Source organism: Lynx rufus, unplaced genomic scaffold, assembly GCF_022079265.1.
Source record: "Lynx rufus isolate CCGP_SWC_20201006 ecotype Redwood Valley unplaced genomic scaffold, mLynRuf1.p SCAF_1, whole genome shotgun sequence".
Taxonomy (NCBI): Eukaryota; Metazoa; Chordata; class Mammalia; order Carnivora; family Felidae; genus Lynx; species Lynx rufus.
The window spans coordinates 238,726,756-238,795,444 of record NW_025814823.1 but is presented as its reverse complement, the minus strand read 5'-3'; the positions used below and the strand labels follow the sequence as shown (position 1 = coordinate 238,795,444).

Genomic DNA, 68,689 nt, shown 5'->3' with positions numbered 1-68,689 from the left:
CCAGTCCGTTCGCCGAAAACCACATCCGACCCGCCACGTCAGCTTCGTCTCTCACGGGAAGTTGAGGTGCAGACAGAAGCGTGCGTAACGGGAAGGAAGAAACTCTCAGCCGGGAAGCTACAAGGCACTGGGGCTGCCTCCTCGGGGTCCTGCGGCCTCTGCGGGGCCCTCGCTGTCTGGCTGCTGGGTTTCTGAGCTCTGCTGCGGCCCCAGAGTCGCCGGCGTCTTTCCCGGACCGCTCCCCGCCCGGCCACCTTCCCGCTCGGGCTCTCCACCTGGCCAGTGCCACTGCCACGTTCGTATCCATTATCGACGCAGATTTTGCCCCAGAGTCACGGGTGCGGGGCAGAGGGTCGGCTGCTTGTTCTGAGTCCGGCCCTGGGCCCGTCTGTCTGCGGCCATCCTCTGCCTGAGTCCTCTCAAGAGGCTTCCTGGGGGCCCTCCCCTCCGGGCGCGTCCCGCTTCTCTGTGCTCAGTCGGAGGGATGTGTGTCCACGTCCTTCTTCCCCTACGGGCCCTGGGCTCTCGTCCCGTCCGCGTCCGACCAGACACCCGGGGCCTGACCGGTTTACAGAAGGAGGAATAAATCGCGGAACGGATGAACGAGCTTTCGGCATTTCCGTACGCGGGCCTGCATGGTTTGCTGTCTTTACGGGGAGCAGGTCCCACAGAGGAACAGAGCGAAACTCGGTGAGGCCACGGCACGGCCCCCTCGCCTCCCGACACAGGTGCCACGTGCATCCACGTGGGCTCATTCTCCTTGTCTGTGGCCGGGACAGGTCAGGGGCGCCTTCCGGGCGTCACATCGGGCTGACGGCTGGACAAGGACCAGCAGACCTCACCCCGGAGCCCTTGCTCCAGCCTGTTGCCTCGTCATCTTGGGAGTGAGGAAGGTCAGTGCTTTCGCCACCTTTCGATGACTCTGGTGTGTGAAAGACCCCCCGTGACTGATCAAGCAGAACGTTCTGGACACACAGGACCCGTAAGCCGGTTCCTGTGCTCAGTGACTTAAAGGCCACCTCTCTCCATCTCTCAGTCTTTCCCTCGCCCTTGGTTCTTCATGGTTGCAAGATGGCTTCTGTACCTCCAGGCGTGGCCACGTTGCCCCATGATGGCCAATTTATGTGTTAACTCAGGTAGGTCACGGTGCCCATTTGTTGAGTCAGATGTCAGTCTGGATGTTGCCACGAAGGTAATTTCTTTTTAGATGTGATTAGCATTTAACCCAGTAGATTTTGAGTAAAACACATTAGCCTTCATAATGTGGTGGGCCTCATCCAATCAGTTGAAGCCCTTAAGAGCAAACACAGGTTTCTCCTCAGGACTGTAACATAGAAGGTCTGCCTGAGTTTCTGGCCCACCAGCCTGCCCTACACGTTTAGAGTCAAGACCGCAGCCTCCATTCTTCCTTGAATTTCCAGCTGGCCGGCCTGATCTACCGATCTCAGAACCACCCCCGTAATCACGTGAGCCAACTGCTCGAAATCGGTCTACCCGTGTGCGTATTTACAAAAACCAACGTGCACGCTGTCGGCTCTGGTTCTCTGGAGAAGTCTGACTCCTACAGCCCCGAGGACAATTCTGCTCCCTCCCAGCAGGCCAGAACCGGGTCACGTGGCCACTCGCTCTGCAGACCGGTCAGGAACCTGGGCGTCTCGGCTGTCCTGCTTCTGAGCTGGCGGAGGAAGGGCCGGACGGTCCGCTGGGTTCTCTGCCGTTGTCTGCAGTCCAGGTGCGCTGGGACCACAGAGGACCGGAGTCAGAATCGTCCCCGCCCCTCCCAGGACACGTGCCCAGGATCAGTCCTGCACATCAGTGAGAAATCACAGGTTGGAGCCCAACGTGCAGACCTGGAGGTCCGCCCCAGGCTGTTTCAGGGTCAGGTGTCTTCTGGGTGCTCGGATCCCTAGGGAAAAAGCAAGCTTTCCCGTTATTTATTAGTCCCTAAAATTCAGTTTCTGTTCACTTGCACACGATCACGGCAGGATGAGGTCAACACAGTTTAAAAGTCTTTGTGCTCCCAGAGCGGTGGCTTCCTCCCGTGCCGCCGGGTTAGAAGGGCAATAGGACAATTTTAAGAAAAAAATTCTTGATTGAATTGGAGACTCATGCCTAATTAAATCTGTTATGTTTCTAGGTCCATAATAATTTACCTGCATAAATAAAATAAAATAAAATAAAATAAAATAAAATAAAATAAAATAAAATAAAATAAAATACACAGGTAAACGGAATATGCAAAGTTGACTTAGCGTGGTATCACCGATGAACAGGAAGTCCAAGCTCTCTAAACAAGAAGAAAATACGGCCTTTTTCAAAAAAGGCGCCGCGTCCTACACGCCGAATGTTGATTAAAATCCTGAAAAATCAGATGGCTTGAAAGGGCAGCCTTAAATTTATCTTTCTTCTGAAGCAGAAAAACAGGTGTCTGTTTGCCAAGGATGTCATTTTGGTTGGGAGTGAGAAGAAATGATGGAAAACCCCATCCGGCAGCGGCAAAACGGCGGAAATGGAATCTCGTGCGGACAGAAGCTGCACCGGACCAACCTCGGGAGCCGACCGAGCCGCGGGCGGGGGCGGATTCGCTGGGGTTTGTGCAGAACTAGAAGCGTCCGTCACGAGCTACTGGAGCTTCTGTGGCCCCCGGGCTGTGAGCGGGAGGGAGGACCTACCTGCACCTGGCGAGGGCCTCGGGGATGACGAGTCAGGACCACGGCGGGAAGGACCACGGAAAAGCGGAAGCACGTGCGCATTTTGAGCTGCTTGCCTGGATTTCGTGGGTCTCGCCCGTGATGCCGGGGGCAGGTCCCTGACCGGGTGGGGGATGTGCAGGTGGCAGCAGAGACTCGGGAAGGGGCGTCTGGGCTCCTGCGGACCACCCACGTGGAGGTGGGCACGGGGGCCCGTCCAGCCCCGCCGAGGCGTGCAGGTAAGAAGCCCGATGGGGTGACGGGAGCCAGGAGGTGGGGTGTGTGTGTTAAGTCGGGGAACGGTGCCTGCGTTTGGGCTTGGAGGCTGGAGCGTGAACCGGACTCTTCCCCGCTGGTTGTCCAGCATCAGCTCAGACACTCAGAGGGGTGACCGGGAAGCCGACAGCCACAGAAAGCCCCGCGGGCCTGGGGAGGGGGACAGGACAGCGGTCTGCCTGCAGGAGCGTGTGCCGTCTGGGCTGGAGCTGGGCCCCTTGGCACGGGGGCCTCCGAGCTCGCTGTCCCAGGGCGGAACCGGGTTCCCAGCCAGGAGTGGGGGTGGCATCGAGCCTGTGGGCAGCCGGCACTGAGTGGCGAGCACATCCCCCACCAGGTCAGGGACCTGCCCCTGACGGGCGAGACCCACGAAATCTGCCTCCTTGTTCCTGACGTGCGGGCGGGGGGTGGGGGTGGGGGTGGGGCTCTGTGCCGCTGCCCAGACCTCAGCGACCACCCTCAGAGAGGCCGCCTAACAACCCAGGGAACCTGCCACGTCCACGGTAATGAGTTGGGGTCGGGCCAGAGCAGCACGAAGGCACCTCGTCCCTCCTGCAGTGGTCCGATGGCCCGTTAGACCAGCAGGGCCTGAGCGCAGGTCCATTGGCCGGGTCAGGCCAGCAGGGGCGTCAGTGGGGACCGGGGGCATCAGCGGGGACTGGGGCGTCAGCGGAGACTGGGGCATTATTGGGGACCGGGGGCATCAGCAGGGACCGGGAGTGTCATCGGAGGCCAGGGCGTCAGCCGGGATGGCCAGGCTTGGCCGGGGGCGTCAGCGGGGCTGTTCAGTCCCCACGCAGACACGGCTGTGGTCCGGGTCCCACGGCTGAGCCTGTAGGCGGACCCCGCACCCACGGCGCTGGACCCCACGGAGGACCCTGCCCAGGCCTCAGCCTTCCCTTCCCTGGACTCCTGCCTCCTGAATTGTCCCGCTGGAGCCCCCGCCGCACGTGGCCAGCTCATAGCCAGGAGACCCCCGCCCAGGGACGTGGAGCCCGCGTACACCACAGGGGAGAAGGTGAGGGGCGGCCACGGTGGAAAGCCGGCTGGGGGGCCTCAAAGGCTAAGCGGAGTTAGCGTGTGGCCCAGTGAGCGCACTCGTAGGGCTAGACCCGGGAGGACTGAATACGGAGTCTCGAATGAGCGTGTGTCTGTCCGTCGACGGAGGCTGGGTAAGCGGCTGCCGGCGTCTGCCTGTCTGTGGCCGTATCACCCACGGTGTATCGTGGGGCACCATCTGCCGTAAGGGGCGGTGCAGCCGTGGTGGGTGCCACAGTGTGGATGTCCTGCAGACCACACACGTGCAAGGGGCCAGACACGGAGGTCACGTGCTGATTCTTTTGACATGAAGTGTCCACGCTGAGTAAATTCAGTGATGGAACACAAGTCAGTGATTTTGGGGGTGGGAGGAGGGTTGGGGATCAACTCCCAGGGCTCCTTCCTGGGGGGGGGGAGGTGGAACGTTCCAGAACTAGACGGAGGTGGTGGTTGCGCCACACTGCAAACACGCTAAATGCCACGCAGTTGCTCGCTTGAGAGCGACTGCTTTTATCTGCGTGAATCTCACCTCCGCTGGAAAAAAAGGATGCCCCGCCCAGTGCCCCTGAGACCCCGCTCCCCCGCCTCGCTGCCAGTGCCAGATGCACGTGGCTCGGCCCCGAGCGCACGGTGTGGCGGCGCTCCGTGTCCCCAGGCGTGGCGGGTCACAGACCACGAGGTCCGAGGGAGCCCCGGCCACCGGCAAGGACGGCGGTCCGCGCCCGGAGCAGGGGGGCGGGCGGGGGCGGGGAGAGCACTCCTGTGCCCGGTGCCCAGCCCTCTGGGATCCCGGCTGAGGACGGGCACCAGACTGAGGGCGGGCGGGCGGGCGGCAAGCTGGCTCTGTCTGCACGTGTCGTTCCACGGGAAATGTTTGGTGCCGTGTCTGGGCCTGTGGCCGGGGCGCGTCTGGCTCGTGTCGCGTCTCTTAACTGTGAGGCACACGCTCTGATCTCCCGGCTAGCACGGAGGGGGCCCTGGCCTCCGCCTGGTCGCTGGAATGGAACCGGCCGTGGGGGGCACGAAGGCGGGGGTCCACGGGCTGGTCCGCAGCCCGTCACATCCTGGAGGGAGGCTCTGGGCCCTTTGCCTCCGTCCCCCGCTTCTCACGGGCCACTATTTCCTCTGTGTTTCCTGAAGCCCCACAGGCCTTTCTGGTGTCAGGTCCCCCAGGGTTTCCCGGCAGACCCGAGCTCACTGGTCTGGAGCCTCGGGCACTGGATCTGGAGGGTCCGGAATCCCCGTAGCTGCGGCTCTCACATCTTTGCTCACCCGGCGCCCACCCGCCCCGACCGTCTGGGGAGGGTCTCCGCCTCTGCCCTTTCCCTGGGGAGGCCGCACCTGGGTGAGCACCCCCCACCCCCACCCGTTTCCGAGCGTCCTCTCCCTCCGCCCCATTTGTGGACGCGGTGGGGCAGGACGAGGAGGGCAATGGCACCCGTACCCCCTTTACCTGGAGCCTCTGAGCACAGAGTCGTCTCCTCCAGGGCCCTCCCGGAGAACCGGGGGCGTGGTGCCCACTGTGACCACGGACCTCGCCAAGCAGGATGCCCGGAGCCCGTGGACACGCCGTGCCTGGCTGTGCTGGACGGGCTACTCCTTTCACTGGAATGGAAAGGATGATGTTAGGCTGAACTGAGTGGCCCCGAAATTGATAGGCGATGCCCTAATCTGGTGTGACTTGTTGGAGAGGGGCCGTTCAGGAGGTACCTGAGGGAAGATGGGGTCACGAGGGGGGCCCTTGTCCAATCCAACCGGTGTCTTTGTAAGAAGAGGAGATCAGGACACAGACAGGCACAGAGGGACGTCCGTGGGGGAGCACAGTGAGAAGCAGCAGTCCGCACGCCGTGGAGAGAGGCCCCTGGAGAATCCCCCCGGAATCTCGATCCCGGCCGTGCAGCCCGCAGGACGGAGGGATCGTGGATGTCTGTTGTTTAAACCTCTGGATCTGTGGTATTTCTTATGGCCGAGCTAGTCAGGACAGACGGGGACTTGTGAAGAGGGTGAGGTCAGGGGGGCGGCTGGGGCGCCTCGGCGTCAGGAGACCCAGCTTCTGGCCGGGCTGGGGGCACCGAGCCTGGGCTGGGCCAGGGCAGAGCGCCCCTGAGCAGCTCCGTGGCCCGAGCTCCGCAGCTGCTGGGTGGCCACGGCCACGGTGGCCCCGCGGTGGTGCCGTCCAGCCTCGGGGGAGACTGTCCACGGCCGTCCGTCCCACGTGAGCCCCTGGTCTCCGAGAGGGCAGGGTGTGTGTGTACATAGACACAGGTGCATGCACGTGCATGTGTGTGCACGTGGTGCGTGGGTGAGCGCGTGTGTCTGCGTGCACGTGTGCGCGCATGGGTGCGTGACGCGGCGTTCCGTCTGTGGCATTGTCCCAGGAGGCAGTGAGGGTCCAGCTCTCGTGCCCCCGTCCGCAGGGGCAGCGTCTGGGGTCTTGGAGCGGGGCAGGGTGCTGCCTCCGCTCCCACGAGCCCCCCGGTGCCCGTACCCCCAGACCCGCGGAGGAATTCGGCCGGCTCCGCTGGCGGTAGCCAGTCCCCTGCATCTGCTTGTTTCTCCCGAAAGAAAGCTTCTGTTTGGTTCTAATGAGTAGCTTTTCCTAAAGAGAAACAGTAGGAGCAGCGGAAACGCAAGTGGGTTCTGTAAACTTGTAATCACACGTGTCAAACACCGGGCAGCATTTTCCCTCTAAAATAGACGTGGTGCGAAATAACACGGGCCTGCGCAGGGAACGGTGTTTCCTCTGACAGAAGTTAATTCTAAACTAAGTATTCCCTGAAAGAAAAGCGGGGGAAACATTTTTACATGTCTATCATTTGTCCTCGGAGGACACAAAGCAAATATGTTTTTTACCGCGTGACACCTGCATTATTCCGGTGGCCTCGGGCTATGTGCTGTTTCCAGTTTGCAGAATTGGAGAAGCAAACAGCCCTGCATTAAGAGGAACACACGGTACAGGCTAATCATAACCGCGCAGGAATCAGAGGCCGCCGGTGGAGGAAAGGGGCCGGGAGCCGGTGGGGGGTGGGGTGGGGGTGGGGTGGGGGCGGTAGGGGAGTCGGGGGGCGGGGCTGGGGGGCTGGGAGTAGGGGGTGCTGGAAGCCAGGGGGCAGAGGAGCCGGGGGACTGGGACTTGGGGGGCTGGCCCGGGGGACTGGGAGCCGGGGGCCGGGAGCTGGGGGACTGGGAGTTGGGGGGCCGGCCTGGGGGACTGGGAGCGGGGGGCCGGGAGATGGGGGATTGGGATGGGGGGGCTGGGAGTTGGGGGGCCAGGCCGGGGGACTGAGGGCCGGGGGCCGGGAGCTGGGCGACTGGGAGTTGGGGGGCCGGCCTGGGGGACTGGGAGCGGGGGGCCGGGAGATGGGGGATTGGGATGGGGGGGGCTGGGAGTTGGGGGGCTGGGAGCTGGGGGACTGGGACTTGGGGGGCCGGCCCGGGGGACTGGGAGCCGGGGGCCGGGAGCTGGGGGACTGGGAGTTGGGGGGCCGGCCTGGGGGACTGGGAGCGGGGGGCCGGGAGATGGGGGAGTGGGATGGGGGGGCTGGGAGTTGGGGGGCCAGGCCGGGGGACTGAGGGCCGGGGGCCAGGAGCTGGGGGACTGGGAGTTGGGGGGCCGGCCCGGGGGACTGGGAGCTGGGGGGCTGGGAGCTGGGGGACTGGGACTTGGGGGGCCAGCCCGGGGGACTGGGAGCTGGGGGGCTGGGATCTGGGGGACTGGGAGCCGGGGGCCGGGAGCTGGGGGACTGGGACTTGGGGGGCCGGCCCGGGGGACTGGGAGCTGGGGGGCTGGGAGCTGGGGGACTGGGAGCCGGGAGCCGGGAGCTGGGGGACTGGGACTTGGGGGGCCGGCCCGGGGGACTGGGAGCTGGGGGGCTGGGAGCTGGGGGACTGGGAGCCGGGAGCCGGGAGCTGGGGGACTGGGACTTGGGGGGCCGGCCCGGGGGACTGGGAGCCTGGGGGGGGGGCTGGGAGTTGGGGGGCCAGGCCGGGGGACTGAGGGCCGGGGGCCAGGAGCTGGGGGACTGGGACTTGGGGGGCCGGCCCGGGGGACTGGGAGCTGGGGGGCTGGGATCTGGGGGACTGGGACTTGGGGGGCCGGCCCGGGGGACTGGGAGCCTGGGGGGGGGCTGGGAGTTGGGGGGCCAGGCCGGGGGACTGAGGGCCGGGGGCCAGGAGCTGGGGGACTGGGACTTGGGGGGCCAGGCCGGGGGACTGGGAGCCGGGGGCCGGGAGCTGGGGGACTGGGACTTGGGGGGCCGGCCCGGGGGACTGGGAGCCGGGGGCCGGGAGCTGGGGGTGGTCGGGAGCCAGGGAGGGAGAAGCCAGAAGCAGCAAACAGTGGGCACCCACAGCAGCACACGTGAGCAAATACTCCACTGGCCGGAAGCTCATTTCAGAACTTCTCAGGATTTCCCAGAGACGTTGGGTTTAAATTTTGAAGGGCGGCCCTGGGAAGGCACAAGGCGTTTCGTCAGTAGCCCGTTTTCCGGAAAGAATGGATTCAGGCTGGGGGCCCAGAAACCACTCCGGGGCTGATCTGGGGACCGCCATCCGGCCTCCCCCTGAGCACAGATGGCACGCGCTGCACAGACCTTCAGGGTGACGGGGCCCGGCTCTGGAGGGCAGTGTTCAGAACATGGTGCTGATGCTCCCCTGGCCTCGCCCCTCCTCACCTCTGCCGGCCCCGCTGCTGCCCAGGACCTTCCTGCTGTGTGCCTGGCAGAAATCCCTCGGGCTGGTCCTCGCTGGCCTCCAGAATGCCCCCCACCCCGGCCCACTCCGGGGCGGGCGACTGGCTCGCCGTGCACAGACAGGAGCCCCGGGCCCATCGGGGGAGCCCCCAGCTGTGCACTAGGCCCACGGGGGCGCTGGAGCCCCAGGCCGGGGCTCCGCCCTCCATCCCACCCTCTCCGGGACCCGGCAGCCTCCCTAGATTCTCAGCGGCCGCCCCTGGACCACTGGGGTTTCCGGCGGCTGTGAGCGTCAGCCCGGAGCTTGACCCTAACCTGTGCTCACCGCTCAGGCGGAGGGAACTCCCCATGGAGGATTCCAGACCTCTGCCTCCCCTCCTGTCTTCTTCCCCAGGACTTTTAAGCAGCCCTCACCCACCCCCAGCAAGTAACCGTGGACGTTACCAGCCCCCACGAGACCCCACGGTCCACACCGCTTCCCGCAGGGATGGCGTCCCCGGCTTTCTCCCTGTCTCTCCAGTGCACATACACGCAGCACAACAAAGGATCCCTCCAGGCCATGGCCGGCCGCTGCTTCCCCCTCCAGGCCGTGGCCTGGCCGCCACTCAGCTATCCGTCCTCAGTCCTAGGACAACCACTCTCAACTCCTTCCAAATGGGCCATCTGATCCCAGTTTGGGACATGCCCACGGGGGACACCGCAGTCATCCCAGTGAGGGCCTGGGGCTGGGCAGTAGACCTGGGCGAGCCCGTGGGGGCCCCGGGAGCCGGCTTCCCGCATACCCCGTGGGGTACCGGGAAACCAGTTGGCAGGTTCCCTCCGTTTCACAATTCAGATGGGCGCCTGCAAATGCCCCAGGTGTGCAACCCACACGCGTGCACCACGCCACACGTGTGTGGACGCCGCACCACAACGCGTGTGCACATACACACCATGCCACACGTGTGTGCACACATGCACACCGCACCACAACGCGTGTGTGCACACACGTGCACACACACGTGCTCTGTCCTAAAGGAGACCCAGCAGGTCCCTGCAAGCCCAGTCCCTGCCCCTGGGGGTGACCGTGTCCCCCAAGTCCCTGCGGACGGTTGTGAGCTCTGTGCCCGACGCCCCCAGTGCTCCCCGGAAAGGCCATGGCTCTGGCCAGCTCTGCTGGTACGAACACGTGTTCTAGAACGAGGCCTCTAAAGCAGTCGCCCCTCTGCTGTAGTTGGTAGTGACCAGAGTCCCTGGTGCCGCCCCTTGTCCCGTGTGGACAGGGAGGCCGGGGGACTTGTTCATAAGGGGAATTTGGGCCCGTGAAGCAGCCTTTTATGAGTCTGGAGGCTCCAAGTTTGGCCCCGTGCACCTGCTCCGCGGGTTAACGCACTCACCTATAAATAACGGTGCTGACAGGGGACCTGTCAGCACCACTGATGGACGGTCCCTTCTCCCGCCATTACAGCCTTGTGACTGTGGGAAAATTAATTTAAGTGGTAGTTAATTTCTAATGAATTCCACTCAAGCGGTTAATGTGGTCCTCGGTGTTATGGTAACCTTCATGGATCATTGCATTATGTAAATAAATTCTACTTTACGCTGGTTTATTAAAAAAGAGAGTGAGATTGGGGAGTCTGGCTAAATCCCGTCTGCACGCGCGCACAGCGGACTCGCGGCAGGGACGCCCTTAAATGGGGAAGAAACGGAACATCCATCAGTCTCCGGGAGTGCAGAGCCACTCCCTTTCACCTGCCCCGCCGACCACACTGCCTGCTTCCACGGCTCCGGATAAGCATCTCCAAATTCACTCTGTTGTTGCATTAGAAGGAAAAGGAGAAGTTTTGCCTCAAAATCCGTGTGAATTTGGTAACAAACCTTAAAGCGCGTCTTTCCTGAAACCCCGTGTGAGGACAAGGCCAGGGCGGGTTCGCTCGGGGGCCGGTGGGGGGAAAGTCGGCAGGCTCGGCCCGGTAGGGCTGGCCTGGACGCACTCGCTTGCTGAGCCCCAGGGGCTGGCCAGTGCGCAGGGGTGGTGGCCCCCACGGCCAGCACCCCAGGGTCGCTCTGTGTTCACTCCCGCGACCCCGGGTAACCCGTCTCTGCTTCTTAGCTCGGCCGCCGTGACCGCACCACCCGTCTTTCTCTGAGGTCCGGAGGCTGGACGTCCCTGGGTCCCCTCTGGGTCCCCTTCTGGGCTTGCAGACGCACCTGCTCCTGTCCTCACCCCGGGGGGTGGGCGGGTTCGTGGGGGTCTCTCCAGGCGAGGGCACTGATCACATCCGGCCACGGCCCCGCCCTTGCCACCTCCCGATGCGTCACCCTGGGCTCTCTCCGTGGGCACTGGGCGCTGGCTGCGTCCTGCTGTCCGTACCTTCCCCTGCGCGTCTGCCCCCGTGGGGGGCCACGTCAGGAATGGGCAGGACAGACGTCCCCGAGCCGCACCACTAGGCCGCCCCACCGCTCTGAGGGCCTGACGCTTTCTTCTCCGGAATCTCTCTGGCGCCTGGGCTGAGACGCTGGGCTTCGTCTCGCGCTGCCGTCTGGAGCCTCGTGAAGTTGTGGACCAGGAGTGGCCGCCGTGGCCTGCCCCGCTGCGGCCTTGACAACGACCGGCACCTGGGGGTGATCCAGCCGGGCGGAAGGGAGCTCGGCACGCCCACAGCCGCAGCTCACAGACACGCACGAGCGCGGGTGCTGAGGGCAGCCCCGCTGGCCCGCACCCCCACGTGGGCGCCTCACGGAGGCCCCTCTCCCCCCACCGAGGCCGTCGTGTCTCCTCTGGCCTCAGGTTTGACTCCCAGGCGACGGGCAGATTGGAGGTGTGTGCTCGGTGTCCGGATCACGGTTGGGTCAGCGTCCGCGATGGCCGGCGGCCAGAAGCTGGAGCCCACTGAGCGCCGCCCCCGACAACGACCTCGAGAGCCAGCAGCCCACCCGACACCCCCGAGAGCCCCCTGCCCCGTTTGCGGCCCGTAGCCCAGCAGGACACGGTGGGCAAGAGGGCCCTCCTGCTCCCTCCACCGTGGCCACTCCTGAGTCTCCCACGTTATCCCAGCAAGAAGGTCAAGAAGGTCTGCAGGGGCGCCCGGCTGGCTCGGTCGGCGGAGCGAGTGACTCTGGACCTGCAGGGCGTGGGTTCAAGCCCCACGCCGGGCGCGGAGCCCGCGGATACGATACGAACGTGAGCGGGTGTGGCACGGAGTGTGGGCCCCGCCAGCCTCCCCCGCGCCTCTCTGCGCCTGCCCTGCTCCCCGCTCTCCACAGACCGCCCTTCCCGTCCTCGCACCTGGGCTGGTCACCTGGCTGGACACGTGAACCGTGGCTCCTACGTTTGCCTCTTCCAGACCCTGCTGTCAGGAGCCCAGTTCCCGGGAAATGCAGTAAAGGTGTTGGTCCTGCTGGTGGAGGAGCCACTCGGTGCGGAGGGGACGGAGGGGGCAGGGGGAGGGGTGGCAGATGGCTGGGACTCACACGCGGGTGCACGACCGCTCCCTGGGGTGGCCGGTGCTGTCCCGGCTTACAGGGGAACTCGCCAGGGTGTCGTCTGAGCAAATGGCCATTCAGAGGGTGGAGGAGGCCGGGGAAGGTATGGAGGAGAGCCCAGAAGCCAAGTTTAGGCTTTGGGGGGGGGTGGGGAGGGAGGCAGGGACAGGGGAGAACAGATCGGCCTCCCGGGACCCTGAGCCCCGGCCCGGTATCTCCTGCAGCCGAGACAGGGCAGAAGCCGGCTGTGTGCGGTCTCCCCGTCTTTCCTCGCTTGTGAGACGCCTCCAGGCTGCCCCGCCACCGCCTTCTGGCAGCGACAGCGAGGCTGATTTGGTTTCTCAGCAGAGTCGAACCGGAGCTCAAATGTGGAAAGAGAAAAAGAGAAAAAGGAAAAGCCTGCTTTGGAGGATCCAGAATAATGTCCCCGAACTCCGTCAGTAACGGCACTAAATCCTGAAGAAAGCCAGCGGCAAAACCCGCGATGCGGAACGCTGGCAGTGCGGGGTCAGACCAGACTGAGATGCCGCGAACCGAGAAGCCGTGCGAGGCCCTTCCAATAAAAACGTCGAGGACGTCAGACCCACCCGACTGCTGGAATCCTAGTGTGTGCGGTCGTAATAAGCGGGTTTACTGAGAGTTCTGGATGTGAAGCCCTTCGTTCCCTCGCACAGAGGGGGCCGCGGCCCACGGTCCTGGACACGGATGCGAGCACCGTGAGCCACTACGGGCTGGGCGCCAATTCCCTCCCCCCGCCTCTCCCCCCCCCCCCCCCCAGCAGCAGACCCTCCCCAGCCTCACACACCTTGAAAGATGGTGCTTTCCGTCCTCTGAAGCCCGGAGTAGCTTCTGGCAAGTTAGCCAATTGTTGGATGAGTCAGAGAGAGCTGCTGATTAAAAGGATGGGAGGGATGTGACCAGGGCCGAGTGTCTGGTTCGTCCCCCAGCCCCTCCCTGCCCATCTGCTTGCTACGTGGGATGTAATAGCGGGGGCCCCAGCCACCGTATTGTGCCCTGAGGTTACTGTGGGCATGGCAGCCGAGCCCGGAGGGTTGTCGGTGAGGGAGAGGATGGAAAGAGACCGGACACGGACAGCAGCTCAGAGATGCCTTCGCCTGCCTTCCTCCAGCACGAGGCAGTACGTTGCATATTTTGTTTAAGCCGCTGCCACTTCCAGCCTCGTCTCCTGCGGTGGACAGACGTATAGCTGACTGCACATCTTTGGGTGGTCAGGCAGGACTGTCTTGGGCACGAATCCACATACACACCATGTGTTTAGCCCCGTACGTGAGGCAAAATAAAAGCTTAGCGAGTATTTGGGTGAGCGGATAAATACACGAAGAATCGCATTTGATTCACCAACCAGAAAAGTCTCCACCCGTTATTCTACCTCAAACAACACATTAGGTAATTAAACTGATAAAAGTGGCAAGTAAAAAAAAAAACCCCAAACCTACGGCTTCGTGCTCCAGTAGGTGAGTCCGTGCTGTCGATCACCGAGGGAGCAATTGTACCGTCAGACGGAAATCTCAGGACAGAGCCACAGCCTGGACGTCCCGGGGCAGCCGACGAACCGCCGGGGTTTCTGCAGTGACCCATGTGTGTTTAGTATAACGGCCTCACTGGGTAAGAAGAAACACGCATCCCTTTCTGAGGAAAAGACGACGAATCCTTCATGGTGCGGCCAGAGGCGGAAATCTGTCTGAAGCCCGCGCGTGGGGGCGGCTCGGCTGGACCCCTGGGCCACCAGGGACGCTTCCTGACAGCTCTGTTTCTGAGTATTGACACAGCCAAAGTCAATTTCTCACGCAACGCACAGCAGCCCTCTTTGTTCTGTACGTTTCTCCCTTCCCCCACGCTTTTAAGAAAGAAAAATGGTAAGTTCGGAGAGAGGAAAATGACTGACCTCTAGTTGGGAATCACAAGCCTCATTACAAATGCTCAAATGGCCAAAATGCTTAACTCGTTAAAAAAGGAAAGGGGAAATAAAAACTCCTATAGGTGCAGAAAAAGGCCCCAAATCAGAAACGAGGCTTCCGTGATCCCATCCCATTTTGTTGAGGAAGCCAAGGGCACAGGCGCCAGGGGGAGGGGGCTGGCCCTGGGTGCCTGCGGGCACCCCGTACGGACGCGTCCCCAGGTCTGGGATGGGCGTGCGAAGCGGGAAGGGGGCAGGAATCCCAGGGATCTGCTTGGGCGTTCACAGGACCTAACTGATGATCCCGCTGCCTTCCGGGGACAGGCCTGGGGCTGGAGTTCAAGACAAGCACTGACCACCACATCTTCAGGAGTCTTTTGCATTTTGAACAGTGCAGATACATTATCTATTGGCAACGAATTAAAATTATTTTCAAAAATATTCTGTGTCGCTCGTAGTGGATGAAATTAGTGTCCTTGCTACCCGAAAGCTCAGGGTGTGACCTTATTTGAAATAGGGTCCCTGCAGATGTAATTAAGCTAAGGATCTTGAGGTGAAATCACCCTGATTAAGGTGGGAGAATAAATTTTTGTTGCCTTGAGCCACCGAGTTGGTAACTTGTCACGGCGGCCACAGGCATCAGCCCACCACCGCCTTCCCCGGGCCCCCTTGACGTCCAGTAGAGAGCACTGGAGGTACAATCAAGGGGACACGTCAACTCACGTCCCTCTTACATCTGCATCGTATGTAGCCCTTCCCCAACCTGACTGGCGCGTAACGCGCAGTAAGAAAACGCTACTGGCCTGCAGCCCACCTGGCCACTCAGATGGACAGCAAGACCGTGGGCAGGCTCTCTGTGCGACAAGGGACGTTTTTGTAAACACAAGACCGATGCGTCCTTCACGCGCTTCCCAAAGAATAGTCTTTTACCGCCATGAGAAAACTGGGTCTGTGAGCTCTTAAAGGCTTTAAATTTTAAGTTTAGGGAAAGCACGTCATTTCAAGATCTAAACTCTGCAACAGCAACAGAAACCCACACCAGTGTGCATACAGGAAGGGAGGGTCTGGTGAGATTGGGGGACGTGTGCGGATGGTCCGCGGGGTGTCCCCGAACAGCACGCCTGGGGTGATATGAATGAAAAGTGCATGCGTTCATTCGGGTTTAGAACGGCAAGTGCTACAGGGAGGGCGAGAAGGTCATGACGGTTTCTTTAAATCTTCTTTTTATTTATTTACACCGGGTGACTTTTTAAAATGACCAAGTTTTGGGGCCCCTGGGTGGCTCAGTTGGTTAAGCATCGACTTGATGTCAGCTCAGGTCATGATTTCATGGTTTGTGAGTTCCAGCCCCACGTCGGGCGCTGTGCTGATGGTTCGGCCCTGCTTGGGATTCTCTCTCTCTCTCTCTCTCTCTCTCTCTTTCTCTCTCCCTCTGCCCCTCCTCCGCTAGCTCTCTCTCCCGCTAAAAATAAATAAAGTGAAGAAAATGAGTAAACGTTGTTTAGGGTCTTTAGAGCTGAAATGAAACCCCCAGGCCCCTGAGATCCTCTCTGCACTGCTTACTGAACTGACCGTCACATACACTCACATACACTCTGGCTCCTGGGGCCAGAGGCTGTGCTTGCTGCAGAGTGTTCTAGAACAGGGTTGGCACATGTTTTCTGTAAAGGGTCAGAGAGCAAACGTTTCAGGTCCTCTGACACAATTGCTCAGGGCTGCCCATGCAGCGTGAGAGGATCCCCAGACGCATGAATGAAGGAACATGGGTGTGTTCCAATAAAACTTTATTGACAGGAGCAGGTAGTGGCAGGGCCTGCCCACGTCTGGCTAAGACGAGCAAGAGATCCTCCTTTGGGGAAACCGATGACCTGAAGCTCACACGCACCAAAGGGATAAAGAAACGGAAGGAGAACGCGCCCGGTCGTCTCCGCTCACGCCGTAAGATGAAAGGAACATGCTGTAGGAAAACATACGGGGGCTACTCAAAAAATTACACCGAGCAACCCTATGATGCCTCAATCCCACTGCTGGGTGTTTACCCAAAGAAAATGAGAACACTCGTTCGGAAAGGTCTCTGCACCCCACGCTCACATAGCCAGGGCACGGAGGCGGCCCAAGGGAGGGAGCCACAAACGCACAAAGATAGGGTGTGTACCCCGGGGAAGACTACTCAGCCACGAAAGAGAAGGACATCTTGTCACTTGCCACGACGTGGATGAAGCCAGAGGGCAGGCAGCGTGCTCTGTGAGACCCGCGAGTCGGGGAGAGACAAATACCGATCCCCTCTTAGGCGCGGAGTGTGGAGAACAAAACCCGGAGCAGGACTGGGGGGCCCGAGGCGGGGGCGGGGGCGGTGAAGCGGGCGAGGGGGCGTCTAGCACCGCCAACTTCCGGTTTACAGGAGGCGGGTCCTGGGCATTAACGTATGCGCGGCGACCACAGTTAACGACGCCGTATTTCACCTTTGAAAGCTGCTGAGAAGTAGGTCGTACGAGTTCTCACCACACACACACCAGGTCTCCGGGTACGTGTGGTGCCCGACGCCGATCGCCAACACTTCCAAAACGTACAAACGAGCCATCACGTTGTGCACGTAACACTAAGCCTCTGTACGTCATTCAGAACTCAGTACTAAAGCAGCAGTGCCTGCACGTGGGTGACAGTATTTCGTGGGCCCTGCGGCCCCCCGGGAGAGGGGCAGCGAGAAGGGTGGGGAGCGGCCTGGCACAGTGATCACAAACAGGAGGCCGTCCTGCAGGGCGGGAGCAGAGGGCGCGTGCAGGCTCAGGCAGGGTGGAAGGCCTGGAAGCCTGGAAACCAGCTCAGACTGGGGGTCCCCCCTCCATGACACCCTCGTGCCGGACACCCACGGAGCCCCCCCGGGAAGCAGCGGCATCCACAGGCTGGAAAGGAGGTGCAGGACGACAGGTGCTCGGGGTGATTCCCCGTCACCGTCTCCGTGCGGCTCAAACTCTCTTCTGGGAGCAGTTTTAGATTCCCGTAGGGATCGGTTATAAAAGCAAGACATGATCCTGACTCCTCAAAACGCAAAACCTACACCAAAACAGTGGGCCACCCGTCCCCTCCCCACCCCGTCCCATTCCCCCATAATTTCTGCTTGGTGTGTGTTTCTCCAGAATTTTTCTTACACGGTTACTAAGTACGTTTACTTGGGAAAACATGTGGCCAGGTTTGTAGTTGTTTAACGTTCATGTAAACAAAAACATGCTTTATGCACTGTTGTACAGCTTTCTTCCAGATTTAATATTCAGAGATACGCCTCAGCTTGTGTCCGTGGCTCACGGCCCAGTCGTTTGTCTTCCCGTGGCCTCGTGGCTGCCTGTACCTGACCACGTGCCCTGCAGGATGCCAAACTTGTTCCAGCTCTTCGCCATGTCAGACGCTGCTCTGGGAGCAGCCCTATGGATCTCTCTTTCTGCGCAAGCATCTCACTAAGGATGCCGTAACACGGGGTCAGGGAGGATACGTGTCTTCTGCGTAAAAGTGGCTCGCTTGGTCTCTGCACACGTGCCACCGCCCACGGCCTCTGGAATCCGTGCTCCCCACCAGAGAGCGTTCTCTTCCTAAGGTCTGCAGCTCTGATGGGCAGACGCGTGCTTCATCTTTTCGTCATTCTCACTTCCTTGACCAGGAGTGACTTCGGTCATGCTTCAGTGCCGATTCTCGGACACTCCCCATCCGTGCCTTCTGCCCGTTTTTCTTGGACCTTGTTTTCCCTTAAGGGTGTGCGATGCCTTTTGCGTGCCTGTGACCTTCACTGTTGTGTCATGGTGGGTCCGTGCTCTGTTTCGTGGAATGTGCTGAATGGCAACATCTCCCTTTGGTTCTGGAGTCTGTTGAGGTCCGAGCAGAGGGCAGCGGGAGGACTGTCCACCCCTTGTAAGGAGAGCTCATGGACCGACCTTCGGGCCCAGGCCCCCAGGGTGGTGCTCCTCAGAGGCGATAGCAAGGATGGTAGGACCTGGGGCCCGGCACAGAGGGAGCCACCCCAGCGGTGTGTGACCATGTCCCTGGACTTGGGAAGCTCAGGCCACTGCTGGGGCCCTCCTGGGGGGGGGGCCCTCAGGAGACAGAGAGCCAAGGCGATGGGGTGTCCTCTCCATGGCAGGAGGGAGGGGATCTGATTTTCCTTCCATCCTGACCAGGAGCCAGAGGCTACGTGGGAAGCCGTGTTTGGAGATCCGGTTCCTGGAGCGGACAGGGCCTGCCCTGGTGTTGGGAAGCAGCGTAAGGAAAATGGGTTTGTTCTCTGACATCCAGCACCTGGGGCCAAGTGGCTGCTTTCGGGGCCGGCTCCTCACGGCCCAGGGCTGCGGGCTTTCACCTGCGAAAGCGAGCCCGTGGTGTTTCTCGTCTTTTGACTTCTGGAGTCTGGATCTTGGGATGAGGTTTTCCTACCGCAAACTGATGCAGATACTTTCCCGCACTTCTCTGTAACTTCTGTCCTCACCTTGCTTATTTGCGGCAGGTAGAAACCGCGCCGCAGCACGCGGAGTGTGGCCGTAACCCGACCCTTTCCCAGGCGGGACGCGGTGGTCCCCAGGCCGCCCGCTGAAGCCTTCGTGCTTTCCTTCTCCTGAGGAGCCACACCGATCCCGTTCCTGCTGAAGTTTCTCCCCGAATCTATTCAGTCCCCCGGTCCCTTTGTCCCTTTCTACGCACGCACGACTGTTGCACCCTCAGTGTGTTTTCACCTCTGCGGGTGAACCTCTGTGCACTTCTCAGGACGAAAGAACATCCTGGCTTCTGTTTCCTTTCCTTCTTCCAAGCAAAGGTGGAAGCAGCCTGCAGACTGTGGCCTCGTCAGCCTTCCTGCTGGCACTTTGGTGGCTTTGAGACATCAGCGGGCCGTGTTCCCCTGAGAGTGGAGCCTGTGATGGGGACAGGTGAGCATATACGTCTGGGATGTGAGTCCCACGGGTAGGGGCGAGGTGGGGGGTGCAGTGGAGAGGCGCCCAGAGATCCAGCTGCTCCTGGGTCGCCTTGCTTGTCAGCAACTTCTGGACACGCCAGCGGGTAGGACATAGTATCTCCTCTGCATTAATTTGCATTTCCCTTCGGATTTATGGTGTGGGGCATCTTATGTGCTTTATTTCTGCCGTTTTCCCATCACCTTTGGTGAAGTTCCACTTTAAGGATTGGGTTAACTAAGGCTCATCGGTGTGTGTGAACCACATGGGAGGCACCGTGAGGACCGTGGGCTGGGCGTCATTCCCCTGTGGCCCTTCACCCACGGGCTGAGGCTTGGGTGTCAACCCCACAGTCCTGGTCTTATGGGGCTTTGGACAAAACCCCGAGGAGGGAAAAGGGATTGTATGGCCAGTGGCAACGTGCAAGGTCAGGGGACGTGCACGGAGTGGCGAGTTCCAGGTCCGTCTAGACGGTACCTCCCCTCTGCCGCGCCCACGGAGCCAGTGCACCGTGCTTTAGAACGATCAACCTCTAGGAGCACCAGCTGAGGCCGGGCCACGGTTCTCACCCCGGGAGGAACCCCAGACACTTCCTTTCTGGCAGAACTTGCAAATCAATCGTGGACACCCGCCACCAACACGTAGCCTTGGATTTGAGACTTTGGGCTTAGGATGGAGGGGGGCAGGCGGTGTATTTTTTTCATTGGGTTTTATTGAGACACAATTCACATAAAATAAAATTTACTGGTTTGATGCGTTTCAACAAACGTGTACGGTTGTGAACCGGCATCACAATTAAGATTTCTGGTGTTGGTATTTGCCTCTTTTTGCTTTCTTCTGGACCAGACCAGCCAGACATTTATGTGTCTTGTCCCTGTCGAAGATGGAGCCTTTGTGTTCTTCCCTTCTCCCTGCTGTCCCTCGGTTTTATAGTTTCGATTTCGCTCTCCTTTTTCTAGTCTCCTCAGGTGGAAGGTGAGACCATTGTTTGCGGTCTTTGCCTTTTCTCATGTAAGCGCTCAGTGCTATAAATGTCCCTGTAAGTGTGGCTTTACCCTTTCCACGCGTGTTGATGTGTTACTCAGTCCCCGTCTGGTTCCAGTATTTTGTACTTTCCCTTTCGAGTTCTTTGATCCCTGGTTTATTTAGAACCGGGTGGTTTAATTTCCAATTATTTGTGTGATTTCCCAGATATCTTCCTGTCGCTGAATCTTAGATTAATACCACTGTGGTCAGAACATATATTTTTTTAATGACTTCAATCCTTTGAAACTCATCTCTTGGCCCAAAATACGGTCATTTTGGGTGCACATCCCACGTGAACCTAGAAAAGATGCGTATTCTGATGTGAGGGGGGATGTTTTATAAATATCAATTTGATTAAATTGGCCGATAGGGTTGTGCAAATCTTCTGCATCCTTAATATTTTCTGTCTACTTTTCTGAGCAATTATCGAAAGAAAAGTACTGATGTGTACCGTCCTGATTTTTGTCTGTTTCTCCTTGTAGTTGCATACATTTTCGCTTTGTGTGTTTTGCAGCTCTGTTATGAAATGCGTAGACATTTAACACTGTTATCTGTCCTTGGCTAATTAACCCATCTACCGTCACACCTGGTAATATTTGGTGATCCAGTCCACTTTGACCATCATTAGTGTATCCCTCCAGCTTTCCTTTGATTATTGTTTGGAGGCTATTATCTTCTACCGTTTACCCTCTCAGTCACTTGTGTTTTAAATGAGTTTCTTACAGACTGCATACATGTGAGTCTTCGTTTTTTATACAGTCTGATGTTCTCTGCTGCTTGACTGGATGCTTACATAGGTACACGTGCTGGGATTATTGATAAGGTTGAATTTACATCTGTGGTCATTTATTTTCTATTTTATCATATCAATACGTCGTTCCTTTTTTCTCTTTTGGTTTTCTGATTTTAAATTAATTGGATATTTTGATATCGCACATATTTGTCCACTGTTGCCTTATCACAAATATCTTTTGATTTCCTTGGGGGCTGGTCCAACGTTTAGAGTGCACACTGTAACGTCACAGTTCACCTTCAAACAGTACTTGCCACTTCTCCTGTGCAAGAACCTCATGAGTGTCTGCCCTTGTCCTGTGCTGGGCACACTCACACTTCGGTCCTGCAGATGCCAGGACTTCGCTCTCATTTTTTCCTTACGTGATTTTTAAATGAGGAAAGAGTATCTTTTATATTTGTCCAAATAAACAGTCACTGTTTCTAGCTTTTCATGTCTTTGTGTAGATCTGTGTTTCCAGCTGACTTCTTCCAGCTTCGGTGGATCTTCACCCTTAGTTTTCGGAGATGTTTTCACTAGACGTAGGTTTCTCCGCAGCACCTCAGAGGTTTTACTGCCTTTCAGGCTGCACGGTCTCTGAGAAGTCTGCTGCTGTTTTTGTCCCTCTGTGAAGAGTGGATCTCGTTTCTCTGCATTTTTTCTTTTTATCTGATATGGAGCAATTCAATAACGATGTAGAATTATGTGGTTTTCTTTATATTCCTCCTGACTGAGGTTTGTTAACATTCTTGGATTTGTGGATTTATTGCTTCCATCAACCAGGGAAACATTTTGGCCGTTATTTCTTCCACGGTTGGTTTTTCTCCACCCTCCCCCAGGGCGGCAATGCCATTTACGCTACAGTGCTGGATACTGTCCCACAGCGCACTGCGTTCCTGGGTCTTTATTTATTTGATCTCAGCTTGCTATCTGGAAATTCCATTTGGCTATTTTTTTTGCAAGGCTTACTGAAGTTGAGTTCTAGGAGTTCTATAAGCGTATATTGTCATGAAATTGCTGCCATGATCAAGACAGAACATTTCCATCACCCAAAAGCATTCCTTCACGTCCCCTCGTAGCCAACCCTGGCTCCCCACCCCCAGCTCCCAACAACAGACTTTCTCCTGTGCCCATAATTTTGACTTTTCCATAATGTCATATAACTGGAATCATGAAGTATATAGCTTTTGAGTGCAGGCTTCTGTCAACCAGTGTGGTGGATCTGAGATTCATTCATGCTTTCATTCCTATCAATTCTTTCCTTCTTGTTGCTGAGAATTCCACTTGGTTAATCCGTATGCTTGGTTAATCCGTTCACTGGCCGAAGCCCATGTGGGCTGTTTCCAGTTGGCGTGGTTTTCGTTTGAATTGTAAGTAAAGCCACCATAAACACTGACACAAAGGTTTTATTGTGAACCTAAGTTTTCATTGCTCTCGGGCAAATACTCAAGGCATTGCTAAGTGATTGCATCATTCAACTTTATGACAAATGGCCAAGCCGCATTCAACGTGGCTGTGTTATCTGCAGTGAGGGTTACCCTTGCTACACGATCTCACCAGAACGTGGTTTTTCCATTTCTCAACCATTCTGTTGGGTCTGTAGTATTATTTTGTCATGGCAGCAATTTACTTTTTGCTAAAGCCACTGTTAAACGTTTTCTTGTGTTTATTTTCCATCGGTGTGTGTACCTTTGTGAAATAGCTCTTCGAATCTTTTGCCCACTTTGAATTGTGTTGGCCGTTTCTTTGTTATTGAGTTCTGAGATTTCTTTATATATTCTAGATCCGTTCCTTTACCAGAAATGTGTTTTGCAAATCTTTTCTCTCAGTTTTTGGCTTGTCTTCGTTTACTTGACAGTATCTTTTGAAAAGCAGAAGATATTAACTTTGATGAAAATATTTTGCAGATCCTAACTTTGGTAAAATCTAATTTATGAAGGTTTTCTTTCATGGATCATGTTTTTGGTGTTTTATCTAATAAATCTGCATAACCCAAAGCCACATGTATTTTCTGTTTTCTTAAGATTTTATAATATTAGGTTTTACATTTAGGTCTGTGATTTATTTTTAGTTAACCCCTGTATATGGTGAAAGGGATTTTGTATATATGGAAATCCAACTTTCTAGCACCATATGTACAAAAGCCTATCCTTTCTTCACTGAATCGCCTTTAAACCTGTTTTGAAAATCATCTGACCACATATGTGTGGGCCTATCTCTGATGTCTCTATTCGATTCTACTGACCTATGAGCTGTGCTGCATGAATACTACGGTGTCTTGGCTACTGTGGCTTCAAAGTAAGTTTTGAAATCAGGGAGCATGCCTCCTTTAACATTTCTTCGCATTTTCAAAAATCTGGCTAATTTTACATACTTTGCCTTTCCGTGTAAAATTCTGAATAAGCATGGCATTTTGCACAAAAATTCCTGCTGGGATTTTTATTGGGACTACAGTGAGTTTGCAGACTAATTTGGTGAGAACTGACAAGGTCAAATATTCTAATCCATAACCATGGTACAGCTCAATACTTATTTACATTTCACTCACATTCTTTCAACAGTGTTTTACAATTTTAAGTATATAGAATGCGTGCAGATTTTATGACTTTGGTATCTAAACATTCATGTTTTCGGTGCTATTACAAACACCGCTTTTTATGTCAATTTCTATTTGTTTATGGCTAGTATTTACAAATACAAAAATCCTTCTCACTGTGTGGACGACGGAGAACCCGTGAAACGCTTCTGGCCGGTTGTGGTCTCTGAAGTCAAGCCCCAGGCTGAGGGGAGAGCTTATGTAACGTTCTAAACAAGGAGTTGGCACACTTTTTCTGCACGTAGAGCTCAAATAGTAAATATCTTTAGGTTTTTCAAGCCATATGTTCTTTATAGCAATTACTCAGCGGCTACCCCGCTGTCATAGAGGCACAGACGATACATTCGTGAGCGCACACGGCTGTTTTCCAATAAAACTTCACTTACAAAAATGGGTGGTGGGCGGGAGTAGCTTGCTGTCTCTTGTCCTAAACAACACTTGCTGCTAAGCTGGAATCCCAGGGCTCTGAATGCTGGTCCCTGCAGGTAGACCCTGGGACTCTGAACGCTGGTCCGTGCAGGTATCGGAAAGGGAATGGGCTGCGGGAGGGTTTGGTCAGCACTCACACGGTCACCTTGGATCAAATAGGGACGAATAATCCCAGGAGGGAGGAAGGACTTAAAAACCCATCAACAGCCTGTTAGAATTCCAGCTTGTCAACCGTAATCATGGGTTCCTGTGGACTTGGGGCCCATGGCTTCACTACCCCATTACTGCCTGTCCTTTGAAGATCTCCACAGAGGCACGTACCTATCTATGGTTGTGACAACACCGTCAGCCCCACACAGAGCCAGACACGCACAATGGCATGTGAAACCTCGCACCTGTCAAGGAGAAAACACTGAGAAGGCATGCCTGGTGCGTTGCGGGTCCGAGACGGGTACGGCATCAAACTCTCCCCCACACGGGAGGTGGCTGAGCCCGCGGGGACAGGGCCAGTCTGCCACGTCTTCGGAACAAAGTTGTGTGCCGAACCTTATGGATGAGCCTGTTCTGAGTGGAGAGGACAAAAGGCTGTGTATTTACAAGCAGGCAGGGTCGTCTGATTCCACTGTTAGCACTGAGTGCCTACGGTGGGCCGGGCCTGTGACAGCCGGAGGGCGGAGCACGACAGAACCGGGCCCTGCCCAACCCAGGTTCTCAGAGGTTCTCAGAGGAACCCTGCGGGGAGGGCTGGGCGGGATCAGCCCCTGCGTGTCAGCCCCTCCGGGGCAGATCGCGCCCGGGGAACGTCTGCCAGGTCTGGAGACACTTTCGCTTGTCACAACCAGCGATGAGGTGCTCTTGGCCATCTAGTGGGTGGGGGCTGACGATGCTGCTGCACACACTTCAGTGCCCCCGACGGCCCCGCGCTGGGAAAACCGTGTCCTGAGGGCCAGCTGTGCTGAGAGGGGAACCCTCCTAAGGTCACAGGCCTCCTCTGCAGCTGCTCTGGGACTGAGGTCCGTGCAGGAGGTAATTACCCTCAGAACCCCTGCACTCAACACAGCTCGCTTCAGAGAAAACAAGTCTAAGCGTTACAGCGTCTCTACGGGCTGGCTGTTCTCAAACCAGGGCAGGGGTCCCGGGACCCCCTGAAGCAACGCGCGGAAAGAAGGTCTTTACTCCAGCAGAACTAGCTGAACCCCGCCTTCTCCCAGGACAAACTGCTCTGTGACATAATGTGCAAAACCGTGTCACTTCTTGTCCTGAGCTGCCTCCTGGGCTCTGCGCTGTGGTTCCGGGCATCGTGGTCAGGATCCCGGAGAGCAGGACTGTGTGTGCGCCACGCCTTAGCGTGGCACATGGAGCTGCCCGTGCGCGGTGTGATGCCTGTACCGCTGTCCTAGTACAACCCGCTCCAGCTGTGGCCCAGACACCAAGGCTGCCAGGGGGGCCGGGGACATTGCGTGGGGGGCTCAGACCGTGCGGGTGAGGCAGCCGCTGGGACACGAGACACAAGAACACTCCACGCCACGGGCTCCAGGCCACATGCCCGCGGAGTCCCACGGCGGCTCTGCTTAGTACACACCCTCCAGGTGCGTCGTGCGTACATGTGTACAGATACATGCACACACCACATCCACGCAAATGGGGACATGCACGTACAAATACGTGCACACACCACCCACATCCATGCATACGGGGACATGCACGTGTGCACAGCGTACCCACACCACACACGGTCCATTCGTGCGTCACCAGAGATGACAAACACGTCTAACTGTGTCTAAAACACCTTTACACACGGGGAGCCAAACTTTCCTTGACGTAAGTATTGCCGTCAAGGCTTTCATGCTTATCCGCGCCAGGGAGCGGAGCAGATGGCACTCAGAAGCTAAATGCGGGGACAGGGCCGGCCGCCGCCTCGCAGGGGCGCCTCCTAAGCAACTGGGGCCTCAGAAGCAAGGCCCGCGCCCCCTCCATCTTGCCTCCTGCCCTGCAGCCCGAGCACGGACGGCTTGCCCAGAAGATAAGAACGACGCGCTTTCCATCCGGGGCTCTGGCTTGACCAGCTGACCTGGCTGCGCTGCTACGTGGGGGTGAGGTGCCCGGCGGTAGAGTCAACAAAACCCGAGGCTCGACAGATCTTAGATTAGGCACTGCTTCGCTTTTATTTTCCTTTCCACGAGGTAGTACCGTTCCTCAAGATAGGGACACGGTCTTGCGCATTATTTTACGGCGGAGACCTACATCTGTCTCTGTTTGTGTTTTGGGTTCGTTTTGCAGTAGATGAACCAGCGCCCGCGTCTCTTCACCCGGTAGCAGTCCCGACAGCGCTCCTTGATGACGCCCTTGGTCTTGAAGCCCAGGGCAAGCTGCAGGCCGGGCAGGGGGCGGCCGGGCAGGGGCCAGGGTCCCGCGGGCCCCGCGGTGCGAAGAGGTCCCGCCAGGAGAGTGGAGAGCGCGCGGGGCTTCGCCGGCCCGGGGCTCCCCCGGAGCAGCGGGCTCAGGGCGCACGCCAGCATCTTCGCCACGAGCACGCGGGCCATGTGGTGGCCGGGCCTGCGGGGGACCGAGAAACAATCCGTATGGCCTCCGCGCGGGAGGAGGAGTTTCGCCGCCAGCCCCCCCCCCCGGCCCCTCCGCCGCTACTCGGCTGTACCCGGGCCCTTTCCCTGGCTCCCCCGCCCCTCCGCCGCCCCTCGTCTGTCTCCGGGCCCCGGGGGAGCCCGCCGGCCGGGGACAGCATCCCTCCGGGTCGTGGACAGCCCGGACCTGCGGCCGCGACGCACCCGGGGACTCCCGAGCCTCCGCCCCTCCTCCTCCCCGGCCCCACGCGACCCCCAGGAGCACAGACCTGGGAAGAAGGCGCCGGGGACTGTCGCCAGCGCGCCTCGCATGCGCCTGCGCAATGGGGCGGGGAAGCCGCCGCCCGCAGTGTCCGCCAGAAAAAAAGATGGCGACAGGGTCACGTGGTCGTCCGCGCAGCGCCGGGCGCAGAGGCGGAGCTGCAGGAGCCCCAGCTACCCCTGCTCGGACGCCCTCCCGCCACTGGGTACCTAAGGCCTCGGAGGCTGACAAAATGGGAACAGAAATACACATCTGGAATGAAAAATAAGTCACAACCAAGTAGACGTTTAAAAAAAACGAATACCGGCTCAAAACAAAAATCTAGAAGAACTCACACGTTTGTATTAAGTGCACATCCTGGAAGAAATGTGGCGAGGCTCAGGGAAGCAGTGGAGATAGGCACTGGTCCTAACTGGTTGCAGTTACATATCTTTTTTCCCGCCCGTATTCTTTTTTTTTTTTTTTAATTTTTTTTCAACGTTTTTATTTTATTTTTGGGACAGAGAGAGACAGAGCATGAACAGGGGAGGGGCAGAGAGAGAGGGAGACACAGAATCGGAAACAGGCTCCAGGCTCTGAGCCATCAGCCCAGAGCCCGACGCGGGGCTCGAACTCCCGGACCGCGAGATCGTGACCTGGCTGAAGTCGGACGCTTAACCGACTGCGCCACCCAGGCGCCCCCTCCCGCCCGTATTCTTTAATGAGACATTTCAAACAAAAGGTGAAGGACTACGGTGAGCACCCATCTACCCACCACCAGAGTCCACACTGAACCCAGTGCATCTTGTCATTCCGGGTATGTGTGCCCACCCATCCATCTACTGTCCGTGCACACGGAGGCGACCTGCAGACGGCGGCCCATCTGCGCACCATCGATAAGGCAGCGAGCTCACTCTTGCACCTGCCCAGGTGAGCTTTGGCCCTGCCTCTGGGTACCTGTTGTGGGCATCTTCCCGTTCTGAGATTTCCGGTGCATCTCGTCTCTCCTCACCTTGCTGAGTTCTCTTCCACCTCCCGGAATCCCGGCTGTGGGTGTCCTCAACTCCTGGCGGGTGGGGGGGCATCCCCACCCTAGCTCTGAAGTCTGAGTCTGCCCCCCGTGCCCACCGTCCTCGGCGTAATTGACCCTCCTGACCCATCTATGAACAGGCAGTTCGGAGAGGGAAGCACCGGGACCGCCATCGCGGGTCTGCACAGGCGTGCTCTAGAGCAGGGCGCCCTCGGGGCTGATCTGCACGGGGATGACATCGAATGTGTCCTACTGGTAGCTTCACTGGAGTTCTGCTGCAGAAATCCCAATTTCTGCTGTCCCCGCGCCCACACAGAAATGCGCGCTGCGCAACGTGAATGTACATACAGTTTACTCAATGCAAGGACCCTTCGCCAATAGAAACATTCGATACGTAACCTCCTCCCATGATTATCAATTGTCATCGAATGTGAAGAGTGCCCTTTCATTTTCCATCCTGCTCTGCCCTAGCCCTGGCAGGAGGGCCACTCAGCAGTCGATAAATGCTCAGGTTGCGCACAAATTTTCCCGCCTTTTCCGTACTGAGCCTCGGCCCCACCGTTGCACCTGCGGGGCGGCACTCGCCCGAGCGCATTGCGCTTGCGCGTCCCCGCCCCCAGCGTAAGTTGCCGCAGCAAGCGCCCCTCCCTGCGGAAGCCGTGCGCACGCGTCAGCGCGTCGGTGCGCCGGGTCAGGGGTCAGCCCGCAAAGATGGCGGCGGCGGTCACCTTCTGCCGGCTGCTGGGCCGGAGCGGTCCGGCGGCGCTGAGCCTGCCCCGTGGCGCCAGGTGTCTAGGGGTGCGGACTTCACCGACCGGGGAGAAGATTACGCACACCGGCCAGGTAACCGCCGCGGCGTGGAGGACGCCCTCCATCTCGGCTTCCCTTTCCTCCGGTCCCCACCCCCTGCGGCCGGGGGACGCGCCGGCCGGTGGGCAGGGTCTCGCAGGCCGAGTCCCGGGCCGGCCACCGTTCACATTAGGGTGGGGGTGTGCGGGGGTCCCACGCTCTGACCGACGAGACGGAAGCCGCCCCACCCCCACGGCCGCCGCCGTGCTTCTGCAGTCAGGGTGGGCTCTCGTCCTCCGAGCGTCGCCAGCTCCAGCATCAGGCCCGTCCCTGTGGACAGGCTGACCGTCGGGGCCCGCGTGCGCTTCCTGTCGTGTCCGCGGTGCTAGGCCGTACATTTTAACAAGCCGAGGGGCCGCTGTAGTCTAAAACAGAAGGCGGAAAAGTGAGCGAGGTACCTGTGTTATTAAGGAGTCCCCTAGCCGACACTTTTATCCGATGTCGGCCAGAGGTGAAAGAAAATTGGGGGTGCCCCTCCTCTGCCCGAATTGGTCTCTGCTCTTTCAGACCGCACCTCGCTACCTTCCGATTCCGATTGTTGTCCCGTCTCACCTTCGGTATCTCGCTGGAGAATGTCCCTGGTCGCGAAGTTGGTCACGAGTGGCCAGAATGTTAAGAAAAAACACTTTCCTGTAATGTTTACTCTTGGTATGAAGTGACTTCTTCCCGGATCAGGCTGTGAAGATCATATAAGGTCTTTTTTTTTTTTTTCAGGCTTATGATGATAAAGACTACAGGAAAATCCGATTTGTAGGTCGCCAGAAAGAGGTAAGCCAAACGTCTAGTGAAAGAGAGGTAGGCTTTGGTAAAACCTTTATGTAACCAACAGGAAATAAAAGTTAATCTCTGGACTTAAATTCTCAAACTGCGGGGGGCACCCTGGAGGCTGTGGAAGTTTGCCTGTCTTTGAAATGCTAAATGTGCCTGTATTTGTTTTGTTCCCCTCCCCCCCCCATTGTAAAGTGACATCTTGTGTCTCTCGGTTTCTGTATAAATGGGAGTGATCTTTTTTACCCCCTCCATTTCTGTGTCTTATACTCCTGAGATCTTCAGATTAAAGGAAGTCACAGCAGCTTTTAAAAATTACTCTTTTGGTCACTCTTTGCAGTACGCTTGTCATATTTACTGCCAGACAGACCAGACTGTGTTCTCACAGGGACGGACATGCACACGCTGAAACCAGCACGAGGGTTGTCCTTCCCCGCGTGGGTCTGACGGCTCACCCACCGTGCAACCGCTGGAGACAGGGCTGACGGTGGAGCCTGCCCGCAGGGGCCTGTTCGCGTCCTGGTTCCTCACCCGCGCTGCCAGCTCCCCAGTCTCCGTGCATGTTGGTTGGGCAGTTTTCCACTTCTGAGTCCATTTGTTTTCCACGGTCGCCCTGAGTCCGTCCTTCCCTCAGTCAACCTTCTCCTTGCTCCTCAGTTGTCCCTAAATCGTGTTCCCTTCCCCGCTGATCTTGGTTACATTGTCCGCTCTTAGCGTCTACATTTCTACTTCCATTCCTGCTTTGTGGGCCTGGTGGGGCAGGTGGAGGAGGCGGAGTTTGGTGCCCTGTGGGGAATGCATGGGTCCTGAAGCTTGGGGGTCGTCCCTGTGGCCTGGCCCCCGGCCCCCTACCTCAGCTCTTCTGATGTTCCGGCAAGCACCTGGGTCTGTCACAAGCTCCTCTCTGCTGGAAACTGTGTGGCCTCTGGCTTCTGATTGCCAGGGCCGGAGGGGCGGGGGTGGGGGGTGGTGGGGGAGGGTAGGGGGCGGTGGCGGCAGAGGGGTTGCATCAGGGAAGCAACCTAAAATTGAAACTGAACAAACAAAATCAGAGTTGGCGAAGCGAGTAAAGTGGGAACGGGGCAGTGCTGAAGGTGTCGCCTCACTCTGTGAGCTTCCCCCAGGTCTGCACCCCTCTCCCAGCTCCGTGTGTGCGTGGCCTTTTCCTGGCTGAGATCGTGAGGGCCCAGGGGCACATCTTCACGTTGTAAAGGTGCACAGTGTGTTTGTAAGCGGTGAGTAGGCATCTGCTCCCGCTTTCCTTCCTTCTGGAAGAAGCCAACACAGCTGGGGGCCGCATTCATAGGCGTGGCTCTTCTGAAACATTTCCCTTCCCAGGTATATCCTCTCTGTCTTGACAGTGGGGTGAATGGGGTCTACGGGCCTTTGGCTTCCTGGGGTGGGGGGCATGGCCTGTCCGTATGTTTACCCCCCGGACCCAGAGGAAAACCCTTGAAACTGAGTTCCTAAACTGCAGGGTCCAGACACTGCTGGCCCTGGGCGCTGAGCCTCGCGGCTTGTGGCTCTGCAGCCCTGTGCCGGGTCCTGCTTCGCGTGTCTGAGCTCGCCCTCCTGGCACTGGCTGAGTGGCCCCTGAACCTGTGTCACCCCAAAGCACCCGCGGACACCGCTGTCCAAAAGTCTTAAGGGGCGTTTTTGAGCATTTTCTCCAAATGTAGCTTCCTTTTTAATTTGGATGAAAACTTGAGTTTTTATTTTGACCTGAAAATTATATACGTGTGTGTGTGCACGTACGTTTAGCTGGGTATAAATGTTGGTATTAGTATGAAAACAGTCGATATTCTAAATAATTGGATTGGGGCTTTTACTTTGCTTTAAATCTGTAGCTCTCCATGAACACGGTTAACGCCCTGCAGGACACTGGTTGCTCAACTAGGCTGCGATTCCTTTTTGTACACATTAATACTGTCTCGTGTGGTCCCGTGTTTTGTGTTGTGTCTTTGAGCTGCACTTTCCCTAGGAACTGTTGCTGCTAAAAAATACAAACAGCTCACTAGGTATTTGGACCTAAACATGTTTGTGCCCAAGTCGGTTGACCAAGAGGCACATAACAAGGTAGTTCCATGTTTGTTACACTAGTGACGCGTATAGGACAGGTGTCCAGCCATCGGTTTATGGCTTGTGACACAGCGTGTGCTCACAGCTGAGGTGAAGCATGCGGGGCGCCGTGGCATTTCTCTGTTCGTCCCTTGGAAGGGCTGGGGACGCTCCTGGCCGTGCCCGTGGGAACAGGGTCGGCAGCTGGGCGCGCTCTGGCGCTGGGACTGGGCCCTGCTTCCTCTGCGGCTCAGTGTATGTATTCCTGCGGTTGGCCTGAGTCCTGGGAACGAGACGTTCATCACGGTAGGTCAGGGTCACCTACTGAGTGACGGGGAGCTGAGTGACGGGGGCAGTCCTGTGTCAGTCTCCGGTGTCAGCCGCCCTTCCCGCGGGAGATGGTGGTCTGTCTGACTGCCGTGATGGGACCTGGGGGTTTGTTAGTGTGCCCTTTGTGACACGTTTGTCACTTAGGTAGACACCATACTGTTTTACAGCACGAGGCTTTATTTGTGGGGCGTGTGGCTCTGTCTGCAGCAGAGGTGAGTGAGCACGACATCCCTCCCTCCGCAGCCCGCCGTAAGGTGCCGGCATCGGGAGCGGCAGTGCCGTCCACAGGGCGCCGAGCTCAGAGCGCTGGTAGGACAGCGCGTCCACACCCAGCGCGTCCGTATCCCGCGTCCGCGCTGCCTGGCCTCCCCGCGCACCTGGTGTGTTGGCTCAAACGTAGCCGTACTTCCCAGTAACTTCCTACTGTGTTTCTGGAAATAGAAGTTGGAGGAAAAGTCTTACAAAGTCAGGGTCTGTAACCGTAAAGCTTTTTAAGAAATAACTAAACTTTTCCAAAATGTCCCCATCCCGTGGATTTGGGGCGTCAGGTCTGGTGAGGTGCCTGGGAGAGCAAGGGGCCGGGCCGCTCTGGGTCCCGCGTCCTCTGGACGGAGTCAGCTGGCTCCGGAGAATCTGAGGTCAGTTGTGCCTTTCTGACCTACTCCTGGGTTTATCACCCCGGATTCAGAGGCCCCACCCCCCGTATTGGTAAAGATGGTGCCTAACCTTTGTTTCCTTACCTTCACTGAGGCGGTAGGCGGGGCTCTGGGCACACGGGGTGGGGACCCGCAGGGCCTGGTCACCGGGACTGACCCAGCGCGCACTTCTAGCCCGTAGTGACACGTCAGAACTGAGGCGGATGGGGCGAGCGGGTCGCGAAGTCGCCGGGCGGTGTGTGCTCCGTGCGGCCTCGCACTTCCTGTCTTGTCTCCTGGGGCATCTGTTGGGGACGCGCGATGTTCCTCCGCTGACGGCGTTCGGCTCCCGTGCGCCTCGGTCACGTGGCCCTCAGCCTCCGGGCGCGGGTGACCTTCCACGTGTGGCCGCGCCGCTGTTTCCCTGCCTGGGTGGGTGGACGATGCCGGATCTGGAGGTGCCGTCCAGCGAGCTGCTCCTTGTCGGCCTGAGCGGGGTCCACACCTGCCGCCGACGGGGAGAGCGGGGTCCCGATGGCTGCGGACGACGGCGTCAGAGAGGAGGGCGAGCGGGGGCAGGGACCTCCCGAGGGAGGCCCTCCGGGAGAGGAGGCTGCGGCCCCTGGCACGGCCGGCCCACCGCGGCAGGACACCGGAGTCGGCTCCCTCACCGGGCCGTGGGCTCGCCAGGGACCGTGTGGTCCCGGCTTCAGCCCTTTCCCTGGACACCGACGCTGATGCCCCACGCGTGCGGCCTGCCCGGCCCTCCAGGCTTTGTCTGCGTGGCGCCCACCGGGCGGCCCCGAGCGGCGGGCGGGCTCGCTGCGAATCACGTGCGAGCCAGGCGGGCCCCCGGCCCGCGTCCGAATTTTGCCGCCGTGGCTCCTCGTCAGAGCCGTGAGGTGCCGAGCCGGTCGTTCGAGTGGCCGTTTCAACGCGGAGGGAGCGTGCCACGGCCCCCTGGTCCCGTGAGCCCGGCCGCTCCGATTCAGCAGCTTCCAGCGGCCGCGCCGGCTTCCGCTCTGGTCCGGCAGCGCCCCGCGGCCCGCCAGCGCCGGCCGGCCGAGCGGGTCGTGACGTCGCGTCGCTCCGTGACGTCGGGTTCATCGGGACGCACGTGTGTGCCGGAGACGCCGACGTGACTGCAGCACCACTTCCCGTGAGTGAGGTTCCAGTGAGTCCTTGAAGCGTCCAGGGGGTGGCAAGTGCGCTCGGAGTGTCCCGTTACTAGAAATTCATTTTACGTTTGTATCTTGGAGCCTAAGCTCTGCGCACTGCTGACGTGTCTCAGTTTCTTTTAACTTTATGTGTTGCTCCCCCCCCCAACCCCGCGCCCCCTCCTATCTGTCCATTTGTGTCCTTGGAGCTCACTTGTCAAAAGACCCGGGTCATTTTCTCCTGTGGGGTCACCCGCAGCTGGGTCTTCCTGACTGTGGTCCTTAGAGGTGTTTGTGCCTCTGTTCTGTGAGTGTCTAACGGGGGCGGGGTCAGGTCCGACTCCTGGTCTCTTCATGGCGAGGTTCCTGTGTGGGGCGCTTCCAGCCTTGAGATGCAGGTTCCCTGGGGTGGGGGTGGGGGTGGGGGGCGGGCCGAGGGTCGCCTTCTCTTGCGTCCCGGTAGCCCGAGGACCTGCGTGAAAAGAAACTTTGGGCGGCCTGAGGAAGGTGGAAGAAATCGGTTCTCTGCTTTTGTTTATGGGTTTTTATCTCTAGTAAGGCGCTTACTGAATTTTTAAAGTCTGTAAAGTCACAGACTTGAGCCTAGTGTGTTTTGGTGCCTGCACTTACCGTGAGTGCCATTGTCCCTTGGATTCCCTCCCCTGCCCTCTCCTCCCTCCCCTGCCCGGCTGTCCCCAGTTGGGTGTTTCCCCAGGCCGGCTGCCCTCTGGGGGCAATATTCCTCTCCTCTGTGACAGCAGGGTGCTGCTGGGGACAATCCCTCCCATGGCTCTTCCTGACCTGTCCCAGTGGGTGGCTGGTGCGGGGAGGGGAGCCTGGGACAAAGCCCACCGGGCAGTTGTTAACGGTCTGGAATCCAGGTTCTGGCAAGTGAGAGAAGTGAGAGGGGTTTGTATTCAGATTCTTGCACTGTTTCTGTACGTTTGAAATTGTATCCACAGGAAGCACTCAGACACTCGTGTGCGACTGTGCCCGTGCTGGCTGGACCTGGGGGCCTGGGGGCCTGGGGGCACTGTCCACATAAACTTGGATTGCATGAAATTATGAAGCTGTTGTTTTTGGCTCTACGAATTTTTCTTTTCCTCTTGTTCCAGGTGAATGAAAACTTTGCCATCGATTTGATAGCTGAGCAGCCCGTGAGTGGAGCTGACAGTCGGGTGGTCGCGTGTGACGGCGGCGGGGGGGCTCTCGGCCACCCGAAAGTGTACATAAACCTGGTACCGTGTCCCCTGTCCTTGCTCTCCTAGTCCGAGGTGCCCTGTTGAGAGTGGCCGTCGCGGTGCCGACCCCGACCGCCCACCTTCCCGCTCGATCTGCCCGTGGACCCTGCCGCAGGGACCCCGTGAAGGGCACCTGTCCCCCGGGACGCGCCTTCACGCCTTGGGATGCATCGTCTCGCGCTGGGACGCGCCGTGAGGTGCTGTGTGAAGTACTTAGTGTGGCCAGCGCCGACTGTCCACTCTCCTTCCACGCGCCTACTCTGTCTTCCTGGGACCGTCGTTTCGGCCCCTGTGCACGTGGATGAGTGCGCAGAGCCTTAGGGAAGATGAGACGCAGGGCCGTTAGCGGAGAAGGCGACCAGGGGCTGGGGCTCAGCTGCTGTGGCGTCATGAGGGGAAGGGGGTCAGCAGTGCCCCGCTGTCCCGTCCGCTAGGGGCCGGCGTGCGCCCGGACCGGACCCCGGTCCGGGGGTGCGCGGGTGGGCCTCTGCTCGGCACCCCACACGCTCCCGTCCGTTGAGTTCTGTGCTCAGGGCCAGAGCTCGGCCGTCCCGGGCCGGGAGGGCAGATGGGCATCGAGCTAAGGCCCCAGGCGGCCGCTGTGCCCATCCCTGCTCCCTGCGGTGCTCCTTCGAGAGGACCACAGGTTCTGGCGTAGGTGCTGAGCTGGGGTTCAGTCCGCTGCCCCGGCTGCAGCGAGTCAGGGTGTAGGAGACCTGGGCCCCCGGTGCCACCATGGTTCTTGGTCCCGTAGCGACCTCAGAGCTTTTCCGCCGTCTCTAGGTGAGGCTGTAATTCAGGTCCGTGTCTGGTGTCTCAGTGTTTACACTTGGAGTAGAATGTGGAAACATGAGATCTCTCCTCTTGAATCTTTTCAGGACAAGGAAACCAAAACTGGGACGTGCGGCTATTGTGGACTGCAGTTCAGACAGCAGCATCACCATTAGCGTGGCCAAGCTGTGCACGCGCGGGCGTCTCCGCATTAACACGCAGCAGCCAAGAGCCCGGTGCTGTCACGGGGCGCTGCCGGCTGAATAAAGGGCGTTGTGACCCAGGACGGCGAGCCGCACGCGTGCTGCTTTCAGAGAGGACTTGGGAACAAGCACCCACCTGGAAGGGCAGGGTCCTCCTCCGGGCGCGCGGGGGGCCTCGCGGCATCTCCTGCGATCTGGGTGACTGCACCGTGTGGCCGAGGGGCGGGAGGGAGAAGGGCTTCTCCGATTTTGCGGACGAATTGGAGGTTCGTCAGGCTTAGGAGCTCCCACAGGGGCCGGTGCTGGGTTCAGGCCTCCACCCTCTGACTGGAAACGTGTGCTCTCCCTGCCACTCCCCTGCGCCTGCGCTTCATTGTGTCCTCATCTTTAGGGTGAAATATAGACTCTTAAAGCCCGGGAACTAAGCATCTTCGGAAGGTACGGTCACCTACGGGCCAAATTCAAGGCAATCCGTGTAATGAAAAGAGGAATGGGTGTGAGGTAACACAGAAGTAACAGGACTTTAGCGGGGAGGGGAAGGAGGCTGGGTGCAGCCCCCGTGGGCTCTGACCTGTGGTCCGTGGGGTCCCGGAGGATGCTCCTGACGCAGATGGAAGGTGAGGCCCTGACTAAACCAGGAAGGAAGGAAGGAAACCCACAGACCACGGGGCCCCCGCATCCCAGGGGGACCCGTGAGAAAGGACAGCGGGGCGTGTTCTGATCACAAAGCACTGAAGCCCGAGCCTTTAGGGACCAGAGGAAAGGAAACGGTTAGGGCGTCAGGAAGAAGGAATAGATCACCCAGTGCAGAGGTTCGCACAGGGCGCCTCGGTTTTCAGTCCTGGAAGCTGGACACGGGAGTAGTGTCACTGGCCTAGAGCAGTCAGGAGTCCTGTGCACAAGGTCGTCCCCCACGGCATGTGGAGAACTCGCAGAGGCCCTCCTGGACCCCGTCTCCGGCAAGGGAAGGCGCCACCTGGGAGCGCACAGTGGGTCCTCATGAAACTCCTTGGCCGGAGCCACACAAGAGGGTGGGCCTCCGGGCAAGTGTCGGAGGAGGGGCGGGGTGGGGGGAAGGGGCCAAGGGACCCTGAGGCCCTGGGGCAGGGGAAGGGGAGTGGGAGGATGCACATGTGAGGGAAACCACGCTGCCTGTGTCTAGTAACCTCAGGGACTGTCCGACTACAGCTGGCTGGCTGCGTGGGGTGGGGCATGGGTGGGGGTCGGAGGGTGTCCGTACATAGAGCATGGGGGTGGGGGGGCCCGATGATGCCATCGCGCAGAGCAGTGGCGGGGGGCAGGTGGCATCACCATGCAGAGGTTCAGGGACCTGGGTGAGATTGTCATCCCCGTGAAGGCCAGGGGTGCGGGGTCCCGTGACCTCACGCAGAGGCGGGTGTGCTTGAGTGACGTCATCGTGTGAAGCACGGGTGTGGAGTTGGGTGACAGCCTCACGCAGAGCACGGGACGCGTGGCCTGGGTGATGTCATCAGGCGGAGTGGGGGGGCGTGGGGGGCCCCGGTGATGTCATCCACGGGAGTATGTGGGGCAGGTGGGGGGTTTCTGGATGATGTCAGCCCTGAGCCCCTGTCCCCTGTCCCCTGCCTGGCCAGGTAGGGGTCCTCCTGGGCCGAGCATGCCGGGAAGGGGCTGGTGACCCAGTGTGTCTGTGTGTGGCAGTCGCCTGGCTCTCCGGCGGGATGTGCTGGGGACTCCCTCCCACCGCGGGGTTGGGGACCTCCCGAGGACGAGTAGGTGGGTGCCACGGACACCGGGGCATCCAGGGAGGAAAGGCTACTGCAAACTGGGGGCTCGAAACCCAGGACCGCGGCCAGAAGTCTGGAATGGGATGGCCCCAGGGCCCCGGCGCCCGCCCTCCGAAGGCACAGCCAAGCCTCCTCCGGGCTCCCTGTGGCTTCTGGGCTCGCAGGCCATCGCCCCTCTCTGCCTCGCCCCTCTTCCCTCCGTCCTGCCCCTGAGTGTCCTGTCTGAGCACGGTCATCGGCAGGGGCCCTGCTCCACTATGACCTCGTCTTCACCAGTGACCCCTGCGAAGACCGGGTTTCTAAATAAGGCCTGTTGTTCCACTCGGTGGATGAGGGTTTGGGGGACACGTCCCCCCCAGGGAACGTGGGAGCGGGGTACATGCTCCTCCCACCTGGCGTCAGGGCAGACCGCACCCCGAGAGTCTGGGCGTGTGCCCAGAGGGACGGCGTGTCCTGGCAAGGAGCCACGGGAGAAGAGGGGGTTCGCCTTCCCTTTATGAGAACGTTTTCTGCATAAACACACACGTTTGACAAGTTTGCGTAAGGTGAAAACGCAACATTCTGTCTCCCAGTTAACCTTGAGACATAAAAATGAAAATACGTATTTCTGGAGCCAGAGGAAGCAAACGAAAACCCACTAAAGTCGGAACAGCCAGATGCGTGTTTCTCGAGCGGGACCAGAGGCACCGAGGAGCAGTGGAGGTCCCAGCCTGAGGGCAGCCCCCTCCTCCCAGCCCTGAGAGCCACTTCCTGATGCGTGCCGTGAGTGAGTCCGGTGACAGTGCTGTGTGTGCGCCTCGTGGGGCCGCCCCTGCCCCCAGCGGGCCTCCGGGGCCAGGCTGCCCCCTGTAGTGCAGGTGGGAAGCCGAGGGAGCCTCTCCTGACCGCCCACGCCCTCGGGGAGGGGGGGGGGGTCCGTGCCCAGCCCAGCCCTGCGCCCCCCGACTCGGCCACCTACGCTAGCTTTCCTCTTCGGGACCCGAGAGGAGAAGTAAACCTGACGAGTACTGGGCTTTGACGAAGGGGGAAACGTATCGAAATGACCGGTTGTCCGCAGGCAAGCGCATAAACTGTTTACGGGCAATGTCCGGTGGCGTGGTCACCCCGCGAAGCCTGCCTGCCTGCGGTCGGGGGCGGGTGGCGTTACTGGTGGGGCGGGTGGCCCTCGCGAGGCGATGCAGGTGTAGGTGCGAGACCCCTTCTGCAAACACGCCTGCCGCACCGCCCCTGTCGCGTCCTGCCCGAGCACAGTTCCCAGCACCGCCCGGGACGGAAGTACGCCGATCTGGGGGTACCTTAGACACCCCTCCCTGTAGAAAAGCAGACCCGGCTCGCGTGGCCAGTGGTAGCGGGAGCACGTGCGGTGTGGAGTGGAAGGTTTCTCCCTGGAGCGGATTCAGGCCAAGGCAGGGGCTGGGCCACGCAGCCAGCAGGGTGGACGCTGGTCTGTAGGAGAGGAGGCGAGGCTTCTGGACCGGCCCAGCAGAGCACTGAGCGGGGAGCCTGGCCGTTCAGAGCTGTGCTGGGGGCTCCCGGGTCTGTTCCCAGGGGGCGTGCTCTCCGTGGGCTGTGAGGGGTCCCTGCTTCTCAGAGATAGCTGTCCTTTGCAGGCCAGGATGGCCACCGGGATACGCCGCTTTGCAGCCGGTGTCCCTGTGTTCAGGGGACGGCAGAGACCGGGGACAGAGGCCACGTGCATGGTTCCAGGTAAGGGGTGTTGGCCTGTCGCTGCCTGTGGTTGTGGCTCAGGACCCCGGTGCTTCTCAGGTTGAGCTGGATGGACAGACAGCCCTGAGCTTCCTGCTTGTCTAAGAAACACGAACCAACCCCAGGCCCCAGGTCTGGGGCAGCTCCCTGGCCCCAAGGGCCCATGTGACAGGTCCTCCCCACTCCGGGAGACGTCGCCTGTGAAGCAGACGTGGTGCAGGGCCCCCGGACACGCTGGCTCCTTCCTCCGCCCTGATGTCTGCACAGCCTGCGTCCCGTGGCCGCTCCTGTCTTCCTTGATTCAAGTTTGGGCGATGCTTCTCCCTCCTTCCTCCTGCAACCGCCTGCTTCCTGTTTGAAGCAAGGTTCTCGTGGGCAGCGCAGGGTTTTGTGAGTCCGCTCTGCCAACCTGTCTCTTAATTGATGTATTTAGACCGTTTGCACGGAACGTAGTTATTGAAAAGTTAGGGCTCACGTCTGCCTCTTTTGGGTTTGCTTTTGTTCCGTTGCTATTTCTGGTTTCCCTTCCCTGACACCACCCCCCCCCCCCCCCCCCGCCCCAGCCCCATGGGTTCCTGGAACAGGTTTAGAGTTCCAGAGCTGGTGCGGGCTGACGATGGCTCCCCTCCCCTCCCGCCCCGGCGGCCCCAGCAGGGTTTGGTGGTGGTGCCCGGCCGGTGGCAGGCTGGTTCCGCCGTGGCCTGCGCTGCGTGGCGCGGGGGTGGGCCCCGCGACAACCGTGGCGCTTCGCTGTGCCGCCGTCCGCCTCCTCGGCTGGTTCTCTGGCTGGAGGGCACGGGCCTTGGCGTTTGTCCGCAGGCTTTGGCTTCCAGAGCCCCTTCTGCCCGTGTCTGGGGCCTGCGAGGCGAAGGGAAGACCCGGGAGCTCGGCAGCTGGTCTGCGGGTCCCCTGGGCCAGTGGCCCAGCTGGTCTGCCACGCCCCTCTCAGAGTCCTCGACCTCTGCTGTGGGTGCAGCGCCCAGCGCGGCACGTAGTGGGAGGAGTAGGGACGGCACGTGGGCCCCAGGCTCCCAGAAGCAGAGGACCACGCCATCTCCTGCGGGGAAGGACACGCACACCCGGGACTGGCGCTGCTGGCCTGGGGTGCCGTGCCGGGGGAGGCAAGGTGGACGGCCTGGCCCCGAGGTCCGAGAGCCGTCTTGCTTGTCAGCGTGTGCACCCGGGCCGTGCTGCTCCCCCGGGAAGCACCTCCGTGTAGGTACCACCCAGCCTGGGCCCTTGGCCTCCTGGTGCCCACCCCCGGGGGCCCCTGCGCCCAGTGGCCGTGGCCACAGGGAGGAAGTTCAAGCATGCTTCCTCTCCACGCCGGCCTGATGGAGGCGCCAGCTGCCAGCTCACAGACCAACACTGGACGCTCACACGGGACCTCCCGCGAGGCGCCCCCCTCACGGGGGGTGGCACCCGCTCTGGGCACGGCGGCCGTCCCTGCTCCCAGCCTCCTGCCTCCTCTCAGCAGGTGTTCGTGGCCCTCCACGGGGCAGTGTGTCGCCCAGTGGTGGCCAGCGCACAGGCCGGGTCACTCAGAGTTAGAGGCGAAGGCCTGGGGGCCAGGACGGGCCGGAGGGCCAGCACCCCCACGGTCGGGCCCAGGGGTGCACGTTGGGAAGGCGCACTTCTCATCCCTGTGGCCTCGAGCTCCGTGGGTTCCACCTTCCGCCTTCTCGTGCAGAGTTCCCACCCGGCAGTCCCGGAGGGCATGGCCTGTGAGCACGAGGGCCCGGCTGGCTGTAGCTGAGGGCCCTCCAGCCGTCGGTGCCCTTCCGTGTCCAGTCACGGTCACTAACGGCCAATAAAGCAACGGACAAGGCCGGTGAGCCTGCACACTTCCTGGGGTGAAGGCCGAGAAGGGAGGCGGGCTGTCGGGGGCGAGGCGGCCGCTGGGGGCCACACGGTCACATGCTGCAGCAGGTGGCTTCCTTCTACGTCCCGTGGAGCCCAGCCACCCGTGGCCGTGCAGGGGCTCCCACCTGAGCCGAGCTGATGCAGGCAGAAGGCGGCTGCCGAGGCACGTGCCGGTTCGTCCACGGCTCCCTGCCAGCCCAGCCACGCTTCCCTGCATCACCTTTCACGGGCACCGGCACCCCCTCCCCTGAGAGGCGCTGGGTGCCGGCTTCTCGCTCTGGGCTCCGTTCACCAGGGCCTGCGCCGCCCTCTGGAGACCTCCACGCCTGCCCGCTTCAGTGCGGCCGCCCGCTGACCCCTGTGCCCTCGGCGCCCCCCCAGGGAGGGAGCCCGGCCCCGGAGCCGCTGATGGTGAATTCTGCCGCAGTCCTGGTGAGCCGCACAGGAAGAGGTGGCCCAAAGTTCGGGTGCCCACTCTCTAGTCGTGTCTGCAAGAGCAAAGGGACAGTTCAGAAACGGAGAGCGCGATTTTGCCGGGGGGCGGCGGCGGTCAGACGTGACTGTGTGCGTGGCCTTGGGTTCCGGGGCTGCGGCTGCCCGGACCCAGCAAACCAGCCCCGAGTACCAGGGGAAACGCGCACCCCAGCTGACCGCGCGCAGGGATCGGCTTTAGCCTCTGGTTCTTTGGCCAGAGCGAACCTCTGTCCCACCTAATTTGAGTTTTCTCCAAGAAATCCATAATGACCCCAGACCAGGAGGGAGGGGGAGAGCCCGTGTCGCTCCAGAGCGGGTGGCCCAGACAAGGCTCATCATCACTTTCCACTTTGGTCCAGACACCGCGGCTGGCGGGTGTCGGACGGGGGACGAATGCTGGGGAAGCCGCCGCGGGAGATGGGCATCGTGTCACGTGAAATGGCCGTGCTTACTGTCGACCAGCGGAGGACGCCGTGTGGGAACGAAGGTGCCTCCCAGGCCGGCCGGTCGACAGACAGTGTCACACGGGGGTGGGTCTTGCTCACAGCGGCCCGGGGGCACGGGACAGAGGCCCAGGAGACTTTGCACGCCCAGCAGACCTCAGATGGCCGTGTCGCGCTGGAGGCCGGTGCGGGACGGCCAGCCTCCGCCTGGGAACCTGCCGTGGGGGCCGGCGCACCCCGACTCCTTTGGGGTTTGCTGCCCCTGTCCCTCCTTAGGGGATCGGTGCTGGGTGGGGTGTGGAGGCCGAGCACCCCGCCCACAGTAAGCGCGAGCACCAGGGAGCAGGTGCGCCAGGCTGGGCTTGACTTTGAGGTCCGAGCGGCCGACTCCCCTGTGCTCAGCCAGGTGGGCGCTCCTGGGGCACTGCCGCCGCCCTCGAGTCCAGGGGAGGGGGCAGGGGCCACCGGAGGTGTTTCAGGGACACACGGGTGGGGAAGGACTGGGAAGAGGAAGGATGCCGAGTGACGCGATGTGGGTGGGGGTGAGGAAAGGCCCCCTGCGGGAGGAACGCCCGACTTCAGCCAGGCAGGTGGTCAGCGGAGGGGCAGATGGGGGGAGGGCTCGGATCTCGGGGCTCCTTCCCTGGCCGCTGTGGGGGCGCAGAAGCAGACGGGAGTCCGTCTTCACATCCTCTCCTTCCGTGGCTCACAAGTGGGGGAATCCAGAGTCGAACAACTGCGTTTTCTTAGACGCTGAGGGATTTTTTTCAGGTTTTTCCTGGACCCACATCGCGGCCACCCTGCCTTCCGTCCCCTGAGAGGCTGTGCGCTGAAACAGTGTGCAGTACGCTGAGCCGCCTGAGAGTGTACTTGAAACACGTGTTAGTTTTGTGGTAACAAAATTTGGTTAAAAGATAAAATAAAATAGGGGGGCCTGGGTGGCTCAGTCGGTTGAGCGTCCGACCTCGGCTCAGGTCCTGATCTCACGGTTCGTGAGTTCGAGCCCCGCGTCGGGCTCTGTGCTGACAGCTCGGAGCCTGGGGCCTGCTTCCGATTCCACGTCTCTCCCTCTCTCTCTGCCCCTCCCCTGCTCGCACGCTGTCTCAAAAATAAACAAACTTGGGGTGCCTGGGTGGCTCAGTCGGTTAAGCGTCCGACTTCGGCTCAGGTCCTGATCTCGCGGTCCGTGGGTTCGAGCCCCGCATCGGGCTCTGTACTGATGGCTCAGAGCCTGGAGCCTGTTTCAGATTCTGTGTCTCCCTCTCTCTCTGATCCTCCCCCGTTCATGCTCTGTCTCAAAAATAAATAAACGTTAAAAAATTTTTTTTAAAAAATAAACTTACAAAAAATTAAAAAAATAATAAAATTTAGAAAGAAAACGTTTGCGGTTAAGATTTTTAGAGAGGATGGAGAAAGGATGGAAAAGCCAGCAAGGGCCCCTGGGTTGAGTGGAGGAAGGAATTTCCCTGGGGTCACGAAGGGCGCTGATGGAGGTCACGCGGGGGGCTGGGTGCACACGCTTCCCGGGCCTCGCCCGTTTGAGGCGCCCACCTTCCCCAGCCAAGCCGTGGCGAACACGTCCGGCACCGGGATCTGGACTAGAAGCAGGGAGGAATGCGGACAGCGCTTTCCCGGAAAGGCAGGTGCAGGGGCGGCGACCCGGGCGGGGGCACGCTCAGCGTGGGCACCGCTAGCCCTGCCCGGCCTGCCCAGCAGAGGGCAGTGGTGCGCAGCCCTGGCCGCCGGTCTCAGTGGGGCCGCCCTTGGAGCTGACACCTGACCCAGCTGTGGCCGGGAGGCCCCGACCGCGAGGTGTGATGTCGCCGCCCAAACCCGCGGCGGGAAAGGGAAGGGACCTTTGGGAGACCAGTCCCGCGGAGTCCTGGCTCCGTCTGGTGGACAGGACGCCTGAAGGCCACCGACCCGCAGGAGCTCCCTCCCCTGAGTGTCCCTCAGCTGGGACACCCTGCCCGGAGGCCATCTGGCCGGACCTGCAGCTTCGCTGGCCCGCAGGCTCGCAGGCGGGTGTGTGGGGCCCCGGGGGAGCAGCCCCCTGCCCAGCCTCCCGGCTCTGCGGCCACGAGAGGGCGTGCAGCGGGCACAGCCTCCCACGCGGGGGCACGTCTTAGGTGGCCTCCTGGCCTGGGGGTGATCGGCCAGGAGCCCCCGGAACGAGGACGGACCCTCTTGGGCTGGTGAGCCTGACCATCGGTGCATTTGTGCACGGTTTCGCCCAAGTGTCTGCTCCGAGGGACGGTCTGGGTCCCTGTTCCAGGCGTGACTACTGACCCGGGACACCGCCGGGCTGCCCCCTGTGCTCGCTGAACGCACTCGACTCCTCAGAGGCCAGTATCACTATTACGGTACTAATTTATTAGACGCGGGGAGATTTTAAATTTCGTTTCTGTGCAGTTATTTATAATTTAAAAAGTTAACGTCTAACCCAATTACCTCTCAGCTGGTCACTCTCCAAATGCACCAAGTCGCATAAAATACGGATCAGGAGTCTTTTAACAACTTAACGTGTATGTAGACGATCTGCTACGGGGACCGTCCTGTCCCCCAGTCGGCCTCGGGAAATACAGCAGAAGAGAGGAAAGCTGGCGGACCCAGTTCGGAAAAGCGCCTTGAATGGCTGACGTCGGGTTCTGGGACTATTCACACACAGTAAATTCCTTCTCCCGTTTTGTAATAATTGTGTTTTCCTGGTTTGACCTTTCTCTTTGGGGATTTCTGACATTCTCGTGATTTAGAGACTCCAGCGGAGAGAGCCTGTTCTCGGCCTGGCGGGGACGCCCACCATCACGGGGACCCCCTGAGGGCAGTGAGCCCACGGACAGGAACGTCCCTCCCCGTGGGTGGGTCACACGGAGCGTCCGTGGCCTCCTAGCTGCCCGCGTGAGCAAGGACTCCAGCAACTGGCACAGGTACGACAGGGCGGTCCCTGGTCCAGGAACACTCGGCACACGTGGCTCGTGGCCCGAATATCCACTGCCCGCTGGACATCCACCTGTGTGACCAGGCAGGGAGGCCAGCCCAGGCGCTATCAGAGACCAGGCCCCTAAGGAGACGCGGCCCCGGGGTAACGCTTGGCTCTGCAGTGGGGCGGAGCTGGCTCCAGCCCCGGTTTGCCAGTGGCCAGTCGTGAAAGTTGCCTTATGTCCTCATCTCAGGCACACGGACCGTAGAAACCTCCTTTTAGGGAAGTTGTGCGCGCTCGGCCGCGTCTGGAAGCTCAGAGGCCAGCGGCGGGCGCAGCGGTCCGTGCCCTGCAGGCATGGATGAGGGGAACCCAGCGCCGGCCAGCGGAGGGACGGGCCGCAGTACCTTTGCACGCTGTCTGCAGGCGGTGGGGACCGTGCCGGATCTGCACGTGGGGGGCCAGTGAGGTTAGATGTCCCGACGGGGCCACAGGAGTCACCCCAGCAATAAAATTAGCGCTGTCAGAGTTAGACGTGGTGGACTCCCTCTGCAGGCAGTGATTCGATCGTAACGCTCGGGGCACTTTTGCAGTCCGGGAGACGTTTTGGGAGCTTGTCAGAAGCACGGCCACCCCAGAGAAGGCCAGGGAAGGGGGAGGGAGGCGAGGCCAGCTGTGGCCCTGCCCGAGTTCTGGGGACACGCCGGCTTCCGCTCTGGATTATTTCACTTTGGGGCTCGTCTGGAGACTCACACGGTTCTCAGCCCGCGTACAGGTGCCGGTTCCGTTGGGTGGGGACGTGTGTCCCCCGCCTCGACGGCCCAGCTTAGGCTCCGTGGAGCTGCGGGGTCAGAGGGTGGAGATTGTGCAGGCTCCTTCTGCTCCCAGGGAGCCTCCCTGTGTGACAGCAGCCTGGATGGTTCGGGGGCCACCATGCACCCGGGGCCATGGCTTCGTGTCCTCCATTGGGATGCCCCCTTCTCGACCCTTCCAAGCCCTCCAAGGGCCCCCGTGTCCTGTTCCGCCTTTGCTCTTGGCCTCCACGAAGACCTCCCGCCTCACTCCCGTGTGCTTTTGCACACAGGGGGTTCTTCCCGCCTGAACTTAGCCCCTCCCACCCTGCCCCGAGACCCTGGCAGCCCCTCCTCGCCTTCTGGGCCTTTCTGGCCCTCTGGTGGCCACGTGCTGCCTGCCTGTGGTGATGGAGGCCAGTCCTGCCGAGCCCGCCTGGGACTGAAGGACAGTCGGGTATTTTGTGACTGTGTCCCCAGACGGCAAGAACTAGGTCACAGCCTCTACCTGTCCCGGGGTGGCGGGTGGGCAGTTCACCTCCCACCGGAGACTCGGGGCCCCCAGACACGCCCTGGAGTGAGGGTCCTGAGAACCGGGCCCTGAGGGGGTCGCTCCACGGCCGGCCGAGATCCCCTCTCTGTCACCGCAGTGAAGATAGTAGAGAGCTAGAGCCAGCCGTGGTGGCGCCGGGGGTGGGGGGGTGTCGGGACCGTGCGTGGATTCTGTGAGCTGCCCTCTTCCGCCTCAGGCCAGCGGGCCGAGGTGCGGGGAGGGACCTCCTGACGGGGGAGTCCGGGGGGAGGCACCTGTGTTAGCGTCGCTGTGCACGGAGCCCGAGACATGTGGGGCGGGCGCTCCTCGAGGGGCCTTGCGAGACCTCCCGGGGGGGGCCAGGGGAAGGGGAGGCGGTGGGCGGGCTCTGTGCCCCCAGTCCCGATTCCGGCCGCTCTGGGCTCTGGCGTGTGCCGGGGCCGGACGAGCTCCCCTGAGTAGGGGTCCTGGGGCTGGAACAGGTGTGGGGGCCCCGCCCCCAGCTGAGCGGGCGTGTTGAGGGCAGCCCCCCTCGGGGGTCCTCTCCCCCCGGGACGTGGTCTGGGTGCACTTGGCCCTGGGGCTCAGCCTGGCCAGCCGCGCGCCGCCTGGATGCGTTTCCACGTCCCCCGCTGTACGTAAGTCACGAGACTTACGTTCCTACGATCCACTCACACGCTTGTCCCATGGTGTCTGGTCCCCTCCTCGCTGGAGGGCTCGCTCTCACGGCACGTGGCGCCCTCTGACCCGGCCGGCCTCGCCGTCTCGCTGTGTGCTGCTGTTCGGCTCACCTGGTCTCTGAGCCTGGGTGCCGCTTTCGCGGCCAGCCTGCTGTCAGTCAAGGACTTTATGGTCCCCTTTTATTCTCGTCTGTCACCTGTTTCGCGTCTACCGTTTCGCGCCTTTTGCGGCTCCCCTGGGAATTACACGACGCGCTCGTCTGCGCGACACCGCGAGCACGTGGGGCAGCCCCGGGGGATCCAGCCATCCCCCCTCTGCTCCCGCCGGTGGATTTGCTTCCACACGTCAGCCCCGCCGGTGGCCGGCACGGTCCACAGCCAGGAGGTTCTGCATTTGCTACTCCGGACGTGGGCCCGGAACGCCTGCGCCTCCCTCGGGGTCGCTTCGAGCTCCGCGTCCCGACGACCGTCTCAGGGTCCGCGCCCGTGTCTGCGGGACGTGTTCGCTGGGCGTGGGGGCTCCGGACGCAGGCCTTTCCCTCCCTGGTCCTGTGAGGATAGCGCTGCGCCAGCCGAGACTCACGGCCTCTCCCCGACCGTCCTCCCCCCTGGACTGAGGTCCCGCATCAGGGCCGCCCCAGGCCTGCGAGCGGGCACCTCGCGGATTCGTGCGTGTCCGCGGCCTCCTGCCGGGGCCGGGGAGCCGGCGGACAACCCCGGGCGGGGGCGGGCGTCGCGGGAGGGGGAGGGAGCACGAGGACGCTGGCGGAAGGAGCGGGCACCGACAGGTCCCCTGTCCGGTTCCCGCAGAGGGACGCCCCTGCGTACTGTCGGCCTCTGTGCTCTTTTCTGAGCCTTTGCTGAAACGTGAGCCCTCATTTTTGGGGCCAGAGGCCGAGTTTTTCCCATCAGCTTTATCCCCGTGGTTTGTGGGGATGAATCTGTGCAGACGCGCTGCTTCCTGCTGGCAGTGGTTGGCATGCGACCGCCGTGGTCTTCCTCCTGCGGGCGAGAGGCGGGGGTGGGCGTGACGCGGGTGGACGAGCCGAGCGTGCTGGAGCTCGTCCCGCATCCCCGTCATCCCTGCGTGGCTCAGGCTCAGCTTCACGTCCGTGGCCGTTCTAGAAGTCTCTCCAGCGTCACTTCTCCCCAGACCCGCCCTGGAGGGATTGTACGATCCTGGAGGAAGGTGTTCTATTTGGGGTGATGGGGTGGGGGCAAAACTTCCCTTCCGAGCAGCGGGAAGTGCTCCCGTGGGGTTCAGGACCTGGCTCAGCCCTGCGCACAGTGCTTCCTGGCTTCCGCTGTCCTGTCCGCCTGCTTGGGGCCCTGCGGGAGAGCGACAGCATTTTAGTCGCGGGATCAAGGAATCGTTTTTGAAGGCCGGAACACAGCCAGAAAGCAGGGTGTTCTCTGCTCGGCCCTGTTTTCCTCCGTGGAGCAAACAGATGCCGAGAGCATTTCTGCGAAGTCCCCTGGACAGACCCCGCGCTCACTGTGGGTGCCACGTTTTGACTTTCAGCCCAGCACCTCGGTTTGTATCTTGGCTTTACCAATCCGTCTGTGTTCCTTGGTAAATAAAGCTCCGGTCCTGACACCCTTATCGTTTGGCTGGAAACCTTTTTTTTTTTTTTTTTTTACATTTTTTTTTTCTTTATTCTGAGTGAGTGAGAGGGAGCGAGGGAGACAACACACGAGTGGGGAGGGGCAGAGAGAGGGAGAGAGAGAATCCCGAGCAGGTCCACACTGTCAGCCTGGTACAGGGCTCGATCTCACAACCTGGAGATCATGACCTGAGCTGAAATCAAGAGTGGGACACTTAACTGACCGAGCCCCCCGGGCGCCCCTTGGCTGAGAACCTTCATGAAAACGGTGCATCTGTATTTTCATTACTTTCTCCGTGCATCGCTGTTGGGCGCATGGGTCCTGGTCCTGTGGATAGTGACCACCCTGCCGGGGCCTTCTTGGCGTTAAACGTGGCGAGGGGCCCTTTCTTGTTCTGGTCCTGGCCCCGGACGTGCCTGTGACCTTAGCTCTGGGGCCAGGTCTGCAGAGCTCAAAGGGAACCCTTTGTGTGGAGAGGCGGGTGTGTGCTTGTGGCTGAGCCCTGTGACCCCGCTGTGGGGGGAGGGGAGGGGGCCTCGCCCCCCGCCCCCCTCCCCGCGCAGCCCCCGTGAGCTCACGATTGCAGCCCCACAAGGGTCTTCTCGCCATGATGTCGTCCTTCGTATCGCCTTCCTCACCGACACTGACAGCCTCCCGAGAACAAGCCGCCTCCCGAAACCTTCCGGAAGGCTCTCTGGGATCCGCTCCTCTGGCTGAGCTTGCCGAATGCTGGGCCGGTGGCTGAAGGGTCCCAGGGCCAGGGCCCAGGCCCTGAGCGGGCGGTAGAGTCAGGGAAGCACCCCGGAAGGTGCCGGAAGGCGTGTGAGCTCCTTGCCCCTGTGCCCCAGCAGTGCCTGGGTGCTTGCTGGTATTTGGGGTTGACTTCCCGAGGCAGCGGGGGCATTGCTGTGTCCCACAGAGGGGCGTGATCGATGCACACTCCTCTCCACGCTTGGAGCCCCTCCCGGGCGACCCTCCAGTGCGACCCTCCAGTCACGCGTGCTCGTGAGGCGGCCTTCCTGTGAGGCCACTGCCTTGTAAGCCCGTGTTTCCCTCACGTGGCTCCGAGGGTGATTCGGAGTCTTGAAACTCAATCTGCTGCAGCATTAAGACCGAGCCCTGTGGCGGAGCCCCTGCGGCTGTGGTGTGCGTGCACGTGTGTGTGCGTGTGACACACAGAGGGACAGAGACAGAGTGACAGAGAACGAGAGAAAATAAAACAAACCACTCAAGATTAGAAGAAAAACGTGTGTTTGGGCGGGGACTCCACACAAGTTGCCTTTAAAATCCTAAATAGACAGAGATATGCAAAACTTGTCAATCCTTAATGCCCTTCGTTTGGCTCACCCCTCTGTCTGCCCCTCCGCCCCTCCCTCAACACCCCTGTGCTGGGGTCCCCGACAGCCAGGTGTGGGGCTGGGGTGTGGGGAACCTGTGTTAACAGCGCCCAGGGGGAGGGCAGGCCCAGGGCCCTGTGCACAGAAGCTATGGGTGGTGGGGGTGGAGCACAGCAGTGACATCGGGAGGAGCCTGAGTGGGAGCCTGCTGTCCCCAGGCATCCGGGAACCTTCCGGCTGTCTGTCTTCCTCCGGCACGCAATGAGCTCTTAGCCACCGCCGTCCCCCAGTGAGCAGGGGAGTGCTCGCGGGTGGGTCAGGGAACGAACGAATGATTCCCCCGTGACCTCACGAGTGCGTGCTCGGGGGCACCAAGCCCCGTTCCGTTTTGGTTCAGGGGAAGCGGGAAATTCACCCTTCGGTGGGGGACACACGGGGAGAATCTGAAGCCCCTCGCACGGCCCTCCCCGCCCCTGCAGCCAGGTAGTCGGATGTGGGTCCACGACTGGTCGGTGTGGCCCTTCTCACAGGCCCTCCCCGGAGCCCGGCGAGCGGTCGTCGGCGTGACACGTTCGCCCTGTCCGGGGTGATGAGGACTTAGACCCACTCGGGTCAAACGGCCCCCGCTGCAGGAGCCCCCCCGGACGACCAGAACCACGAAGCCCCCAGAGCCCGCGGGCCTGAGTGCGGGAGGCGGAGTCTCCGGGGACGGGTGGGAGGAGCGTCTCACGGCCGCGGGTCTCCAGGGGTGCTCCCCGCGCTCCCAGCATCTTCACAGGCAGATGTCACCCGAGACTGGGTGGTGAGAGCCACAGCGGTCCACTCTGTCTCCGTTCCGGGGGCGGGGGTCGGGGGAGGGGTCCGCAGGGCTGGTCTTTCTGGAGCCCCTGGGGGTGGGGACCGTGTCCCAGGCCCCTCTCAGCACCTGGCTGCTGGTTCCTGATGGTCTGTGGCGTCCTCACTCGCAGGCGCCTCGTCTGCACCTCCCCCGCCTCGGTCTTCCCACCGCGTTCGAGCTCTGTCTGCACGTCTGAAACTCCCTCCCCTTGTGGAGACACAGTCGCTGGGTCCAGGGCTCGTCTGAACTTGGCCACACGTGCCAAGACCCTATTTCCGGACCGGGTCACGTGCACAGGCCCCAGGCCCCCAGGCTCCGGGGCCACCATCACCCAGCGTCGGTGCTGTTTGCTCTCTCGCGGCGTTGACGTCCGCAGCGACAGGGAGGTCCCGGTGCCACGCCGCGATGCTCCGGGAAGGCGCCGGCTCTGCGGGCGGGCGGGCGCTCTCAGCCGCCGGAGACCCTGACAAAGGTGCCAGCTCCCATGATGAGTCCACGTGGCACGCAGCCACGGCCGAGCTCGAGTGGCCCTGACCGAGGACCTGGCACGCGGGAGCACGCAGGCGCGCCCTCCGTGCCGGGTTGCGGTCCCCGGGACGTGCCGAGCCGGGAGCCGGGCCCATGGCCGTGTTCGAGCGGCACCGTCTCCCTAGAGGAAACGGCCAACAGACAGTGGCGAGGGGGACCTGGTCTGAAAACCAAATGAGGTGAGACTGCCATTCAGGGGGAACCATGAACACTGCTCGTTGTCAAAGCCCCGGGCTTTCAGACAAATACCGGGAGTTTGGAAAACTCATCTCCCGGGACTTACAGACTAATGAGGAGATTGATGGGGACATTCATGAATATGATTTGCTTCTATTGTAAAATAAAACGTGTTGACATCTGGAAGACGTATTTAGCTGAACGACTCGATAGTTTGTGGATGACCCACGCGGGTTGTTGCAGAATTATGTGTGGGTAAAAGATGCATTCAAAGCACGAGCTGGACCAGTGGATTTTAACATAACAGATAAAACCTATGGATAGGATTCCAGATTTTATTTTACGACTAAGCTTAGGAAACTGTACTTGTTGAGTTTCGGTGTAATATCAAAGAAGAATAATCCACATGTTCTGAAAATACTATGAAAACACACCTTACAGGGGCGCCTGGGTGGCTCAGTCAGTTGAGCGTCTGACTTCGGCTCAGGTCGTGATCTCCCGGTTTGTGAGTTCGAGCCCCGAGTCCGGCTCTGTGCTGACAGCGTGGAGCCTGCCTTGGATTCTCTCTTTCCCTCTTTCTCTGCCCCTCCTGCTTGCACACTCTCTCTCACTGCAGACTGAATGCAGGAGCACACAGCTGTCAGCTACTGAGCGGGACATTAGAGAAATTCGGAAAATGTGAAACGATGCCACCCTTTTCAGTATTTTTCTTGAAAAATAATTTTAATAAAAAATGATACTTATGTTAACATGTAATGGATTTGTTTTTATTTTTAAAATTTTTTGAATGTTTATTTATTTTTGAGACAGAATGAGCAGGGGAGGGGCAGAGAGAGAGGGAGACACAGATTCTGAAGCGGCTCCAGGCCCCGAGCTGTCAGCACAGAACCTGACGTGGGGCTCGAACTCACGAACCGTGAGGTCATGACCTGAGCCAAAGTCGGACGCTCAACCGACTGAGCCACCCAGGCATCCCGATTTTTTATTTTTAAATGAATGCATACATATTTTCACGTGACCTATCTGAACTCCCAGCGTGGCAAACAACAATTTCAGTAAGCCGCGGAGGAGAGTGTGTTGGCATCCTTGGCTACAGGTCCTGGGAGCCAGGCGTTGGGGCTGCCTTCTCTCACCGAGTTTGTGCCTCGTCAGTCTCTGGAGAGGGAGCGGTCCCAGCCGCAGCGCGCAGGAGACAGGTGTGCTCCACAAAGAGACAGGTGCGCTCCGACCACGCGGTGGCCGCCACACAACACGACCAGGCCAAGGCTGGTGGCTAGGCACAGAGTGACTGTGGGGTTTCGGCACGTCCACGAGGTTCCTTAACAGTCCACACGAGAAGCAAGTTGAGGACAGAGGGGCCCCCACCCCCCAGCAGAGCGGGGCTGCCGACCCCGGGACCCTTGGATGCGCGTGGGCCCTCAGCCGGCTCCCCTCCTGAGTTTCCAGCGTTGTGCCAATCTGGCTAACAGTTAGCAGTGAGTTGACTCATTCTGTGTAAATGTTAGTGTAATAAAAGTTTTGATTTATTTCCCCAAAAGCATTGTAGCTGTGACTTCGTGGGTCTGGTAGGAAGTTCCCAGTTACTCAGCTGCAAACCTGAACACTCTGCTGATTGTGGCGACGTCTGTGTCCTGTGTGGATGCCGCTGCAGAATGGAACAGAGGGGGAGCGGTGGAGTGCAAGGTGAGGGCTGGGAAGCCTGTTCTTCCAGCAGGGCGGGGGCGGGGCGGGGCAGGGGTGGGGCGACGCTGCCTGGGCTTCCCTGCTCTGTGTGCCTGCGGCTGGCAGCTTTCTTCCTGGCACAGAGAAGCCCCCTTCCCTGCAGGTGCACCGGCTGAGCTGGCGTTCTCCGCAGCAAAGGGAGGGGTCCTCGGAGCCCGTGTGTCAGTTACCCCTTTCCGCCAGGACGCTGCGTGACAGACGGCCCCGAATCAGTGGCTCGGGGCAGGAACCGACCGATTTATGAATCTCTGGGACTTGGGTGCCCTGGCTGGCTGGTGGCTCGTGCAGGGTGGTCTCTGAGGGTGACTGATGCGTCCTGCTCTCAGGCCGGCCTGCCCGCACCAATCTCTGCTCCTTTCCTGATTGAAACGCTCCTCCCGTGTCAGCGGGTGAGCCGCCGACTGGCAGCAGGAGGCCATAGCTTAGACACTGTTCTCAGGAGGCATCCCGGTCCTGGCCCGAAGAAAAAGCCAGCCCAGCCTGGTTTTCCAGAGGGAGGTAGCCAGTCAGGTTTCCCCGGGTGACGGGGCCTCCTCGGGGACGGGTGTGCATAGTGCAGGACGGTCCACCGCCCTGGCGTCTGGGAGAAGCTGGAGCCTGGGAGCAGGCGGTGCCCAGGGCGTCCAGCGGGGCTGAGGCCAGGCAGGTGGGTCAGCGGAAGGGGAGCCCGGCCCTCAGAGCCTCGAGGAAAGGGCACTGCCTGAACAGAGCCGACGGGGGGAGAGACAGAGGCCGTGCCTGAGGGGCTCAGAGCACAGTCCCCTGTCTTGTGTGGGGACAGCCTGCTTCTTTCCCCACCCTGGACACCTTTCCAGTGTGGCCTGAGTTCAGGCGCCGATGGATGGGCCGGGTGGACACTCGGAGCAGCAGCGGGACCCAGACATTCGCTCAAAGTGGAGCGTGGCCTTTCCCTGTAGCCTTCGCTGGCTCCAAGCCACGTGGCCCGGTGACAGCAGCTCGCGGCCGCTGCCTTCCCGGGGCCACCTGCTTGCACTTCAGAAGCATGTGACTTTGCGGCAGGCAGTCCTGACTTCCTGTTGCCAGCCCCCGAGGGGTCCCCACTTCCTGTCCCCAGCCCCCGAGGGGTCCCCACTTCCTGTCCCCAGCCCCCGAGGGGTCCCCACTTCCTGTCGCCAGCCATGAGGGGTCCCCACTTCCTGTCCCCAGCCCCCGAGGGGTCCCCACTTCCTGTCGCCAGCCATGAGGGGTCCCCACTTCCTGTCCCCAGCCCCCGAGGAGTCCCCACTTCCTGTCCCCAGCCCCCGAGGGGTCCCCACTTCCTGTCGCCAGCCCCCGAGGGGTCCCCACTTCCTGTCCCCAGCCCCCGAGCAGTCTCGGTTCCCTGTGCGCGGACGCGGCCGGCGGGGGCTGTTCGTCTCAATCACTCCAGGCCTCTCCCCCGGCAGTGGCGGGAGGCGCTTTATTGCCGTCATGGATGTTGCGGCCGCTTCTGCTAATTGAGTTTCCCTCCGCGATCGGGGGCGCCTCTCCCCTCTGCGCTCGCGGTGAGTTATGGCAGCTTGGCTAATAAATGGAGCTTGTTCTGTGGCTCAAATGGCCGTCGTGGGCCAGGGGGCAGCCCGGGGCCGTGAGGGGGTTGATTCCGGGAGTTTGCTGGCGTCAGGAGTTTGCCACTGCGTGCGGACGTTCTGACAGAGTTTGCAGATGGAAGATGCGGCCGACCTCTCGGCCGCGCGTTTCAGTGACTTCCCAAGAAACCACACAGAAAACCACTCCCGGTTACGGCTGAAAACTCCAGAAAAGCCATGGCCGTGGCCTCGCTGCGCTGTGCTCTCCTGCACAAAATAGATCTCATCTGTCCGTTCACCCCAGTGTGGGAGGAAAGGCTGGGGACAGTTGTCAGAGACGCTCGTGGGTTTATTTTGAAGAGTCATGAGGGGACTATCTTTCGAGAGTCAGGAGCCCCGTGGCCTCCGTCCAGCTCGGCCTGCGTCCCTGATGGGTGGTCCTCCCCTCCCCCTTTGTGCAGCATTCTCAGGGACAGAAGCAGCCCCGTGGTGATGTCGCGGGGGACCCGGGGCCGGTCAAGTGGCCACCGACAAGTTGGTCCAGCCCTACGGTCTGGCCGTGGGCACCCGTGGGCTTCAAGCCCCCACCGCGGTTGGCCTGTCACGGCCGTCTGCACCGTGTCTGGGGCTGGCACCCAGCCCCAGGGGGTCCCACCTGGCCCTGGCAGGTGGGGCGACGCTCCCACACAAGGACGCTGTGGAGTGGGGTCTTTCCCGCTGAGCCCTACAGCCCCTCTGGGTTTCTGGGCTCTGCTACTGCTCCCCGAGGAGCCCTCCCACCCGCCTTCCCCAAGCAGGGAGGAGGGGGGTGGGGCGGCAGCTTAGACGGGCCCCCGAGCCTGAGCAAGGGCACAGGACACTTGGAGGGAGGTGGTGGGGCCCGTCTGGGCTCTCGGCCCCGGCCCCCGCCGCCCACCCCCACATCTGCGTTCACACGTCCACACTGGTGGCCGCGGTCCACTCCACACGGAGAGCACGACTTCCCCTTTCCCGGGCGGATGGCGGGGGTGGGTGGGCTGGCTTTTCCTTTGGGCTGTGACTGGGATGCCACCTTAGAAGAGTCGTGTTTGGGATCGTCAAGGGAAGGGCCCCGATCCCTGTCCAGACACGGCTTGTCCTCCAGCCATCAGAGGGGCGCGGATGAGCAGTGTCCTGACCGGGGCCCGCGTGCCGGGCGGATACGCACTCACAGCGGGAGGTTCGCCGTCACACGCTCACAAAAGGTCACATTTGCAATAAGTAAAAAGGAAATGTAGGTAATTGGTTCTGGAGCCGTTAATACCTCTGCAGGCCCTGAGAGCAATCTGACGGACTTGAAACCTTTTTGTTCAGGTAATTAAAAATGAGATTTCATTATATCATTAAAAATGAGGGCCAGAGAGCTGTTTCCTCAGATACTATCATGTTGTCAGAAGAGGGAAGTAAACCCGGCCAGGCATCACACCAACCCCCGGGCCCCCAGGCTGGGGTGGAGGCCGGTCAGGAGGGTGGTGGGGGCACCACCAGGTCCGCGGGGGCTGGGGGGTTGGGCCCCACGATGAGGTCTGGGGAGAAACCACACTGGACTCTAAACACGTCCCGGCCTCTCCCAACTCGAGAGACGATTCACGGGGCTGATTGCAAGAGAAACGGGAGGGACAGGAGGCCGCCCGCAGCCCACCCGCGCTCCCCAGACACAGGCGCGACGCAGTGCCGCCTGGGGGCCCATGTGCGGGGGACAGGCTGGCTGTCTCGCCCGCACCGGGCTTCACGGTGAGGTCGCAGGCTCCCCGTCCCTCATGACGGAGCCCCAGGGAGTCTAGACAAAAACCGTACGGTGAAATCTCACCGTTTGTATGATCCAAGGTGAAATGTCACGTCTTAAAAATAAGACGCAGACGTTTTCCTGACATGTTCATGTGTGTGATTTTTCTCTTTTTCCATCCCACCTGTGAAATCTTTGCGGGCCGTTTTCGAACCCAGGGTGGCGGCCTCGTGGAAGACAGGCGGACTTGCACCGCAGGGGAATCACCGTCTCCAGCCCAGCCTTGCTTTAACGTTTCCTTCATTGTGAGAAAACGGCGCGGCCGTGGCTCGGCCGCGCGGGAGGCCGCCGCCTGGCGCTGGCTGGGGATCACGGCCCCGGTGCTCTGACGGCCGGGCCCAGCCGAGCGGCTGCGCCGGGCCCTGCCTGTGCCCTAGAGCCGCGGCCCCGCAACACCGGCCCCCGGCTCTCCCAGGAGGCGTGCCCTCGTTTGCTTAAGGGTCCCGAGATTCCGCATTTTATTCTTTTAAGACGCATTTTCTCAGCACACGGTGCGCTGGAGCACGCTGACACCTCCTCACGCGCGGGCGCGGGCGCTCGTGCACACTCATGAGTGCACGCTTCCGGACACTTTGTGTGTTTGCTCAGTTGTCCTCACTCATGAGACTTGGAGGAGATCCAGATCTTTTTACAAATCAGGGATATTATTTTTATTTTACTGTGAATCGGAAGTGTATAGAAGCCTTCTTCGGGATTCGTGACCGTGTCACTTTGACCAGGAATGCTTTGGGGGAGGATCTTCCTGCAGGGCGCCAACCTACGACTCCAAACTTGGCCCTCGGACGGGACCAGTGCACGCTCTCCTGAGACAGGGTCCGGGCCGCCCGTCAGGAGCACAGGGCCAACCTACGACTCCAAACTTGGCCCTCGGACGGGACCAGTGCACGCTCTCCTGAGACAGGGTCCGGGCCGCCCGTCAGGAGCACAGGGCCAACCTACGACTCCAAACTTGGCCCTCGGACGGGACCAGTGCACGCTCTCCTGAGACAGGGTCCGGGCCGCCCGTCAGGAGCACAGGGTCACCTTCCACGGGGCCTAAGTCCTGCTCGACGCGTTTCAAACCAAATTTGTTTCGTTTTTCCACGTCTGCCGTGCTTGGAATCGTGGGGCGTCGGGGGTCCCGGCACACTGTTCCCAGCGCAGCAGGGGAAGGGAACGCACGGGCCCGAAAGGGACAAACCAACCCCCCCCCCATGCCCGGGAAAGCGCGGGTGGGCCGTCTGGGGTCTCGTGAGGCTTCGCGTCTCCCCTCGGGCTCTCCTCCCACGTGGGCCCGTCCTCTCTGGTTCGTGAGAAGGCTTTTGGGCAGTGACCAATAACGTTTCTGGAGAGGTGCGATCTGATCAATTGTGGCAAATGAAGCGTGGACTCCTCCCGCTTGCAGAGGCCGGATCCCACGTGGGGTTCTCGCGCCTGGGGGAGCCGGCGGGCACCGAGCCATTGTCCAGACGGTGACTTGTTTTTAAAGGCCTGGGTGTTCTCCGGTGTCTTCGTAGTACAGACGCTCATTCTTCCCATTTTCAAACGAAATAGATCTTGAGGAAGCTTTCAGCTCACCTGGGGGTCTGGGTCTGGAAAACTCCGTGGCGTATAAAGTCATCTGTAATTTTGCTGTGACTTATACACAACGGAAGGGTGAGGGAAAGGTTAGCAATAACTCTGCCGTTGCATTTCAGCTTGGGAAAAATGTAATATTGATCGATCAGAAAATGGAAAAGCACCACTGTTAGCGCCTTACTTGATCTTCTGCGACCTTTACCCCGCCATGTTGATTTCGCTCTGAAATGTTATGTCTCCTGTTCCAAAGGTTTGTCCTGTTTAGTCTCCTATTTAATTAATACATCATCTTCTTCACTCTCTCTAATGTTGCAACAAGACGTTTCCTTGATTTCCTTGTTGAACCATTGTCCTCACTCCACGTTCTCTCTGCCACCCCGACCGCTTCACACCGCGATTGTCTGGAGCCACCGCAGAATCCCATCGACGGGCGTTTAATACCTCTGTCTTCCTGCAGGTCCTCGGAGCAAATGGCTGTTTCGGACGAGAAAGCCCCGTGTGCGTGGGCGCTCTGCCAGGAGGCCAACCCACGTGTGTGCGTGGGTGTGCGTGTGCCTGCGTGTGCCTGCGTGTGCCTGCGTGTGCATGTGTGTGCGCACGTACGTGTGTACATGTGCCTGCATATGTGTGTCTCTGTGTGTGCGCATGTGCGTGTGTCTGGTGCCTGTGTGTACCTGAGCACGTGCCTGCACGTGTGCATGTGTCTGTGTGTGCACACGTGTCCACATGTGTGCATGCATGTGCAGATGTCTGCGTGTGTGTGTGTGCATAAGCATGTGCCAGGATGTCAGCCTCATGGCAGAGCCCAGCAGCCCTCTCGGAGGGACAGTGTGATAGGAGCATGTCACTTGGTGGGAGGCCAGAGTGCAGGGGACCGGGGTCCAGCCCAGGGCTCAGGGGCTGAGCCCTCGCTGCCGACAGGTTGGTCACACCTGTGCTGGGTTGAATAGTGTCCTCCCCCAAACTCCTGCCCACCTGGGAACCGGGGGGTGTGATTTGGGAATGGTGTCTTTGCAGATGTGACGGAGTGAAGACGAGGTCATGGTGGCTTAAATCCATATGACTGGTGTCCTCACGTGAGGGAAGTGCAGACTCAGAGGCTGGAGTGAGCGTCGGGAGTCCAGGACCAGAGGGGATGGAGGTCAGCCAGAGGCCTGGGTCGGGTCGCCCCCCGAGGCAGCAGCGGGAACCCCCTGCGGGCACCTCAATGCCCCCAGGGCTGTGTGGCAACATGCTTCTGTGTGTGGAAAGTGCCCAGCTGCCTCCCCGTGCTGGGAGTCCGTGCACAGTGCCACGAGCTCCCCGGGGAGGTCATAGGCCACACGCAGGAGCGGGGGGTTGGGCCTGTCACCAGGTGACCGCCCGGTCACCAGGCTGGACACATGCTCTAGGCCCTGCTGGGCGGCTGGGATGGGCCTCGCACAATGGCATTTCCCGTGTGCCGGGCCAGGCAGGGTACGGGGCTGGGGTTGCGGCGCAGAGGGGGCAGCAACGATCCCCGCGGAGCGTTCCCTGACCCCGCTGGGGGACGGTCCTGCCTGCAGAGGCTGGGCCCATTCCCAGGGAGGCCTGCCTCGTGCTGGTGGTTCTATAAGATTCGAGACCGGCACCAGGTGTGGGTGAATGATGCAGGGCTCTGATGGGGCAGGAGGAGGGCAGTCGAGGCCCAGGGGCCCTTCCCCTCCCCACCGGCTCTGCTGTTCTTCGGCCCGCCCCCGCCCCCCCCCCCCCCGCCATGTTCTGTCCCTTCTCAGGGACAGCCAGGGAGGAAGGACCGAGATAAGGCCTCTTGGGGACGGGGTTATCTTGCTGACCCTTGGAGAGGCTGAAAAGGGAGTGTTGTCACCCAGAGGGCACAGAGGGGTCGTGCAGTGGGGAGTGGCCACCGGCTACCAGAACGGTCAAAGGCAGACCTGGGAAGACAGCCCGGACGGCCTGGCCCGCTGTCAGCGCCATCAACGCCACCGTGGCTCCCAGACGCCCAGACACGCCTGCCGGCACGCATGAGCGCCCCCGAGTCCCCCTAGGAGGGGCCGGGCTTGGGGCGACGGGAGGGAGGGGCCCACAGGTGGTCTGGGGGGCCTGCGGGGAGGACGGAACGGCTGTTTATTGAGACGTGGCCTCCAGAATAACGAGGACGGAGACAGGAATCTTCCCGTAGGCTTCTCCGTGGCTTTCGTTAAATCCCCGGTCCTGCGTTTTCCAGGCAACACGAGGGTATCAGAAGGGCACAGGCGGCCGATTTGTTGAAACAAGTAGGCATTTCTCTTTGTGGGTTCTGCATTCGTCTGTAAATAAGCAGCCTTCTGCATACGAAAGACTGGAGAATAGCCTCCCTTTATTCACACCAAACACAGCCTCATGGAGTCCTCCAGACGTGCGGGACGGTTCACTGCATGGGCGGAGGACGATCGGAAAACAGATTTTTTTCCCCCAATAACCATTGCTTTCTAATTCCCTGTGATTGATTTAAGGGTAGGGAGGACGAAACTGTCCTGCGTTAAGCAGCGTTTTCAGAAGCCACCCCAGAGCACCAGGACTCTCTGCAGATTGATGTGCTCGCTTAATAAAGCTTTCGGGGGCTGCATGGGGAGGGGGAGGAGACCCCTGCCCGGAATTCGAGACCGCGTTGAAGCTCCGAAACGCGGTGTTTATTCAGAACCCACGCTTGTGTGACACGACTCATTCTGGAACACCACTCAATAGTGAAAATGTTCCGCTTCGGAATTATAACTGGTTTTTTTGTATGATTATAAAGGTCTCTTGACTATGTTTTTTATAAGGTACCTTTTATTACTCAGACCTTATACGTACATGTGTGGCCAAAGTGAAAATATTTTTTCACGAGTTATGATCTTTTAAAGAGTTTTCTAAATTATAAATTCCACTCTCCCTTAAAACCCGATCAAACAATAAAAAAACAAAAAACAAAAAAACAACCCTGATACCCTGATATACAGCTGAGAGGGGAAATGTATTTTTAACCAATATGCATCTTTAAATTGCATTCTGTAAACTCGCTCAAACCAATGAGTGGGTTTCAGTGAACCAAGAAATGCGTTTGCCATTGGCGCTGAGAACGTCTGGGCCAGCCGGGCTCTGCGGTAACACGGAAGACGCTGCGTAAACACCTGGTCACAGGGACGGAAGAGATTCGAACACGGAAGCTGCAGACTCCCTTGCGACCGTGGGAGCAGGGCCTGAACACGCCAGAGAAGCGAGCCCGAGGGCGGACGCTGCAGACGCGGGGGCCGAGGGCGCGTGGGGCTGCACAGGCTCGCCATCCCGTCCCCACCAGGGACACGTCGTGTCTCCTCTGAACGCCACACGTGACCATTCAGTGCCGGGTGCTGGTAAAACGGAACTTCGTTTTTGCCCCTTTTCTCTGAGAGCCCTTACTGTTAACATTTATTGCCAGTAGACAAGGAAGACCTTCCGGAAGCTGGCGGAAGCTTTGGGTCTTTGGCAGCTGTCCTGGCTCTGGTGGCCCCGTGCCTTCTCTCCAAAGTGTCCCTTGGGCTCCACTTAGGGTGGCAGCGAGAGGGCCCTGTGTCTCTGGAGAGACGCCATGAGCTCGGCCGCACAGCCCTGGGGGCACACGCACATGGTCCCTGTCTTGTGCTGGGTCACACGCACAAGGACCCCGTGCACTCCCCGACGAGGACCCCGTGCACTCCTGGACGGGCCACCTGCACTCCTCCACCCGCCACGGCTGCGGCGGGCCCGAGTGTGCTGGAAACCCGGGCCGCGTGTGGCTGGCGGGCACGCGGCTCCTCCCTGCGGTCGTGGCGCCCTCTGCTCGGCGCCGGAGCCCCTGACAGGCGGCACGGGGTTTTCTAGGCTCAGGCAAGACGAGCGGTGCTGCCAGGGGACGGCCCTGAGGGTCCCCGTTAGTGACGCTGGGGGCTCTTCTCTGACACGTCCGGGACCCTGGTGCCAGGGGCCGAGCGATGAGCCCAGTGTTGGGCGCGGGCGTGGTGTCCCGGCGACCCCCCAGACATAGGGCCCGGGAATGGCTTCCTGTGTGGACACTGACTGTGAAATGCACAAAGTCTCCAGGAAGGTGGACAGTCAGACCCTCCAGTGCCCTCGGGGTTTTCAGGCTCCCGCTGGGGCGAGTTGAGCGCCAGCCTGGCCCTTGGTGACCCACTCCTGGCTCTTTGGCTCACCGGTGTCCTCGCAAAGGCCCTTTTCTGTTTGAGTTGGCCAGAGGTGGGGTGTTGTGTGTGACCCAGGGCCCCAGCAGTGGGACGCCCTGTGTGGGGACGCTTGGAGACTGTCCCCAGTGCGGGAAGCCACCGTACCGTCCACGGGCATCGCTGCCTGCACAGCCCATTTCCTTTCTGTGGGTTGGATGATGCCATTATTTGGAACAAGAATTTTTTGTTGCTGTTGTTCTTAAGAAAAGACTCAGGGGATAATCCAGGCCGCCAGATTGGTCCGGAAGGAGCCTCAGACCCCTCCCCCCAAGGTCAGGTGCGTTCTCGTCACCGCTGTTGCTTTTGGAATAAAATTTTTGACCGATTCAACCTGTGTCTGTTCAGTTCTGTACAATGAAACATAGTGCCTCTCACCTTGCAGTTGGGGATCTCCCGGGGTTTTGTCACGGCGAGGGCCTGAGCTGAGGTCCCCGGGTGCTGGGCCAGGAGAGGCCAACCGTTTGGGCTGGAGCGCGTGCGGGAGAGCGGCAGCGGACTCTGCTCCAGGGAAACACGCAGACAGCGTCGACACGGTGCCCGCCTGCTGGACGGGCAGGGCGGCTGTTAGACCGTCTTCCGGGGCCACACTGTGATTGCACCTGCCTGGGCTTCCTTCGGTTTTGAAGGGACACAGCGTGTTTTTTGTGACATTGGGGAACTTGCTGACTTACTTCTCCAGCGCTGGTTGTCGCTCCCACCCAGGGCTCGTGGCAGAGACCGAGGGGGTCCCGGTGACCCTCCCCCACATTCACACCTCTTTGTGGGTGGGGCTGGGATGGCATACACGTGATTGCGTCGCATGGTTACGGTGCGCATCTGTGGTCACGTTCCACAAGATTGGGACATTTCTGGCGAGCATACCCTCTCCCTCGCTGGCCGTGAGAAGCAGGCGGCTGTTCTGGGAAGTCCCAAGCAGCACAGGGCCAGAGGCCTGGGGCTCGGTCCCCAAAGTACGAGCGTGTGTGCGTGCACACACTCACGTCCACACCCCCCCCCACACACACACACACCCGCACCCATGTCAGCACTGCCTCGTCTCTAAGGACGACACTGGGAATCACTGTTGGCGGGAGTCTGGCTGTCCCTCCTTGTGTTCCCCGGTGTGGCATCCGAGGGCAGGCTTCTAGGCAGTTCCGGAAGATGGTGTTCAAGAGCGAGAGGGGCCGCTTGTGAAAGGCGGACTGAGCTCTCATCTGCTTATGAAAAATGTGTGCAAATACAGTTATTTCCCACCAGTGGTTTTCTCAGGGGCGGGCGGGTGGGCACGGGTGCGGCTGTCCCGACAGGTGTTGCCAGTCCCCGACTGTCCCTCCCAGGACGGTCCTGCTTGAGTCATCGGCCCTTTTATGGTGCAGCTGAAGTATGGGGTGTGTGTGCACCGCGTGTGTTCGAGCCTGCGAGCAGGCGGGTGTCTGCACGTTCCACGGTGCACACGCATGTGAGTGCGTTCCTGTAAGCATGTACCCTGTGTGAGTTTGTGCACACGTGTGCACTGAGAGTGTGTGAGCGTGAGCACATACCTGTGTGTCCCCAGCCGACCGCACGCTTGATTCTTGAGTCCGTTCAGAGGTTGACGTTTGTGGCCTCGGACAGCGGCCAGAGAGGACTTGAAGCATGGACACAGTGGATGTGCTGGAATATTCTGCCTCTGGCCCCCTCACCGGCAAGCCTGCCCCCATCCGTGCCCGGGGGGTCTGGGCGTGGACCCAGCAGCCTGGGGCCGCCTGAGGTCCCCCCTTACGGATGTCGTGGGGCTGCGCGGTGGGCACAGCAGGCTCCCTGGCTTTCTTCGCTCTTTTGTTTCGTTTCTGAGTCAGCGCCGTGCCCTGCGGCCCCGCGAGGCGGGACACTCGGCGTGAGCGCGGGGCCCACGGTGGCCACGAGCTCCGTGAGGCCGGCCGCCAGCACCATCCACCTGCGCTCTCTGACACCGTGGCTGCCGAGCCTCGCTTCCCAAGTCGAGTTTCCCGGGACGGCCCGGCCTCGCGGGGGCCCTGGCGCCGAGGGACTCAGGGACGGAAGGCGCTGTCGTCAGCGCCGGGAGCACAGCGGGGCTCGGCCACGCCCGGGCCAGAGTCGTCACAGTGGAGGGGGGCCCGGGATTCAGCTGCCAAGGCCCTTCCGTCCTTCCTCTCTTCCCTCCCCCCCCCCCGTGCCCACGTGGTAGCGCCGTGAAATAGACGAAGCAGCCACAGGGGCCACGTGAGCAGAACGCAGCTCCTCCTGTTCGCACGGGCGGAGCTGTGTCTTCTCCGCGTGGGACACTGCAAGTCCTCTCTGTGCGCGGGGCTGGGGACAGACGCGTGTCCCAAGGGACAGAGACAGGCCATCAGACCCGGACGTGGCCCCGGATGCGGCCCCTCAGCCTCCTCCCCGGGAGGAAAGTCTGCCCTGCAGGGGGGCTGCTGACACACGCGAAGCACACCCGTCACTTGCGTGTGTCTGGCCTTTCTCTAGAAAGGGGCCTCGTCAGCCGCACCGTGACCCGGGCGTCACGCCTCGTGTTTGTGAGGCGAATGTCGCGAGTGGGGTCATCCACATCTCGAGATAATCACGTACCTACAGACTCACCGCCTGGTTCTTTAGGGCACTGCCTCCTACCGTGCGGCCACGCGCACGTGAGCCCACACGTGCACGCACGGCACGCACACTTTCAGTAGGCCTGGGGTCTCAACACCTCCGCTCTCCCGGAACTTTCCGGAGCCGCAGGGAAAGTATGACGTGCCGTCCTCTGGAAGCTCCGTCCGTCTGGACCTGCGTTTCGCTTCTCGCGCCCCCTCGGCCCGCGGTGTGCCGGCAGTGACAGCTGGAAGGCCGGGGACGTGTCGGCGAGGCGACCTCTCCTCACCTCCGCCTGTCACGTCTGACCCTCTGTCGCTGTGGTATTTGCAGGCGCTCCCCGCTGCCGTGGGCCCTGCAGCAGGACGCGAGCCAGCGGCTGCCAGATGACACACGTCAGCCGGCCGGAGCGGGCGCCTGACCCCGCAGGCGCGCGCTGGGAGGACCCACAAGTGGGGGGCGGCGCTCAGCAGCCAGCTGGCACATTCCAGAGGCTCCGGTGACCCGGGGGATGACAGGCGCCACCTCGCCCCTCCCGGAGGCCGTCCCTCCCTCCAGAGCCGGAGCGCCGGGCCGAGCTGGCCGGGAATAGTCTTCGTCAGCCGGACCGGCTGGATCTTGGAAAAGCCTAGCGTTTTCCCCGCATGCCTGTCAACGGGCGGCAGGAATGTGAGGCGGGCGGCCGGCCCGTCTGGGCCTGCCGGCCTCCGCCTCCTTCGCACCTGGCTCACGTGCCTCTGGGGACCTCTTGGGGCCTGCCCTCGGCCCTGACGTGCGCCCTGGAGCGCGGGGCGAGCAGGCGACGCCTGGGACCGGCCGGGAAGGTGCGGCAGGAAGCTGCCTCAAAGCGCCAGGAGGCCAGGAGGCCTCGCCTGGGCCGGGCGTCCAGGACTCTCACTGCCCGAGTCCCGTGTTTCTTAGCCTTTCCTGCAACACACGTACTTCTTAGTAACGTTAGCGAAACAACAAAAACTCTGAAATACGATGAAAAATAGTTTTAAGGTAGCTTCGGTGCAGGAAGAGTGGAATGATGGGTTTCATCAGGGGACTCCCTCACCACACTCTTGATTTCTTACTGTTTTTATTAATTCACAGACCCTTTTTTTCACAGCAGTTTTAGGTTCACAGGACCCCGAAGGGAAGTACGTCGCTCCACGTCCTGCCCCTCCCGGTCTCCCCTCCCGCTGACGTGCCACGCTGGCTGGGCGCACCTGTGCCCCAGGTGAGCCAGTGTGAGACACCGTGATCCAGTCCCTCCCGTCTACACGGGTGGCTCTTGGCGCTGCACCTTTGCGAGTCTGGACAGACGTACCCTGGCGGGCGCCCCCCATTCCGGTGTCACCCGGGAGCGTCTCACTGCCCCAAACCTCCTCCGTGTTCCACCTGTTCGTCCCGCCCTCCCCACGGCCACCCCTGGAGACCATTCAACTTCCTGCCGCCTCCACCGTGTCCTTGACGCGTGCTGTGCGCAGCCTTCAGACCGGGTTCGTCACTTAGCAGGTGCGCACTGGTAAGTCCTCCACGTCGGCTGTTTTCGTCCCCCGCCGCGCGGCCTTCTCGCAGGAGACACGGTTCCGTCCGAGGCCTGCCCACGGGGCTCCAAGTTTCCTCTGCGGCGCGTGCCCCCGGCGGGCCCCACATCTCCTTCGCCTGGCGGTTCAGGGTGGCCTCCTCCGCGGCGTCTAGCCGAGGCCTCGTGGGGTCCCTGCACCTGGGTCACCGTGGGGCCGGGGAACCGAGCTGTGCAGTTAGGAACCAGCGCAGGTGAGCCTGGGGCTGGCCTATCACCTGTCTCCCACCTCCTCCCTTCCTCCCCTGGCCGGCGGGAGGCTCCTTCCAGAATCACCCACCCCTGTCACCTCACAGGTAAGTTGGGAGTCACGAGGACCCTAGCCTTGGCGCACTGCGAAAACGGGTGCACCGACCGCGGGGGTGACTTTTCTGTTGTGTTCTTGGTGGGAGCCAGGTGGCCAGTCCTCATGGGGGGCTTTGGCGCCCACGTGGCCTTGGGGCTCGTGGGGCCGTTTGTCCTCGAACCCACGGCCGCTTCAAGCTGAATTCATGCCCGGCCAGAAAGTGAGATGTAGCTCCAGATGGCATCGTCTCACCGCTCCCAACATCCCCAAAGCCCTCTGTGCGAAACCCGCCGGACCTGGGCTCAAACAAAACCTGGCCCCTGTCCTCGAGGAGCCAGAGTCCCGCAGCAGAGGGGACCCGGCCCAGAGCCACCTGGGGGCCAGTGCGGGCGGGCACGCGAGGGTCACAGAGGAAGCCACCTCGCGGCTGGAGGGCTGGTGGGCGTGTGGGGCCAAGGCTGAGAATCAGGGTGGTCCCGGGCCGAGAATCGGGGTGGTGTCGGGACGGGGGGTTCATCTTGTCGTCCACCCCGGGCCTGTGCTCCAGCTTCGATGTGGCCAGCGGGGGTGGGATGTTCACTCTCTTAGAGCTGACCTTCAGCCTGCATCCCCCAGCACCCACTGGGCAGAGACAGGAGGAGAGTGATGGGCAGTTTGTGGGGACCATGGGGCCTCTGGAGGAGGTGGGGGGGTCCGGGATGGGGCTTAGCCAAAGTGCCTGAGAGCCCAGCAAAGAGCGGCTGGGGAGCCTCTTTCCACCCCTACACCGTGGACAGGATGACACCGGGCGGGGGTCGTGGGAACGCACACGCCGTGAAGAGCTGCCCGAGGCCGTGTCGACCAGGGTGCCAACGGCCTGGGCCTGGGGCCTGACTCTGCGGGGCGGTCAGCTCTGCCGTGTGACAAACACCCCTGAATCTCAGGGAGCTTCCGCCTCGGCCGTGGGCTGGTGCCTCTCTGCGCCTCTCTTCACCCTGGCCACGAGGCCACGAGGAGTGAGCAACCCCACTGGGACGTGGCTTCCTCACGGCGGCCGCGGAAACCGGAGGCCGGGTGGGAGCTCTTCGCGGCCCTCCGACCTCCAGTCTCACGTGGCTCACGGGGCACCTGCCCGAATCCCGTCGGCTGAGGCGGGTCACACGGCAGGGCCCCGAGTCTGGAAGGCAGAGATTCACGTCCCCCCACAGATGGCTGAGGGGAACGTCACGGTTGGCTGTGCTCTCCTACAGTACGGTCGCGGTGTTCCTGCAGATTCACGTGAGGGCTCGGTGGGGCCACGTGCATGTTACGCCCAGTAGTGTGGCCGCAGTGGACAGGTGGCCGTGTGAAGGCAGCTCCACGTGGCACCTTCAGAGGCCGAAGAGTCCCACTTATATATTCTCTTCAATAAAGAATGTGATTTAGGGGCACCTGGGTGGCTCAGTCCGACTTCGGCTCGGGTCACGATCTCCTGGTTCGTGAGTTCGAGCCCCGTGTCAGGCTCTGTGCCGACAGCTCAGAGCCTGGAACCTGCTTCGGATTCTATGTCTCCCTCTCTCTCTGCCCCTCCCCTGTTCACACTCTGTCTCTCTCTGTCTCTCAAAAGTAAGCAAACTTAAAAAAAATTTAAGACAAAATGTGTGATTTAAATGTGGAGTAGACACCATGCTTGTTCACTAGACTAATAGCAAATCTTTTTTAACAGGCACTTGGGTGGCAGTAACTTGCAGTGAGTTTAAATGGGTGGATTTAAAAAGGCAGGCGGCGTGCGTTCAGCGTTAACCAAATACGTTGCGTTATTAGCTCTGAGTGGATTTCAGAGCTCAGCTGGTGGGGGTGACGGGGTGGGGGTGGCCCCACAGCCTGAGTGGGCGAGGCCAGGCTCGGACCGCACCCGGCCTCCTGCCAGCCAGGACGCAGAGCCAGAACCTTCCGCCCGGGCCTTGCCCGCCACAGCTCCGTCCCTAGCGGCCTTGGAGACACCTGCTTGCGTGGAGGGATCCGGAAAGCGCTCCTTCAGAAACACACTACCGGGGTGTTTCCTCTGTGAAGTGAGCCTTTACGGGAGGGGCGGTGGCATCACAGTCACCCTCCAGAACGGGGTTGAGGTTTTCCGCACGGAGACG

General features: G+C 60.5%; 2 protein-coding genes across 2 annotated transcripts; one reads left to right on the top strand and one right to left on the bottom strand.

The window, feature by feature from the left end:
- Positions 1-25,973: 25,973 nt before the first annotated feature.
- Positions 25,974-26,996, bottom strand: MRPL36 (mitochondrial ribosomal protein L36). The gene is made up of 2 exons (XM_047074518.1): positions 26,684-26,996; positions 25,974-26,388 (listed from the first exon to the last, which is right to left on the bottom strand). Exons 1-2 carry the CDS (start codon positions 26,926-26,928, stop codon positions 26,073-26,075), a joined length of 561 nt encoding a protein of 186 aa, XP_046930474.1. The 5' UTR covers positions 26,929-26,996; the 3' UTR covers positions 25,974-26,072.
- Positions 26,997-28,382: 1,386 nt separating this feature from the next.
- On the top strand, positions 28,383-35,780 carry NDUFS6 (NADH:ubiquinone oxidoreductase subunit S6). Its single transcript, XM_047094284.1, has 4 exons — positions 28,383-28,528; positions 29,249-29,302; positions 34,598-34,720; positions 35,602-35,780. Exons 1-4 carry the CDS (start codon positions 28,397-28,399, stop codon positions 35,668-35,670), a joined length of 378 nt encoding a protein of 125 aa, XP_046950240.1. The 5' UTR covers positions 28,383-28,396; the 3' UTR covers positions 35,671-35,780.
- Positions 35,781-68,689: the final 32,909 nt, after the last annotated feature.

Bases quoted from the DNA above. Each gene is read 5' to 3' on its own strand.
- MRPL36 (XM_047074518.1), bottom strand. From the start codon at position 26,928: ATGTGTATTTCTGTTCCCATTTTGTCAGCCTCCGAGGCCTTAGGTACC. The intron at 26,389-26,683 runs GTCTGTGCTCCT...GGTCCCCCGCAG, and splicing joins CCCCGGCGCCTTCTTCCCAG to GCCCGGCCACCACATGGCCC.
- NDUFS6 (XM_047094284.1), top strand. From the start codon at position 28,397: ATGGCGGCGGCGGTCACCTTCTGCCGGCTGCTGGGCCGGAGCGGTCCG. The intron at 28,529-29,248 runs GTAACCGCCGCG...TTTTTTTTTCAG, and splicing joins AGATTACGCACACCGGCCAG to GCTTATGATGATAAAGACTA. The intron at 29,303-34,597 runs GTAAGCCAAACG...CTCTTGTTCCAG, and splicing joins TTGTAGGTCGCCAGAAAGAG to GTGAATGAAAACTTTGCCAT.